This window comes from Rosa rugosa, chromosome 4 (assembly GCF_958449725.1).
Source record: "Rosa rugosa chromosome 4, drRosRugo1.1, whole genome shotgun sequence".
Lineage (NCBI taxonomy): Eukaryota > Viridiplantae > Streptophyta > Magnoliopsida > Rosales > Rosaceae > Rosa > Rosa rugosa.
The window spans coordinates 36,489,044-36,561,132 of record NC_084823.1 but is presented as its reverse complement, the minus strand read 5'-3'; the positions used below and the strand labels follow the sequence as shown (position 1 = coordinate 36,561,132).

Here is a 72,089-nt window from a genome sequence, read left to right as displayed (position 1 = left end):
ATCCTAGCCGTAAGGATACAATTATACACACACACACACATATGAATTACTGGAGTTTTCATGAATTCTTTGGTTTATTCTATTCTCAATTATGAGGTTGAAATGCACTCTTAAATTAATTTATTCTCAATCTTAAGATTTAAATATAAATCATGAATTTCTTGATCACCGTAAAATTCAAAAAACACATATTTAGGTTATTGACTTAATTCTTGATGACAATTTTAGTGTTTTGAGTTTATAAGAGCTGCTGCATCTAATTCCAAGAGGTCGATCATGAGTTCAAAACCATCACTTTTCATTATTCATTTATCATGTTAACTAATATGTAGTGTCTACATCTGTTCAACTATTTATGCTCGATGCAGACTATATGTGTACAATGCTTGCCAAACAAAAATTGTGTGTACAATGAGCTTACATGGGTTTCGTTATGGGTAATGCAAAATATTCCTGTAATATACCCGGCCTAAGCAGAAAACAGAAAGAAAGGAAACTACATTAGATAGATCAATATCTAAAGGATTTCTGTTCCTGCTTCTATATAAGGTATCGATCACAATAAGGTTCATAAACGCCAATTGGGTTTGTTTAATCCATTATGTTATTGTCCTTAATCTTCATAATGCGAGCTTGCAGAGGCAAAGAAATCAACTTCTACTATAATAAAAATTAAAATGTCATATATAGCCAAAAGTATTGTTTATATTTAATTATTTATCTTCATCCCTCTTTCTCTTTCAAAATAAGGCCAGATTCCTAGAGTTCCCAAGCAGTTCAATCAAAGAAATTTCCAACGCACTCCACTCGGATGTGGACTGTCATAAAAATTAATTAAGTGACTGCACTTAATTGTCTCCTTGTTCTTAAATTCTCTTCTTTGTACCTTTCTTAATTGTCGCCTAAGAACACAGATAATAATAATTGACACATCCAATTACATTATTATAATTCACTAGCTAACACAGTTTAATTATCAAATCTCTCTCCAACAAGCTGAAGTTGATCAAGTGTTTGACATAGATTTTTCCACCAACGACTAAACCAATAAACTTAATTATCTCTACTGTTCCATGGCATTGTTTGCATCGTCTTCAATTCATGCCACTAAGTGCTCCGACAGAGGTGCTCTGATTACTTGTAAAACATTCTTGAGCTTCATTTTTAGCTAGTTGCTTATTTTATCTGTTAATTAACTACTATATCTTACTAACCGGATGAAAGCATAAATTTTAAAAGGAAGTAATTTAACTTGGAGTACTTGCCATGTGTGATAGTTCTAAATCATTTATTTTCTTCTATTATATCTAGTGAGTAACTCGAGGTTTGAAAATTAAGCATAGCATCTGTCAGAATCATCACTCAATGAGAATTTGTTGTTATCAATTATCATAACCCTATAGGATATTCTTGATGCATGGTCGATATCACAATTTTATTTCATTGATCATATGTATAGAAGTCAGGTGCTAACATATGCTCAATCAAGAGAAAGATAAGGGAACGTACTGACCAGAAAAAGAAAGACCAAGATAGGAGTCACACCTATTAAGATAAAAGGAAGTTAGACACTAATGATTGGGGACGAGTGCCGTTGGCGGAGACAGGGCCGATTGTGGTTAGTGTTGAGCCCAAAAGTAATTTTGGCAAGATCATTTAGTGGATTTAGCACAGCGGGCCGATACCTGCGGCCCAAAAATAAGCCTACTCGGGTTTGGGTTACAGCTTCACCCCATTCCGTGATCCATGAGGAAAACGAAACCTTATTGGAGTCGGGTAGCGGGGATTGAATAGGAAACTTCAATCAATATCCCTTCTATGACAAGGAACAGTCGAAACCCTAGGTATATATACCAGGTTTCAAGGACGAATAAAGGACCTCTCTCAAATTAATCAATCCCAGCGATTACAAAGCCTCCCCGGAGCAAACCTTCAACCTCGTTGAAACCCGGTGACCGCCCGCCAGTCCTAGTATCTTCAAGAGCCGACTGTCAGCATCACCAGATCAACCCGGCCACCGTACTTCCAGTCCCAGTCTCCCCAGGAGCCGACTGAGAGCGCAACCGCCACCGCCACCGTTACTACCAGCGAAGCAAGGGTAACGCCCTCGCAACCCAGCGAAGCTAAAGTCACGCTTTAGCGCAACCCGTGCTTTCTCCAAACTTCCCAGTGATTGCTCTGCTTAGTCTACAATACTAAGTATCGATTCGGTGACGCGAAGAGATCACACCCAAAGTTCTTATCCGTAAGGCAGAAAGTCCTTTCCCGGAAGGCTAGAGAAGAACCCTGTGGCGAGGTTGGTGCTCTCCTCGTCCACAAACGCTTGAAGAAGAAGTCAGGTCAAGGGACTACCCCGACGACTGCACCCCACGGTGTTGGCACGCCTGCGCACACGCTCAAAAGAGACAGTTTGCAAGCCAACTGGTTTTTGCGCCAAACATTTTGGCACGCCCAGTGGGACCAACTAAGTGTCTCTTCGTGAACGTTAGCCATTGGGAAGTCAAGCGAAAACCCTTACCAAAAGGGCTACGCTAACTGCTCCAAACATAAGACCTCCAGTTACAAACCGCATCCTCGCGTGGATTATCGTGGTCTTTCTGAAGAACAAGTGACTCAAAGATTCTCTCTTCATCCTCAATTCTCCGATATGTCAACTGAACAGGGAGAGATTCACCCGACCGCTACTGAGGGTCAAACGGTCACTACCAATCAGGCCAATGAGCCTGTCACTGCCACTGTCTCCAATACAGTGGAGAGTGAAGAAAGAGAGGCTTTCGTTGAGAAGCCTATTCCAGAGGGAGCGACCACCGAGGTCGCGTGCGCGATCATCCTGGAAAATATTGAAAATCATCGCAAGAAGATGGCTGCTGATCTTGAAAGGGAAAACGCGAAAACAGATAAGATCATACGCGAAATCAACCAGCGTATTTCCCGACAAGCTGAGGAAACTAAGCAACTAATGTCACAAACTGAGAGTGCATTAAGGGCTCATGCTACAAACATCGCAGATGTGCAAAGTCGGCAGCAGAAAGGAATCATGGAAGTCCTAGCGAACCATACCAAGCAGACAGCGTCAGACATGGCAGGTCTTCGCAAAGATGGAGCGACTCTGGCAACCGAGGTGGCCATGCAAAGAGCTGAGTTGAACCAAGCCAGAGAAGTGTTGAATAAGACATTAGGAGATCCTAACGCTATCCTTGGTTCCCTTGGCCAACCATTTGGTTCAGGCAAATATGTGCCGCCAAATCAGTGAGAAAAGGGTAGCAGCAATACTGTTACGCCTTCCACAACCGTTGCTGCCACGCAAGTGAGAGGTAAAGAACAAGCCCTGGTTATTGGAAGCAGTAAAGAAAAGGCCACGCTATCAGGTGGATAGACCGCCGGATAGAAGCAGTAGGCGTCGAAAGGTGTTGAAACTTCGTCCGACTCCGCCGTATTCATTCAATACGACAGCGATGGGGCAGAGAACGTATATCAAGAGCTGCCAGGAAGCTATTACGGGATCGACCAGGCTGGTAACCCGGTCAAGATAACAGCTCTGGCAAAAGAGATGCCTATGCTAGCAGTGACTCTTCAACAACCAGCTACGACTCGCGTTGTACAGATAGGAGAAGGGGCAGCAGCTGTAAACCAAGCAATACCTGTGCCGACTGTTCGCCATACGGTGGCGACACCTCCTCCTCCTCCGGGTCCAGAATATGTGAGACGAGATGAGGTAGAGGAGATGATCAGACTGGCTAACCCTAGGGCCCAGATGGATGGGGTCTATGAGGGACATTTCCCGCCGCATATAATGCTCGCGCCTTTCCCTAGAGGTTATAAAAATATCATATTTTCTACTTTTTCAGGGGAAGACACCGAGAATGCAATAACTCACTTGGCCAGGTTCAAGGTGCAATGCAGCCAGTACCAGAATGATGACATCCTCAAGTGCAGGATCTTTGGCACTTCTCTTTCGGGAGCTGCCTTTAGGTGGTTTTCCAAACTCCGACCAGGAACAGTGGCGGATTGGCCCGCAATGGAAAAGCTCTTTCGAGAAACTTTTGGAGCCATTGAGCCTGAGGTGGATTTGGCTTCTCTCACTCAGATGGCCCAGCAACCTACGGAGTCCGCCGTCGCATACCTTCAACGCTTCCAGATTCAGAAGGCCAAACTGAACGTGATCCTGCCTGAGAAAGAATTGATCAAATTGGCGATTAAGGGCTTAGAGCCTCGCCAGTGAAAGAAGCAACATGGCAGCATGATCCAGTCAATGGGAGAGCTTATCACAGAAGTGGGCAGCTTTGAACGTCTTCTCCGAGAAACTGACGCAAGAAAGAATGCGTCCAAAGGGACATATGTGCCAGGAAAACATCGCACCGTAGCGGCCCTGAGCTACCAGCCGGCTACTTATGACCCTTACTACCCTCATCACAGTGAAGAGGTGGTGCAGGAGGAAGATGAGGAAGAGGATAATGACATCGCTGCTTATGAGCTGACAGGGAGGAAGAATCCAGCTTTGAAACAATTGAAAATCTCCAAGGAACCTGTCAAGCTCAAATCAATGGCCTTCACTAAACCTGAATTCGCGACATATACATACGATGCCAATAAGGCACATGAAATTCTAGATGAGATGATCGCCGCGAAGATGGTGAAGACCGACTTTGGACCTTTTCCGCGACCAGATCAACTGAAAGGGAAGAAATACTGCAAATTTCACAACCTGTGGAATCATAATACAGCTGACTGTGTGAAACTCAAAGACCAGATTCAGGTATGGCTTAATAATGGTAGTTTGCAGGTAGAAGCTCCAGTAACAGCCGCATCGCTCGTTGACCTGAACCCTTTTCCTGACACTGGGATCAACATGGTCAACGTGAACTGGGCCAAGCAGAACCACAGGAAACCAACCCTGGATTTGAATACAAAGGGGAAAAGAGACCAATCTAACAATGATGAGGCCCCTACAAAGAAGAAGGCTGAACCAACAGGCCAAGCTTCATCCGTGGTCTTATGCTCGCGATGCAAAGAAGAATGTCGCATCCAAGTTTCACACGAAGAGGTCGAGCAGACATTTCGTTTTGGCTCTCTCCCGCCCATCAAGTGGGCTTCGCCATCGCGAAACTATCAACCTGCCAGCCCAAGAGGAAAGGAGAAAGTGGAGTCATCGCCATCTCCAAAAGATTCCAATCTGTTCAGGAAGCTGAGAGCGGCCGCGATCGATCGGAAACAAGAGGAGAAGGCTACGATCAAGCACAAAGACATTCTGACTAAGCCTTATATTCCACCTGCTTCAACTGCCACCATCAAGGAAGGTAAGTGGTACACAAGGGAGAAGGGGAAGGCAGTAGAAATAAGTCCTTCCAGGAAGAGGAAACTGCAGCGCAGGTTTGGAGAAGCCAAGCGCGCGCTAGAGGCTCTGGACCAGGGCTTGATCAAACCTTCGCAGTTGGTCAAATCACCTGAGCAGTATCAGAAAGAGATGGAGGCACTAGCTTCTAAACCATTAATGACTCCCCGCAGCTTCCAGAAGCAAGCGAGTTCAGCAACAGGGGCATCTAAGCCCAGTGTTTTTTGCAGGATCACCGACGAAAGGAGACCCCCGCCAGCTCGAAAGGGGAGTTCACCGACTAGGCGACCACATGTCAGACGCAAGTTGTTTCGTGAAGACCCAGAGGCCAAATCCTCAGTTTTTGAGAGACTGTGGGGCAAGGACAGGACTACCGATACTTTACAGTGGAAACCTAAACAGGTTCAGAGTGTAGTAGTCGTCCCTGTTGAGGCGAACGTAGCCAAGGAACCAAAATCAAGCTCTCCTAAGCAGGCTACCGGAATACAGGAACATGAGCAATTTGAGGTAAAAGGTCTCACTGAAGAATCCTTGGTGGACCGGTTGGCTAAGCAATTCAACACTGACACCCCTGTCAACGAACCCAAGTTGAACCTGGATGAGGACATGGATAAGCAATTCAACATTGACACCCCTGTCAACGAACCCAAGTTGAACCTGGACAGATGAGCCTATGGAAGTGGCTATCAGCGCTTACTTAGAGCCTAGAGAAAAGCAGAAGCTTATTGAGCTGTTACTGGAGTTCAAAGACTGCTTTGCAGAGAAATATGAAGATATGCCCGGCCTGTCACCGGACTTGGTTTGCCATTAGCTGCCAACACTCCCTGACAAGAGGCCTGTGAAGCAAGAGCCGCGAAGAATGAATTCAGAAACCCAAGTCCTCGTCAAGGAGGAAGTCAAGAAAATGCAAAAATCAGGCATTATCAGGGTGGCCAAATACAATCAGTGGCTATCCAATATAGTACCTGTTCGCAAGAAAAACGGCAAGATGAGGGTCTGCGTGGATTACAGAGACCTCAATCTCGTGACACCTAAAGATGTTTACCCCATGCCGGTGGCGGATATGTTGGTAGACGCTGTAGCAGGACACGAATTGCTATCCTTTATGGATGGCACCGCAGGGTATCACCAAATTCCAGTCATCGAGGAGGATCGACATAAAACCGCGTTCAGATGCCCTGGGTTCGCGGGCGTTTTCGAGTATGTGGTTATGCCTTTTGGGCTGAAGAATGCTGGGGCCACTTATCAGAGAGCCATGAACCTGATCTTCCACGATATCCTGGGAAAGATTTTAGAGGTTTACATCGATGATGTAGTGGTGAAGTCCAAGAAGAAAGGGGATCACATCACAGATCTCAGGAAAGTCTTCGAGCGCATGCGACAACATAAACTTAAGATGAATCCTGTCAAATGCGTGTTTGGAGTTCAAGCAGGAGATTTCCTGGGGTTCATTGTCCATCAAAGGGGAATTGAGGTCCTTGAAGATAAAGCAAACGCAGTCATCAACGCTTCCCCTCCGCGAACGAAGGAGGAGCTACAACGCTTGCTGGGTAAAATCAACTTCCTGCGACGTTTTATTTCTAACTCTGCAGGTAAGATCCAGCCCTTTTCTCCACTGCTGAAGTTGCAAGGACAGAAAGAGTTTGTCTGGGAATCTCAACATCAAGAGGCTTTCGACAAAATCAAGGCCTATTTAGCGAGTCCACCAGTGCTTGTTCCCCTTCGAGCTGGTTTTCCATTGAAGCTATATATTTCAGCAGCTGAGGCTTCCATTGGTAGCCTACTTGCCCAAGATGATGAAGGAGGTGTCGTGCATGCCATCTTTTACCTCAGTCGAACACTCGCGGATTGCGAGACAAGGTATACTCCTATGGAAAAGCTATGTCTCACGCTGTACTTCTCCGCATGCAAGTTGCGACACTACATGTTATCCTTTACTACATGCATCATCGCTCGAACTAACCTGGTCAAGTACATGTTGTCGCGACCTATTCTGAGAGGACACATTGGCAAGTGGGTACTGGCTCTATCCGAATTCTCGCTACAATACGTTCCACAGAAGGCAGTGAAGGGACAGGCTATTGCAGACTTTCTGGCCCATCACCCTATGTTGGATATTCCCCCAGTGAAAGAATTAGAGATAGCTACCGCTACCGCAATATGACCAGATTTGGCGCGCATTCCAGAGTACGCCATATGGCATCAAGCTACAATCTCCTTGCAACCCTGGGTATTATTTTTTGATGGTTCCAGAACTGAAACATTAGCAGGGGCAGGGATTGTACTGGAAAATCCAGCAGGTGATCGTTTCTCTTATTCTTTCCAATTGGAGTTCAAGTGCACAAATAACCAAGCCGAGTATGAAGCTCTTATCATTGGATTAGAAGTGTTATTGGAATTGGGAGTGAGGGACGTTCAAGTACACGGTGACTCTCTGCTCGTGATAAATCAGCTCCAAGAGAAGTACAGGTGTGCAAGCTGTTTGCTCATTCCATATTTGAATCGCGCCATTGAGCTTCTGGATCAGTTTGATGACGCGGATTTGGAATACATTCCTCGCGAGCGCAATTTTGCGGCCAATGAGCTTGCTCAATTGGCTACAGGCATCACATTGAAATATGGGGTTCGCGAGCGCATTCTGAAGGTCGAATGCCGCACGTTGCCTTCATGGCTTGCGCGGCTTGACCCGCCGGACATTCCGGTCGTCGCAGTCTTGGAGCCTATTGACGTCGATTGGCGAATTCCGTTGATCAATTACCTCAAGCAACCAGACCCTACAACAGACAGGAAGATACGTTTTCTTGCCTTAAACTATTTCCTCAGGGGTGACGAGTTGTGACGACGTGGGGAAGATGGCATAGACTTCCGATGTGTCTATGGCCGCGAAGCAAAGCGATTAATGCGAGAAACACATGCAGGAGTATGTGGCGCCCATCAAGCGGGCCCTAAGATGCGGTGGCTTATCCGCAGACATGGGTATTATTGGCCCAGTATTTTGAAGGACTGTATCACGTTCGCGAAAGGATGTCAAGAGTGCCAGGCACATGGTCCAGTGCAACACGTTCCCAACATTCCCATGCAGCCTATTATCAAGCCTTGGCCTGCACGAGGCTGGGCATTGGACTTGATTGGGATGATTCACCCTCATTCTTCTCTCCAACACAAGTTCATCATTGTGGCCACTGATTTCTTTACCAAATGGGTCGAAGCTGAGCCTTTGAAAGAGGCTTCCGGTGCCACTATTCGCCAATTTATTTTTCAGAACATCATCTGCAGGTTTGGTATCCCTGAAGTGCTTGTCTCAGACAGGGGGGCAGCGTTCATGGGCGGTGAGGTCGAGAAGCTTGTCAACGACTTGGGCATCCAGTTTGTCCACAGTACACCATATTATGCTCAGTCCAACGGTCAAGCAGAGGCCAGTAACAAGATTATTATCACCATTATAAAGAAGATACTTGCTGAAAACCCTCGCCTGTGGCACAATACGTTGTATGAGACTCTTTGGGCTTATCACACCTCCAAGAGGAACCCTACTGCTACAACACCCTACGCACTAATGTTTGGTCATGACTTAGTTTTACCCTTAGAATTCAACGTTCAATCATTGCGCGTCCAGGATCAGCATCACTTGATCGGCGAAGATTATGTTCAAGCGATGTGGCAAGAGCACGAGGACTTGAGCGAGCAGCGCTTAGTAGCTTTGGATAATTTAGTGATGGAAAAACAGCGTATCGCCCGCGCCTATGATAAGAGGACTCGTGGCCGAAGTTACAAGGAAGGTGACCTTGTTTGGAAAGCAGTTCTGCCCTTTGGCGAGAAATTGACCGGTCGCGGTAAATGGACTCCACGATGGGAAGGACCCTTTGTTGTTCACCGCATTCTGGAGCGCGGGGCTTTTCACCTCAAAGATTTGGACGGCGACATCCATCGCAATCCCATCAATGGGCATTTCCTGAAGAAATATTACCCTAGTGTTTGGGAATATGAGGACCCTCCAGATCCTCCTTCTTCCCAGACTGGGGGGCAACCATAGTCTTCCTCGGCTCCCATCATCCCTTCATATTCAGGCCTTTCCTGTGGCCTTTGTGTCATGGATTTGCTTCGCCTACGAATACTAGGGGGGCAATACTCTATACATTTACTATGTAATGGCCTATGCATGAGGCCTTATTTAACAGTTTATTTCGAATTCCTTGACAACATGTGTTGAGAATTATATGTAATGGCCTAAGCATGAGGCCTTATTTTATAACAGTTTTTTGAAATGAAACAATACTCAGAAACTCTTTCTTTCATTCATAAAGTGGCTTTGCGGCCAGAAGCATTACAAATCGAGATAATTACATTTGCGGTTTTCAAGGCCAAAAGTGGCTTAATAATCATAAGAATTGCAGATCTGCTGAAAATTTCTGGATCTTGTGATCTTGTGGTGACAAAGGGGGTGGCTGAGCTTTGGTCATGGATACTCTCCCTCTCTTCACCCACATGCCTCCTCTGATGTGAGTCGCAGCTGCTCTCATTTGTACTGGAGGCAGAAGGAAGGAAATAATCCATCCCAAACCTTCTAGTGGCTTATTGTCCTGGATGGAGGGGGTCTTCCGAGAGAAAGCGACTCACAACAACATCTACCTCCAGGGGAATGACAAAAGTCTGACAGTCTGTTCCCGGAGGTAGGCTGCGGAAGAAGAACAGCCGGCCTCGAGTGACCTTCCGCCCTTCTTCTGCCTGCTCCACGTGAGAAATCTGAGGAGAGGGATCCCTCAGAATCAGGTTCCGCCGCGTTAGGAGCGCCGCGTGTTCTTCAGCCTAATGGAAACCGGGGAATCCCATCCGGATTTCCAGAGACCAAAGACATGCGGATGGACCTGAGATTAGGCCATATGACCTACCCAGGCATTGAGATTAGGCCATAAAACCTAAGGATTTGGGGTTGAGGCTGAGATTGTGAGGAGAGGATTTCAGAAACAAAAGGAAGAGAAGTAGGGTCTGTGAGACTATTACTGGGGAAGCCATATTTGCTTGAGTGTTGATTCTCCAAAGTACAGGTATTTATAGGACCACCTTCAGTAGCCTCAACCACACGTTGGGCAGTTGGAGGATTTTCAACGCCATCAATAAGAGTATCGTTGGAATTGAATGCAAAGATCTCGGAAATGAAGATAATTGAAAACGCGTGGGAAGCGGGGCAATTTTCAAGGAGGTAACCGCTTTGTTTCGAGATTATCTTTTCAAACAGTTTCAAAAGCAATAAAGGCAAGTTAAATGCTAAACTGCCTGAAAATTTGAACATATATTTGGGCCAAGCAACGTGGGCTAAATATTTAAATTATTAATAATTATATTGTTCGTACAAATGTGGGCCTGATACTGGAATACTAGAGGCCCAGGAGTCTTCGACCTGCATGGGTCAAGCGAAGAAAAAGCTCGTCCAGGCGAAAACTAACATCCGCGGCGGCTTGTGCGGCTTGTTGGCAGCTACTCGAGCTTGGGCTAGTTCTTGGGACAACATCTCGAAGGCAGCAAGGGGTTGTTATAATTGAGGCTCCGCATGGGCGAGCCTAGCAGTGACATCAGTCAACCGGGCCTGAAGAGCCTGAATCTGGGACCTCAGATAGTTCCTCTAGAGCGTCAGATCCCTGATAAGGTCAGCTTGGTCCCCCAAGAAATCACGCGCAGTGTCCGTTTGACGAATAAGGGTATGGTAGTGTGTTTCGGTCTGCCTGGCTTGAGCACTCGCGACCGCCCTCTCATTGAGCCCTTGCGGGAGTTGCTGTAGCAGCTGGTCAACCTCTTGAAATTGATCTTCAGAGACAGCGCCCTTGCGGAGAAGCACTCTCAGATACTCCAAAACTCTCGGGGGCGCACCAGGGATTAGAATATCAGGGCCCAAGAGGCGACGAAGACCTTCTCTGGCATCGTCTACGACCCCAGGTGGGGTCATTTCGAGTACGCGAGCTAACCGTTCTAAGGTGGACGGAGTAGGTTGCTCAGCGATAGGGGCCTCAAGAGGCTCCGCGACAGGTATTGCTTCCGGCACTGGTTCAGGAAGTGCTCCGATTTCTTCGACTTCAATGACTTGGGGGGCATGAGGAGCAGGTTCTTCACCAACCACATTGGGAACAAGTTCAGCAGGAACCTCATCCGCTATTCCTCCGACTACCGCTTCTACACTTGGACCCTAGAAAGAAACATCTTCAGAATAACCAAGTCAAGGGTAAAGATAAAACTTTTTGTTAAGAGAAGTACCTCTTCAGCTGGTAGCTCGCGGGAATCTGCTGTTGGTATTGGGGCAGTCTCACCAGAGGTTGGACCCTAGTCGGGCACTGCTGATTCTAGAAGAAGAATTGATGGCTCGCGGGGAGTATGGAGAAGCGGCAGCCTTTCTTCAAACTCAGGCGAGCTGTCATCTATGACTTGCGCCGGAACTACAACCAACTACATGTTGCTTGCAGCATTGATTGCAGAGGAAGAGTCGCCATTGGTTTCTTGGGCTGGCATGCCAGATACACCCTCGCCGGCAGCAGAGGAGCCTTCCCCAACTTGCCTCGAAAACCTACGACGAACCTGAAGCAGAGAAACATTATCATACATAGCAAAACAAAATGTCAATGCTCATTTTAAAAGAGGAATATTACCAGTTGATCAGCGACTGGTTCATCTGTTGCCCAAAGATCGGTCCGGAGTTCAGCGCGACTACGTTTGCGTGCTAAAGCAGCAGCAATCTATCAAACAAAGTCAAATTAGAATTCGAGAAGGCTGCCAAATTATACGTGCTAAGAAGGGAATCCTTACAGTTTGAGGATCATCATCATCAGAGGAAGAGTCCTCTACTTCAGGCTCGCTCAGCTTTGCTTTCTGTTTAACGGCCGAGCCAGTGACTGGAGGAACACCCGCGGCGCGATTGCTTGAAGGCGGTGCGCGCCCCTGCTATGAACTTTGAGTTAAGAGTTTAAAGGTAAAAATGATCAAGGAAACAACGAATATGCTAAGGCAATTACCTCTGGAGGATGCTCGTGAATTACAATTCCAGCCTGAACCAAGCGTGGGGCTCGCGTGGGTCGCGGAGCCGGTTCAGGTGGTGGAGGTCTTTCTTCATTTTCATGGAAGCAAGCAAGTTCTTCAGTATCAGCATCGTAAGGATATCTCAGCTCTTCGAAAATGGCCGCGAAGAGTTCGTCATCTCTTCAGCAGTTAACAGAGACTTCCTTCCACCATTAATCATAATCTTCAGCGGTCCCATCCACGGGGACGATATTATTCGCCCAATCAGGGAGATCGACCAGTGCAAGCATGCTTTGTGCTGGCGGAGGTCCAGTTAAGGGGCCAATTCGGCGCCAAGAAGTGTTGTAATTCCAGGCATCATAGAGGGGAAATGGCACCAATTGGATAAGACCAAACTGGCGAGCAAAATGGTTGGGAGCATAAAGCTCATAGGTGAGTTCGTCAACAGCGAGCCTAATGTCTGAACAAGAGATCGCGCGGCGAAAGGCCAAGCGCGCGCGATCGCTATAATCAGGTGCCCCAGGAAGGAACCCATTTTCAAGAGGAGCGGGAAATCTCCTATTAAGTACTAGATCGCAGTAGGGCATTTCGTGCAAGAGGTACAAGTATGAGAAACACTCAGAATATGGTGGAGATATGTACCTCGCCTCGCGACAAAACCATTGACCAAGAAGGGCATCAGTTGGTGGTAGCAGAGGAATGTCGTCGCGGCGGAAGAATGGAAAGTAGGTTTGAATCCAGAAGTCAAGAATCCAAAAGGGGCCAGAAATGCTAGTCTCAAAAGGATGCATTGTGGCCTGGTATAAAGTGCGGTAGAGGGCACCCAACACTGGTTGTCCTAACCCCACGCGGCGACCGTTGTAGAGGGCTGTTGCTAGAAGAGTCCAAGCTCCAGTGGGCTTACAGGCAGAAGTACAAAAAATGAACTTGCAGAGCCAATACTCCAGAAAAGCAATACCACCAGTCGCATTGCGCTCTTTGCGGTAGTAGGCCAGCCACCGCGGATAGGAGCCGCTGTGAGTACTGTGACCAGTTTGGACCATGGTTGATGTAAAGGTATCAGAATCGAATTGGCCATGCAGGTAGGGCTCGCCATCAATGGGCAATCCGGTAATGGTGAGGATATCCAACAATGTTATACCCATTTGGCCAAATCGAAAATCAAAGGTATTGGTAGCAGTATGCCAAAAACAAAGGAAGGCAGCGAGTGGTGAGCGATTCCCCCCGCGAGGAAGGCGAAAGCATAAATCGATAGTGTGGGTTATACCTGCCATGTCCCAGTGAGCCAAATCTCGTGCTCTTACTTCACGATACCAGGAAAGCGCATCTGGGCTAATTTTGGACGGCCAATGCCTTATTTTTGCCTGATGATTCTGCGCACCCCAACTGTTGAAATCTGCAGGGGTCCTCCGGAGGACTTGCATGGGTCGACGAATGGGCAGGCTATAGAGGACGATGGCATCATCGGGAATGGAATCTCGCGGTGTCGGACCCAGTCCGGCGTGATGATTTGAAAGCCTCAGAAGCAGAGGTCTCTGGACGGAGGTGTGGGCGAGACAGCGGGCACCGATGTTGACTCCCCAGGTATGAGCGATGTTATCAGTGAGTTGTTCTTCCTGATCGATGATCACCTTCTTTGGGGGAGCCATTTCTGGGTTTCTGCAAAGTGGGTATGGAGCAAGAGTTTTTTCTGTGTTTAAGAGACTGGAAGGGTTTCTGATGTGACAGGCCTAGAGTGGCTGCGGTATTTAAATAAAAGATTTTGTGAGGGAAACGATGCGACGAAAAGACATTTTGCCAAGCGAATGGACGCAACCTTCATTAATTACATCGTTTCGATCATCAGACGTGTCGTTTTAGTCCCCTTCAATCAGTTACATTTTCTTGGGCCTGATATCGGGGCCTGGGGGGCAATGTTTGAGCCCAAAAGTAATTTTGGCAAGATCCTTTAGTGGATTTAGCACAGCGGGCCGATACCTGCGGCCCAAAAATAAGCCTACTCGGGTTTGGGTTACAGCTTCACCCATTCCGTGATCCATGAGGAAAACGAAACCTTATTGGAGTCGGGTAGCGGGGATTGAATAGGAAACTTCAATCAATATCCCTTCTATGACAAGGAACAGTCGAAACCCTAGGTATATATACCAGGTTTCAAGGACGAATAAAGGACCTCTCTCAAATTAATCAATCCCAGCGATTACAAAGCCTCCCCGGAGCAAACCTTCAACCTCGTTGAAACCCGGTGACCGCCCGCCAGTCCTAGTATCTTCAAGAGCCGACTGTCAGCATCACCAGATCAACCCGGCCACCGTACTTCCAGTCCCAGTCTCCCCAGGAGCCGACTGCGAGCGCAACCGCCACCGCCACCGTTACTACCAGCGAAGCAATGGTAACGCCCTCGCAACCCAGCGAAGCTAAAGTCACGCTTTAGCGCAACCCGTGCTTTCTCCAAACTTCCCAATGATTGCTCTGCTTAGTCTACAATACTAAGTATCGATTCGGTGACGCGAAGAGATCACACCCAAAGTCCTTATCCGTAAGGCAGAAAGTCCTTTCCCGGAAGGCTAGAAAAGAACCTTGTGGCGAGGTTGGTGCTCTCCTCGTCCACAAACGCTTGAAGAAGAAGTCAGGTCAAGGGACTACCCCGACGACTGCACCCCACGATGCTGGCACGCCTGCGCACACGCTCAAAAGAGACAGTTTGCAAGCCAACGTACTGGTTTTTGCGCCAAACAGTTAGTACGGTCGTGGATCTGGTTGCCTTGGAGTTTGGGATCACCAGCCGGTGTATATTTTGGTGGTAGCTCTCGAGAGTAGGGTTCTAGCTAGGCTTTGGAGAAGTTTGACGGTTATCTTATTTCAAGACACTAATTAAGAAGCTTTCATTTTATTATACAGAGGACTCGATCTTCACATATACGGATATAACTACGACATTTTCATATTTGCTTAATAATTTGCTACCTTAAGTTTCATCTTAGTGTCAATTTGCTATTCTAGGTTTTATTTCAGCCAATTTGCTACCTTATGTTTTTCACAATTAGCCAATTTGCTACTCTAAGTATTATTTATGCCAATTTGCTACCTTATGTTTTCAAAATTCGCCAATTTGCTACCTTTCTGTCATATTAATTTGTCCATTTTTTTCCTTCCAAACATGGATTAATTTTGAAAATATAAGGTAGCAAATTGCTAATTTTAAAAATTTAGGGAAATAAATTGGTTAATTTTGAAAGCGTAGAGTAGAAAATTAATGGAAAGGTAGCAAATTGGCTAAAATAAAACCTAAGATAGCAAATTGGCTTATTTTTATTCAAAAAAAAAAAATTGGCTTATTTTGAAAATCTAGGGTAGCAAATTGGCTGAAATAAAACCTAGGGTAGCAAGTTGACGCTAAGGTGAAACCTAAGGTAGCAATTTGGCAATTATACCTTTCAGATTATATATAGTGTTACTACCGAATACCACATGGTTTGATATCCATTGTTTATCTTGGGTTGCACGTTCTCGATCCCATCATTGAATTGATTTTCTAATTAAAACACACCCCATATGCTTCTCACAGGACAAACATATTTGATCCTTCATACCAATTAACCTGACTCATCAGGATACAGATAAAACTCAGAGACACTGATACAAACAACCTATATACAGATCAATTTACTAATGCTTTGAAATACTTATCAATACCTACGAAACTAACCATATCCCCCCAGCCTGTTAGCAATAGACTGTCAAGAATATTCCCCCAGGATTATGCGAGGGACAACCATCATTTCTACCATTCACATAAGATTCCACAACAGTATTTTTACTTGTCCTATTCATAGAACTTTTCCATTTGAGAATAAATTTGACACTATCACTTCACACTATAAATAGGGGAGGCAACCTTTCACTTAAGCGCTGGAAGGTTTGGGGCCGGACCTTCACTTGAGCATTGGAGGGTTTTGTGCATCATCTTCATCTCGATGAGGGGGCGACTTTTGCGGGTTGTTTACTAAGGTTATAATCCTTAGCCAGGTTTATTCTTTAGATAGATCTTGATAACCTAATATTTTTAAAATAACTTGATAATAGGATGAGCGATGCTTGTTATAAAGGTGCGGTTTGGCCTCAAACTTTTAATGCTTTATTTTTTAGTAGAGTGTCATAGGATATATAGGTTTCTGAGTTTATTATAATAGGTCTAATGATGTATATCATAATGATCATATAAAATTGCTTAAGTACTGACTTCTTTTTAATGTGTTCTTCAGGTGATATTATTATGTGATATTTGATTTTTATTCATGAAAAGTGGATTAGTGGATATCCTCGATTAAAAAAGAAATTCCATCCATTTTTAATTTTTTTTTTATCTTGAGGACTATGACTTCAAACATGGAAAATCTCTCTCTCTCCAAGCTCCGCACCTCTAGATGCTTGTCCGATGGCGAGCATGTGCTAGCCCGAGCCATTGGTATATTAGCAAGGCGGGTTGGTTTCCCAAACGGGTGCGTGGTGATTTCCAGCGAGCTTCGATGGTTGTAGGTGAAGTGATCTCGATCAATTTTCTTTCTTCTTAGATGGACAACAACAATGAACGTGATTGGTATTTTTAGGCGCGACAATGGTAGCGATCTATAAATCATGTTGCACTAGTGCTTCATCAGGGTTAGCGTTGTTTGAGGTAGTTGGGATGCTGGCTAGGGTTTTCTCCATGGTGATCATAGCTAGTCGTGGGTTTATGGTGGCAGACTTATGAGAGCACAGATGGGTGGCAGCAATGCTTTAGGGTCGATATGAGTTTTTTGTTGAGGCCTCAAGGCTGGTAGTGGTGACTTTTGGGTGGTTAGTAGGCTTAGGGGTGGAGGATGTGTGGTGGATTAGTGGTGCCTTGCTGAACAAGCGGAGGGTATATGAACAACCCTTTGAGGTATCACCTAGAAACTATGTTACCACATAATGTAGTGGCAACATTGGTTAATACATAAAGTGGTAACATTGTGGCAACCAATAGGTGGTTTCTAGGTGGAACCTTAAAATATAGTTCACTTAGCATTATTCTAACTTACCATTAGAAGTTCCAATATCTCAGAAATACCCTAAAGTGAAGTTTAGTGCAACAACATAGACTTTGGTGTGAACAATTTTGTTATTTAAGGAAAACTAAAAACATCACTTTGGAGGTAATACATGCAAAAGATGAGATTTTCTATTGTGACCTCCAAATTTGTTCATTTGACCTCCACCTCTTTTGAATTATTAAATTACATATATATTTTCTTGTAAAATGACAATTATAGACAATGAATTTTAATAAATTAGTATTTTCTTTACAAACCTCTCAACCTAGTTTCCACAATACAGTGGTTTAAACCCTAGACCTGTGATCTTACGCTCATCCATGATAAAGTTCCCGTTCTGATTAGAATGTCAAAGGCAGCGATGCGCATTAGAGCTATTGCACCTATTTGAAATAACGTTATTAATGGAGACACAATTTATTGTTTCAGAGCCTCCAAAAAAATGCAAGGTATAATTTGAATACCAGTATGAAGTTTGCTGTTGATTAAAAGGCTAAGAAATCGTTTCAGAACTCTTATTAAGTTCGTAATCTAAACTTCATTTAAGGTTTGGTTGGAGGAAGAGAGTTTTTGGATGGGAGACAATGGCTTTTAGTTTTTTTTTTTTTTCTCTTATGCGTTTGTGTTATTGCTGGTGTTTCTTTCTTTGTTTTTTCTTCTTCTGTGTTTGTGTTTGACTCTAACATCATCAATCTTCTTAATGGCCTTCAGTGTGTTTAATCACCACATAGGAGCATATGAGTTCGTTTCGATTAATAGGAGCATAGGTGTTAATGGGTTCACTTATATATATTTTAGTTAAATATTGTAGTCAAACTATGTGTGTGTGCTACAAGTATGGTTCTAGCTAGGATCATGATATATTTTTTCTTTAGTAATAAAATGAGGTCCAAGTTTTGAAAATGATGCTGATGCATGCCTAAATTAAGTTTTCATCAGCTTTAACTATATTTCTATATATGTTTCTTATAAGCTTGAAAGACAAATATATGTGCTTGATTGACATATTACATTTAATCAACACTTACTTGTGTTTATGTTCTTGTTTTTCAATTACAACATACAGGATCAACAACATGGTGATACTAGGGCTGGGCACGGTCCCAGACCGGCACTGGTTTTAAAGGGACCGGGACCGGGACCGACAGTCTCACTTCGGGCCGGTCTTGCAGTTGCACAAAACAGGGACCGGTCTAAACCCGGACTGGTAATTGTTTTACAGGGACCGAGACCGGAACCGAGACCGGCAATCTTACTTTGGGCCGGGACCGTAGTTGCAGATAACAGGGACCGGGATAAACCCGGACCGGGACAAAACCGGTGCGTTTTTCGGGTTTCCGGTTCTAGTCAATCTTTGCAGCACTGCTGCTTGACCTGCTTATGTTTAGAGAGTATAAAAAGTAATGCAATATGATTCTATGAACTAGCAACAAGGCTGCAATGCTGAAAATAAAACCAATAAACCATTCTGCAAAGTGCAATCTGCACTAGCAGCAAGGCTGCAAATAACCATTCAATGATTTCAATCAACACAGTTACACAACAAGTGCACCAACACATATTGTCTTAACAACATAACAAATTAAAAACCAAAACAATGTTCAACAAGACAACAAGTGAACAACCAAACTTCCATCAATTCCATGCTGCCATGCTCAATGCCATGCAGCTGCTCCTCCAGTCCTCCGTCTTCAAATTTTTTTCCCTACACATTTCAGTTTAAAAAGACATTGTATTACACATTTATACATTATATAGTTATACATTTATACTTTGCAACAATGCAACATCATAGAAACAAAAACCAAAAAAAGGCAGCAAGGCAATAAATTGATATACCTTTAGCTTTTCTTGGTGGCAGCAGCCCTTGTTTTGGTGGTTTTGCAGATTTTGAGGTCCCAGTAGCGGCACTTGTTGAAGGAGTTGCAGCTGCAGCTATTTTGGAGACTTTTGCAGACTTTGAGCTTGAGGTTCCAGCTTTGGCAGTTGGTTCTTCTTCATCACTTTCAGCAGCTACTGCTTTTCCCTTTGCTACATCTGCAACAACTCAAGAAGTAATGACTGAGACATGTAAAAATTAAAATTGTAAACTGCAAACACCTCACCTAAAGCAAGAAACTACAACAAATCTGCAAATGCAAACATTAACATATGTACCTCTCTCCATTTTTTTCATAAAACTCAAGCTCTTCTAGGCTTGGATAATACTCGATGTCAGATTGATCTCGTTTTTTGATCCAGTTTTGCAAGCAAATCAATGCTTCCACACTTTTAGGAGTTAATGAACTCCTAAAAGGGTCAATGACTCTACCACCTGTGCTGAATGAGGACTCGGATGCAACTATACTAACTTGGATTGCAAGTACATCCCTTGCAACAAGAGCAAGGTTTGGATATTTGCAGCCGTTTATCTTCCACCATTCAAGCAACTGCCAATCTTCATCTTTGGGATTCTCCATTGGATCTAATAGATACCTATCAACTTCACTCTCAACAACCACTTCGTCTGATTCAGCTAGGGCTCTTTGCCAACCTTCTAACATCTCTGCCATTTTTCTGGACATTTTCTTGCTCTTCTCCTTGGCCTTGGACTTAGACTTGGAAGATGTGGCTGTTGCTTTTGTGCTGCTAGAAACGACGCAACTTGTTCCAGTGCTGCTCCTAGAACTTTTACTCTTTGAAGAGGCATTGGTTGATGATCTATAGAGATCAGTTATGCATACTAACAGCTCCTTCACATCATTGGTGTAACGTCCCGAACCTGAATTCACCGGTTTACTAGTCATTTGGATGGTAAACGACCTTTATTTTCACTTTTACTGTCGTTTTGGTACTTTTAGGGGGCCTTAAAAGATGACTTTTTGTTTGGGTCAAAATTTGAGAAAGCTTCCTTCATGGAAGTCGTAGAGGACGTTAAACCGAGCCCGTGCATATGTGGTTCGTAAAAATCGGAGTTCGTATGCGTAAGTTATAGCCTAAATACTAAAGTTACTTTTCACGGTAACTTTCTATATATATAGAAAGTTACCAGGGTAAGTTTCCATTTTGGGAAACCTACCCCTACCCCGACTTTCTCTCTCTTCCTCTCCCTCTTTCCCCGCGTCGGCCTCTCTCCTTCTCCCCTTCGTTTTGCCGCCGTCCGGCCACCAATCGGTGAGCCCAGGGTGACGGTCGACTCCTCTCTTCCTCTCCTATACGCTTGTGGTCGTGGGTCGTCGTGATTTGGCCGGAGAAGCTCGAGTTCAAGCCAAGAAGATTACTGTAGCAGTTTGTTATTTCACGCGATATCTTCCTATTCCGGCCGTCTCCGGCCACCAAACTGGCGTCGAAGGTGCGGTTTTCTCCAAGGATCATTTTCCCCCTAGCCTTGAGCCACGATTTGCAGTGTAGAGGGAGAATCAAGGAGAAACCCAATTCTAGGGTTTTGAATTTTCTGGAAATTTTTTCACCGGCCGAATTGGAGCTCTTTAAGGTAGAATTGGAACTTGTTGTAGTTGAGAAAAGTGTTAGGCTTGATGAGTAGGTGTTGCTGCCAAAATTTGGTGGCCATCCGTGGTGGTGGCCGGTGGCGCGTGGGCCCCACGTGCCGCCACTGTGGGTGGCACGTGGAGGTGCGTAAGGTAGGTTTTTGGCTTCGGTTTTTAGCCTATTAAATTCTATAATTGCTGTAGAGCTTGAATATGTGATGTTGGTGAAGATTGGAGAAGTTTTGAATCGATTCCAAATTTTTCAAAATTTAGGATTTCGATTATCGAATTACGAGAATCCGACCGTCAGATATCTCTCGGTTCTGCCTTGGAACCTTTAAATTAACGAATTGGTATTAGTGGTATAATTTGGGTTGAATCCGAGAAGAATTAGAGAGATGTTATATGAGGATTCGATTTTGAGAATCGTATTTAATTAGAATAGTTATTCACAGAATATAATTGTGTACAGGGCGACGTACCGAGCTATTGCTCGATGAAGGAACTCGTATGCGTGATCGTCGGAATAGTACTGTGAGTGGACTTTTGTTTTAAATAATGATGCATGCATTTATTTTCTTGAATTAATGCTTTATTTAATTAACATATTACTTTTCGAGCATATGAATTGATTTCGGAATTTGATTTCGGTTTATCTCGTGGATTTGCTTTCAATAATGATTTTCATGAAGTGATTATGATTTATTCCGGTTGTGAATTTCGGATATTAATTTTGTTATGCTCGGATTCGAAACTTTGATTTATGTTGTTTTTCAACAAAGTATTTTCCACGGTATTTATTTTAAGGGAAAATTTCGCAAACAGTACACCAAGTAAAGCCCACTAATAATTCTTATACATAAAGTTTCAAACCAAACATTTCGGTACACGAAATCTGAAACTCGACCCACTATCAGTACACGACGTCAATTTTTGACACCAAAATGTCCATTATGCCCTTAGTTCTTTTTTTTTTTAATAAATTTTTTTTTCTGTTATTTTTTTTTTCCTTCGTTTTTTTTTCTGTTATTTTTTTTTCCTTCGTTTTTATCTCTTTCTTCTTCCTTCTTCCGGGCTCACTCCCTCGCTTCCAACGCCGCCCTTGCCCTCCCATTGGTGAGATTTATGGTCATACAGCTTATATTTGTAACTCAACCAATATTTAGTCATGTGAAAAGAAAGAAAGAGATAAAAATGAAGGAAAAAAAAAACGAAGGAAGAAAAAAAAAAACAGAAAAAACGAAGGAAAAAAAATAACAGAAAAAACGAAGGAAAAAAAAATTTATTAAAAAAAAAAAGAACTGAGGGCATAATGGACATTTTGGTGTCAAAAATTGACGTCGTGTACTGATAGTGGGTCGAGTTTCAGATTTCGTGTACCGAAATGTTTGGTTTGGAACTTTATGTATAAGAATTATTAGTGGTCTTTATTTGGTGTACTGTTTGCGAAATTTTCCCTTATTTTAAAGTGGAATTATTCAAGAATATTTTTGGCGTGTGGGACACGCCGTTGATTTATTGATATTTCTTATTTATTTATTGACTTTCGGATTCGGCATTGGGAATGCCTTGATGATGATTTTTGGAATTGGTTTTGTTTCGAATTATGGTGATACTCTTGGCGTGTGGGACACGTCGTTGGAAATTCATTTGCGAGAGTTGGGGAAGCCTTATGTATTTATGGATTTTTGGTTATCGGATTTCCCTTTTGCCGTACTGTGGGTGACTATTATCATTGCTAGCATTGATCTTCCGCCTTTGTGGCGAGGTGATGGGATCACCGAAGCCCGTCCGCCTTTGTGGCGCTGGTTACTGTCTTTGTGACAGTAATGCTGAAGCCCAGTATCCTAATCGCTACACATAGTGGCGTGTGGGTATATAACGGGAGTATATGGGAGTACTTTAGCCTGGGAGGCTATCACCCGAGCCTGAGTGGCTTATTCGTATGACTATCATCTTCCCCTACTCATTATATTATTGCTGGGCTAGCGGGGTCTAGTCCGATTCCCTTAACCAGCGGGGCTGGTCTTATTTTCATGAGTATCAGAGTTCTTTCCTCTTTGCTTGGTTGTGGCTAGCGGGGCTAGTCGGTTTTCTTGAGCTGAACTAAAATTGTTGTGTTTCTTTAAATTGTTGCATGCATCAGGTTTTTAAAGAGATAAATGTGGGAAAGTATGAAATCTGTTTCTTTTTAAATTGTTTATTTTTGTCCACTCACGTGAACGTTTTCATATACTTTTCCCCTGGGCCCTTCGGTTTCAAATGCCCAGTTTGCAGGCGAAATTAGTTGAGGTCGGGCGTACATGGAGTCGAGGCATAGCCAACAGCATTGCTTCCGCGTACTCATTCTATTTCTGTTTTCTTTGTTACCTAGTGGATTAGTATTGCTCTGATAACCTATGAGATTAATATTGTTTTTGGGTTGAGACTGATATTTGTGAAATTGGAGTTGTGATTTGGGGAGCAGATGGCTCCAGGAGCTTAAGGATGGATGATTTAGAAGTGTAAATGTTTTCCTACAGGTTTTGGGTAGCCTACTTTTAGGGGAAGTTCCGCCAAATTTTTGGTAGAATTTCTTCTAAAGTGGGCCCCGCAGGGCCACTTCGGATTTCGGGGTGAAATCCGGGGGCGGGTCCTGTCAATTGGCCTTGGCCTTTGCTTTGGTAGCCTCAAACTGGAGGTGAGTTTGAGTTAGACATATGTGACTAATGTTTTTCAACTTGAACCTAGGATCGAAGACAAGGGCTACTAACAGCAGTTGGTTCATATCATCAACCGTTCCAAAATACTTCCTAAACTTTGCTCTCATCTTCACTGCCATCTCCATCATTAGCTATTCAGTTTCACTTCCAAAACTCTCATCCGGAGGCACAAAGAGTGCATCAATCTCAGCCTCGATTGCTACAATGTCGTGAAAAACTTTATGAGCAGTGGGGTGTTTGGTTGCACTAATTCTCATTGTCACATCGTAGAAAACCCTCAAGAACTTCACAAACAGTTAAGCTTTATCCCAATCTGCAGCAACTGGTGGCCCGATTCTTTTTCTTGGTTGAACTGATTTTTTTTTTGAACTTGTATTTCACCCTCATGTTCCTCTTCAACCTCTTCATCTTCATCAAAATAGTCTTTGTACTTATTGTCTTCCTCATCAGCCATCCGAGCAAAAGCTGGCTTCACCTCCAAAGCTATGTCAAGCATCAAAAATGTGGAATTTCATCGCGATGGAACATCCAAAGCTGGAATTCTTTGAGAATCTATATGGCCTTTGTCACGCCCCCAATTTTGAATAACCAATTCAAATCCGAAACATGAATAAACAATTAATACAAATAACGTTCTGAATTTTTTTCTCAGAAACAAACACACCACTCGCCACTCAACACAAAAACTCGAAAACCTCGAGTTAATTATTACAATTCACTCTTACAAAGTAAAATTGTAAAGCTCTAAATGAGCATAACAAACCTCACAATATAATGTTGTAATTCACATAACACTACTCTAAGCAGCCCGATCACCGTCCTGGTTCTCCTGACCTGCAGGGTTATCCGCTACACCGTTTGAATAGTGTACCGGGATTGCAACAACACAAAACCCGGTAAGCTTTTGACAGCCCGTATGAGTAAAAAGAAAGAACTGTTGATTTATTAAATTACAGTTCAAGTAAAATTCAACAGTATTACGTCTGCAAAGAGACATCAAACCACTCATGTAAAACCACAAGGAATACATTTTCACAATCCTCAAATCACAATACAACACACTGGTCCTGCAAAAACCCAACCCACATAACACCACTTTGGTCCATCCCAACAGCACGTTAGAGCTCTAACCACATCGCTACCAGTCACCTTGGCCTAGGTGCAAGTAATGCGACATACTTCGGTTAATAATAAACCGTCGCGCTTTGGACATCCCCGTCCTCAGCACCATATACTTCGGTTAATAATAAACCGTCGCGCTTTGGACATCCCCGTCCTCAGCACACAACTTCGGTTAATAATAAACCGTCGCACCTTGGACATCCCCGTCCTCAGCACACAAACACTCCGGTTATCCTTAACCGTCGAACTTCGGACACCTCATCCTCAGAACCCTACATTCTCTAACTCTATACATCCTCCAATGTAAATCATGAATATTAACAAGAACTCATCAATCATGTTCATCACATATAAATATGGTAAGTCACATGTCAATTCATAATAATTTAATCATCCCAATTCCACACTCTTCAATGTCACACCATTCACATATAATCACGTAAATATATATATACGTAATTATCAGCTCAGGGATAATCACTATTACCAACTATAGTTCACATGCAATAAAACCGAGAAATTCATTTGTATAGTAAAAATCATTTTACTTACCCATGGACCGTAGTTGATCAAGTCCATATGATTTTAAAACAAATATTTATTCCATAAATATTTTCACGCAATTACGACAAGATAAGGTAATTAAATTTATTCGGTTCGTAATATGAACCACGTGAGGTTTACTCACCTCTAAATTCCCGCTGCGTCTTCTTAACAGCTCAAAATACAATTTCACGAATCGTCCGCCAAATCAAACCGTCGATCACCTAATCAAACATGACCTTAACTTAGCCAATAACTCAAAAACATAATCAAACGACAATCCAATGGTCGGATTGAAATTAAATGATGATCCAACGGTCGGATCCTCACGGATCGCCTTCCTAATCACTGTTTTGCATTTATACGAAGATCCAACGGTCGGATCTTCGCCCATGACCACACAAAGCCACTGGGACAGTCATAAGATCATCATATCAAAACTACAAGTCCATCTGACGGTCCTAACTTCACAGATCACAAATCTAACGATCGAAATCGATCTAAACTTAAAAATTCATAACTTAATCATACGATATCCAAAAATTGCGTATAATATATCGAAATGATCGTATTGAAATATAGAATCTGAAAATGTACAGAAACCATATTTTTGATCCCCGGAGGTGGCCGGAAAGGGCCGCCGGAGTTAGTGGCAGAGCCGCCGCCGACCACCACCAATGGTGTCGGGGCCGGGCTGCTCTTCTTCCTCTCATCATGCTTAACAACTTTCATAACTAGCACGAAGTCTGAAAATGACCGGAAGGGGTCGAAAATTACCTTGAACAGTATGAAGGTGGTCGAAATTTTCCAGAAACCGGCGAGAAACTGCAGAAAACGGCGAGCTCCAATTCGACGTAAAAACGTCAATTTAAGGCTTCGATTCCTTCTGAAGAGTTGTTAAGAAACTCAAGAAGAACTCACTGGTTCAAGAATCACAGAAAAATATGGTCTGTAGCTCGAGATATACCGATCGAAAGATTTTCGTTTCGGATTGAAAACTTACCGAGCTCCGACGAACGTGAAACCGGTCACTCTAGGTACAATCCTCCTAGTATGATGATCAGCAGGTTGAGGGGAGTTCATGGAGCCAAGGATCAGAAGTTTTGGTGGCCGGAGCTAGGAGAAAACCGGCGTTGACCAAAATCGAGCTTAAATCGGACCGGGCTTGCCGCCGCCGCTACAGGCCGCGCCGCCGTGCAAGGCTGCCACAGACAGGTGCGCAAGGACCATACGAAGCCAATGGAAGAAGTTTGGTGAGGATCGGTGGCCGGAGGAGGAAGAAATCGTCGATCGAAGTTTTGGAGGCGATTTCCGGCGGGGAACTAAAATCGCAGCAGATTTTCCAATTTTGGAAAAATTTGTTTTTATTTTTGGAAATTTCCAAAAATGGAAGCTTTATACTAAATTGGAAGCTTTTTCAAAAAATCATAACTAATTCATACAAACTCCGATTTTTGCGTTCCGCATATGCACGCGATCGTATCGACGAGCTCTACAACTTTCATGAAGAAAGTTTTCCCAAATTCTGTACGTATAAGAAGTCACTTTTTAAGACCCCCTAAATAACGTTCGTTTTCGAAATAAAATCGTTCGAACTAATTCCACAACTCCTTCAAGCTTCGTATTCGTGCCCACGCCTACGAAATCATTTCCAAAATGACATCGGACGTTAATTTGAATTTTTCGGGTATTACAGCCTTCCTGCGTCTCCTTTTGAACACACTCTTTGAAGCAGTCCAATCTATTAGAACTACTTCTAATATATTTCACGGCATTTCGGATTGCAGCACAGCTTCTATCCATAATTGTCAAACCAGCCCTAACTATAATGTTCAAGATGTGAGCCAAACATCTCACATGCATGAACTTGCCACCAAGCACTGGGGGGTTCTTCCATCTAGCCATTTTCCTTTGTAGATACTCGATTGCCACCTTATTTGCACTAGCATTATCAACAGACACTGTCAACACCTTGTCTATCCTCCGCTGGAGCAAAAATGTTTCTAATAGCTTCCCAATTGTGTTGCCTTTGTAATTGGGAATTACACAAAAGTTCAAGATTCTCTTGTGCAAATTCCAACCACAATCTATGAAGTGCGCTGTTAACACCATATAATTGATGTTCTGTATAGATGTCCAAGTATCTGTTGTTAAGCACACTCTATGGTCCCTTAAAACCATCCGAAGTTCCTCTTTCTTCTCCTCATACATCTCCAAGAAACACTTCACTATTTTTTCTCCTAGAAGGCACCTCAAATCGAGGAATTGCTACTTTGCAAAACCACCTAAACCCTTCATTCTCAATGTGGCTAAATGGCATTTCATCAATAACTATCATTTCAATCGCAGCTTTGACACAAGCTTCCTGTGACCACCCTTTATTCACCTTCAAGCTAGCTTTAACTCCACCACCACTAATCAATACTTGTTGTGTGTCTTCTAAATTCTCCCTCCAGGATACTTTTTGCACACCTTCTCGACATGTCTACGCAAAGTACTTGTACCATTAAATGAAGAATCAGCTGCGAGATCAGCGGAGCAATACTTGCATCTGGCCCTTTTCTCAAATCCACATTCTTCTTTCTTCCCATGTTTTTCAATGTAGAGTGTTCTCTCATACTTCTCGTAATGATTCCACACATTTGACCTCGGGGCAGCCCTCTTTGTTTTACTTTCTCTTCTTCTCTTTTTCAAGTTTTCTGCGAACCTCGAGATGCCTGAGTTGGTGCTTCATTTTCTGTTTGTAATGCAGCTTCTATTTCCCTGGCTGGTTCCTTGTCCTCACCTTGCTGAGACATATCATTTGCATCATTCCCAACAACAACAATTTCATCATTATCACCATCATAATGAGAACTGACTGTATGACTTGAATCCGATGAGGTTGCCATCAAGTATTCAAGTCTGTACAATGTCCGGGAAAATACAAGCTGCATGATTAAATAATGGTTATGAGATTATTGCAGAAGAAGAAATTATTGCAGAAGAAGAAATTAAGAATAAGATACTCTCTACTGAGTGTTCATGGTTTTTGTTTTCTTGGTCCAAGAGTGGCCATGGTTTGCGCCAATAAAGTGGCTATTGATATTAAGAATAAGATACTCTCTATTGATGCAATTTGTCACTGATGTCACCCAGAGTCATGGGAAAGATATAACACTGATAATTGAAACAGTGCCACCCTAAATTATAAAAGAACCTGGGGGCTATCAATGGCTACCTACCAGTGGCCTTTGGCCCTTTTCCTAGTAGTGCATGCACTGTCTCTGCCTCTCTGTCAAATCAAGTCTGATTAAGCTTTGTTCTCTGTCCTCTGTATCATCTCTGACTCTGTCTGGGAGCCACCTGAGAAAAGAAATATCAAGCTAATCAGCATCTTTTAACAATATCAGTAAATGAATAATTCTCTTAAGAAACTAGAGAAAAGCTCTCCGTCGTGAAAAGATAGCAAAAAAAACAAAAAAAAACAAAATTCTGAACAAACTGAATAATCTATTTGACTTGCACTCCTGCAATAACTTTCATACATAAAAATTCTATTCATAATACTTTCTTCTACATTATACTCCAATCTATAACAAGTGTTACAGCCATTACTTGCCACTTTCTCACAAGCGCTAACACCTCACTGGCACTCACTCTGATGAAAGAAAAGACAAGATGATACCACAAATTATTGCAGAAGAAGAAATTATAACATAACTATAAAGTTCATATAAGTATATAACTAGGCTCAGACCTGTGACATTGCCTCTTGCTCTGTTGTGTGTATGTTTTGCAGACCTGTAGCTTTGGGAAGGCACCCAAAGGGGAGTCCCAGAAATCGTTAATATTCAGAAAGCTGACCTGCAATTCAACACCAAGACTTCAAACACAGTACACAGTACAAAGCTGACCTGCAATTCAACACCAACACCAAAGACTGCAATAGACAACAAATCAACATCTATACATAGATATCGAGATTTCAACCACAGAGAGCCATCCAAGATCTAAAAGCCACCTACTATTCGTCTATTCTTCTTTCAAGAGATAACCCCAAGTCTTCCTAATCACACCAATTTCAAAGATAACAAGCAAATAGAAACCATAATTAGCCAAATCTGAGCTCAACAAACCCACATGTAACCACAAACCACCAAATCTACCCCTGAAACTCACCAAATCAAACTCATTTCTACACCAAAATCCACTCCAAAACCAGAAATGCACCAAAACATAAAAGAATCGAAGATAAGAGAAGAAGAAGCAGTAGTACCTTTCTTGGCCAGTAGTGTCCAAAATCTGGGCCTTGATGACAGATTTGGCCAGCGAACTCGACAGCAATGGTGGACTTGGACTCGCGGTTGAACTCGTTCTTGGTGAACCTGGAGAGGAGATTGGACTTGCCGACGTCGGAGTCGCCAATCAAGACCACCTTGGTGTACCTAGGAGGCAGAGACGCAGACCGATTGTGAGAGCTGAGAGGTAGAGCCACAAAGGTGAGGAAGAGTGGAAGACCGAAGACCCAGAGAGCTGAGTCACAGTCGCAGAGAGCCAGAGAGTAGCCGAGTAGGAACTGAGGAAAAACGATTTGGGAATTGGGATTTTAGAAATTTAGGTTTACTTACTAATCACATGCGGTCATGTCCATACTAACACAATGGACTTCGAAACTAACCAATAATTGAAAGACATGTATACAAGCTCGGTTTTTTCGGTCCACGCAGTCACCGCAAGTCATGAACCGGGACCGGACCGGCACATTGAGTACAGGGACCGAACCGGCCAAGCAGTCACACAAGTTAAGAATCGGGACCGAACCGGCACACTGAGTATAGGGACCGAACCGGCCCGAAATCACTTATTTTCCCTCTAAAACCAGACCTGAACCGGCCGGTCCTGATCGGTTCCTTCCGGTCTTTCGGTCATTTATGCCCACCCCTAGGTGATACCTTTATTCCAAATAGCAGGGTCGAAGTAGATGATGTATTAGATCATACTAATCAATTTACAACTGACAAGGTAAACTATTTTCTAAATTTCTTTAAATATCATGAAGACACTACTATTTTGAATCTGATTAGATTTTTTGTTGGTAGATATTCAAAGGACAAAATATTGTTTACTCCCTATACTTATATAGAGTCGACGTTTCAGTCCCTGACATTTCAATTTCACCTAAAAACTCCCTAAACTCTCCAATTTCACCCAATTGGTCCTTGCCGTTAATTTTCCGTCAAAAGCTCCGTTATCTTGCTGATGTGGCATTCCGTACATGACCAAAATGTCTATTTTACCCTTACAGACTTTTTTGTTTCCTTCTCTCTGTTTTTTTTTTCCTTCTCTTTTTGCCTCTTCTTCTTCCAGCTCTCTCTCCTCCTCTATTTATTTATTTTTAATTTTGCAGGGAGCTTTAACTCTTCCCATTCTTCATCGTCCAACTTAGAAAAGTACTGCTCAACCATATGATCATTGATGAGCTCCAATTGAGAAGTGTCAGTATGAAGTAGCCAAAAAATAAAATAAAAAGTAAATGAAGAAAATTTGTCACCTAATCTGGAGCATTGATATTGGATCGTACGATGGAGAGAATGCCACCAAGTTATACACGTGTCTTCAACTAATCTGTGTCGACAAAATATCTTCTGCTTCTAAGCAAATTTTTCCTCCTTTCTCTCGAATCATGCACTATCATCTGATCTTCAAGCTCTTGAGAAACTTTAAAATGAGTGGGCTGAGTCAGCTGTATTTTCTAGTCCATTGAACTTGAATTAAGAGAGTTACAATGTGAAAACCTCTGCTGGAAATCATTTCCCTCAACCAACTTCAACAGCTCGAAAGTGCCACTTCTAATATTAATACCAACACAACTTCACAAAAGTTTTCCAAAATCATGTCTTCTATGCTTTGTTCGAAAATCATAACAATCCAACAGCTGGATTGTTCTCTATCAAGGTAAAACCGCGCATTGTTCAGGAAAATCCTGTTTTGGTACATAGTTGCCATTCTGATTCTAATTTGTGTTTGCATGTCCTATTTTCTTCCAAATTCAGCTTATCCTCGCAATGGGCCATGTTCATACAGTGATGCTTAGTTCAACCCATGAGATCTTCACCTTCATCTTGCTCTGAAACTTACAAGAGTGATAATTGGTAAGTTTCATGACTTACATCGAATATCTTCCTTCTTGTTCAAGCTCTATCTATTGTTTCAAGTTCAATAACATATTGATCTTGAGATATCATGTGCTTCTAAGCTCACTCAGAATCTTATCTCATGTCTCATGTGCAACATTCAGCTTACTCTGTTTCAAGATCTTGCCAAGATCATCTTTTACAATCTGCCTTGTAGACCATTTGATAAATTGTCTTTGTTATCAAGAGCAAGGTATTATTCAAACCAAGAGCAAGGCAACAACTTACTTACCAAGCTTGAAGATTTCTGAATCGAACCAAGAGCAAGATCAATTGACCACGATCACGAGACTTCAATTGAAACCCAGAAATTCTTGACAGAGTGAGAGACAGATCGATCTTGGAGTCAACTGAAAACCCAGACATTAAGAGAAAGTCATTTTCCAAAATCGTTAGACTTACTGAAGAGATTTCTTTAGAGCGGGAAGAACCAAATCACGGTAAGCATTGATCATTAGACCAAAGCTTAGAAGTGATGAAGAGGTCGTCCCGATAAGCCACAAGGCCGAGTTTGAGTGTTTGGGTTATGGCTACTTCCAGACTTTGCCTAATACCCTACCTCGCCGTGCTGCCGCATGGCATCATACATGTGTCCCTTCACCGTCAGATCACGGATCAGCACCAACACATCGAAAGCCCTAGCCTCCTTGTTGCCCTTTGAATCAATTGGCCAACACTTGCTGCCCCATTAGCTCCACACCACTGCATCCGAAACAACCTCCCATACCAGATCAGATCAGAACGATATGATTGATGAAAAGAGAAGATTACGAGCAAGGCCGCAATCGGAACCACCAAGCGCAATCGCCAGAACCCAGTGCCTCGCTTATAAGTCTCCATTCTATGACAGTGATCTCTACCCTAGTCGAGAGAGGAATAAGAAGAAATGCTAAGGAAGATGTGAAGGTCTGGAGACAGAGAAAGAGCAATAAGCAGATTGTTTGTCTATAATCTTTGACATTCATGAACATGCAAGATTCTCAAATGGTGTTGCAAGTATTGGGTACTTGAGGTCCTGAAGACATGAAGAAGTGATGAACTCCAACTTCAATTGGACTTGGAACCTCCAATTAAATCATGAAACAGGAGCTACTCACACCAAGTGATAGTTTTCAATTGGGGAGCATAATTGCTAGAGTTCTACATAATTGAAACCTCTAAACTAGTCGTAGTGTTCAATTACAACTATATAACATTCACGAATTTGGGTAGTTAAAGTCTAAAGAAATCTATGAGCGGTACCAAGTGAAACTGTTAGCATAGAGTTATGCAAAAGAGAAATAAATTCTTTTTTATTTATTTATTTTTTATCAAAAAGAAATAATTTCATTGATGAATATGTGAACATACAAAACATCCAAAGGGCATTTAGGAGATAGCAGACCACCCCTACTCCCCTAGCATCAACTAGACAAATCAGCAATTACATATTCATGGAACCAAGGAGGTCCTATTTCTTTCCATAACTTTATACTATCTACTTTCACAGCTTCTTTGGCTAGCATATCAGCAGCACGATTGCTATTCGATCCTTGATATTTTCTTGCAACTGATCACTTCAAAAGCTGGTTTCAATCTTCTTATTGCATCAAAAATAGGTGATTCCATGCTCAGATCAAAATGGGTGGAATTAATAGCTTCAACCACATTCACTGCATCACATTCAACTTCTAAGTTCTAACCTTACAAATCCATTCATTAGACAGAATCTCAAGCCATAAAGCATAGCCGAAGCTTCTGCCGCATGAACCGAGATTTGTCCCATAATTGGGTGCATTAGAGCACCTCGCGAATTCCCATCACTGTCCCTCACAACTACACCTAACCGTGCCTTCCCATCTTTGAAGTTGCACGAAGCATCAGTGTTAAGCTTCAAACAAGATGAGGCAGGTGGAGACCAAGCAGAAGGCTGACTAACTTGAGGAGAGGATTTCTGAACACCATGACCTTTTCTCAATTGCGCTACATCATAACTACTTAGCTAATTTATTACCTGAATGATGACCTGCTCTCCTTCTGTTACATTGTTCCCAAACTTGCAAGCATTACAGTTCTTCCAGATTAGCCAACTAATCACCCCAAATAGAGCTAGCAGAAGTAAATTCCTTTTGAAAATTTTTAATGATCGTAAATAAAAAATAATCTGGGGAATTTAAATACATGTAGGAAATGATGTGGCAGTGCCACATCATTTGGGATATAGTTTTGGTAAAAAATGTTGGGCTTTCAAGCATTTTCCTTTAGGTATTTTGCTAACAAAGTGAGTTCTCTTAAATATAGTAGAGATTAAATCTCGGCATGGGCTGGGCCCAAATCATGTTATTCAATTGTAGAGACATGAGAGAACCGGAACTGAAATTTTTTTATTCGGTTTTCTTAGTTTTCGGTCCTGAAAAGTGTAGGCGAAGAATCCATTATCGATCCAGCCAGAAACCATCTATTTTCATAAATCTCCCATAATCTTTGAATATTTTCATCAATCTAGTGCTAGATCGATCTTTTTGGTCTAGAAGAAGAAAAGGAAGAAGATCGATTTGCGTTAGTTAAGAAGAAGAAGAAGCAAATCGATCTGTGTTAGGTAAGAAGAAGAAGAAGAAAAAGAAGCTCTTGTGGTCTGAGTTCTTCTATTCGATCCAATTCATGGTCTCCATGTTCTATAACACAAACCAAACCAATTCCCATATCAATCTCAATTTAGGGTTTACAAAATTTGTATAGACTCCCCAAAGTACCTTCTACGTACATCAACTACGATGGTGGTTACCGGCGGCTCGAGTAGATCTTGGACTTCATCGGTTTCAGAGGATGAAGAGCTGGATAATCCCCTTCCCATTTCCATCAGTAGTCATTAGCCATAGTTGTTTTTAATTTCTGATTTCTGAGAGTTTCAGATGATGAGAGACAAAGATGGATGATGAGAATGTGAGAGATTGAAACTATTTGACTCGATTGACTGGGAATGAAGCCATGTACTTAGGATTTGAATAGAAGAACTAAAGAAGAGTACTTTTAGTGATTTTTGAGCTGTGGACGAAGTCTTCGAAGACGGATAAGGGAATGAAGAAAGAGAATGTGTGCTCAAGCCTACAGATTTTGTATAAACTTGGTTATATAGCTCTAGTAAGAGGACACGTGTCATCTTGGGTCCAAACATGTTTGGATTGTTCTTCAAATGGAATTCAAGGCCCGAACCGATACAAATTTTATACATAATGGGCAGGGCCCAAATTTTTTTAAAAATCTTTTTATCGAGACCGGACTGAACAGTCCGATTTTGAAACGGACCGGTTCGCTTTTCCGGACTTTCGGGTTACAATGCCCGTCACTACTAGTGAGTGTAGATTACAACTTGCAAAGCATGACATGACTTGCGACATCTGGGCTCTCATGCTCCAAGAGCCCAATCCATTGATGTGGGCCGGCCTCTCCTCCCCACACTATAATTTTACCAGCTTACCCCAGAAACGACTACATTATATCCTGTTTTGAAGTCGGCATCAGTAGACGGTTTAGAATAGTGAGTGAGTAGTATTTAGGGTTTAGCTCGTACTGCGATTTCATACCAGAAAACTAAAACCCTCGCTCTTGCAAAGCTGGAATCGAAGAACTACGTCACAACCAACCGTGAGTGCTTTCTCTTTTGTCTTTTCAATTTCATCAATTTTTCTCAGCTAGGGTTTCAATTACTCTATTTCCATCTCGCAATTTCAACTATATACTTTGCGATCAGAATTTACCTATTGATTTTGACATCAGAAGTTTGCTAAAACCCTAGGCTCATTGTAGTTTTGTTGCTGTTTTGATTTTGTTAGGGTTTTTTGAGATCTCAAAATGTCGCAGCAGAACTTGGGCGGTGGTGCGGAGGCGCACGCCCGGTTCAAGCAGTACGAGTATAGGGCCAACTCGAGTCTGGTCCTGACCACAGACTCTCGGCCACGTGACACGCACGAGCCAACCGGCGAGCCGGAATCGCTCTGGGGAAAGATTGACCCCAAAGGCTTTGGTGACAGGGCGTACAGGGGAAGGCCGCCGGAGTTGGATGATAAGCTTAAGAAGTCGAAGAAGAAGAAGGAACGTGATCCCAATGCCGAGCCTGCCCCTGTTCGGCAGAGCAAAAGGCGCCGGCTGCATGAGGAGAGTGTGCTCACGGCCACGGAGGAAGGGGTTTACCAGCCTAAGACGAAAGAGACCCGGGCGGCGTATGAGGCTATGCTTAGTGTGATTCAGCAGCAGTTGGGTGGGCAGCCCTTGAATATAGTGAGTGGTGCGGCGGATGAGATTTTGGCTGTGCTTAAGAATGAGACATTTAAGAATCCTGAAAAGAAAAAAGAGATTGAGAAGTTGTTGAACCCTATACCTACAACGGTGTTTGATACTTTGGTTCAGATTGGGAGGTTGATCACTGACTACCAAGACGGGAGTGACGCTGGTGGGTCTGCAGTGGCTAATGGTGACGAAGCTCTGGATGATGATGTTGGTGTTGCGGTTGAGTTTGAAGAGAATGAGGAGGATGAGGAGGAGAGCGATCTTGACATGGTCCAGGAGGACGAGGAAGAGGATGATGATGATGATGATGTGGCTGAACGACATGAGTCTGGGGCTATGCAAATGGGAGGTGGCATTGATGATGATGAAATGCAGGAAGCCAATGAGGGTCTGAGTCTCAATGTTCAGGATATTGATGCTTACTGGCTTCAGAGAAAGATATCTGAAGCTTATGAGAAACAGATTGATCCACAACAATGCCAGAAGCTTGCTGAAGAGGTGCTAAAGATCCTTCCTGAAGGTGATGACAGGGATGTTGAATCAAAGCTACTGTTGCACCTTCAGTTTGACAAGTTCAGTCTTATCAAGTTTCTGTTGCGAAACCGGCTGAAGATTTTCTGGTGCACCCGTTTGGCGAGAGCTGAAGACCAAGATGAGAGGAAGAACATTGAGGAGGAAATGTTGCGTCTGGGTCGTAAAGATTTGGATTCAATTGTGGACCAGTTACATGCCACAAGGGCTAGTGCAAAGGAGAGGCAAAAGAACTTGGAGAAGAGTATTAGAGAGGAGGCTCGCAGGTTGAAGGATGAAAGTGGTGGAGACGGGGACAGGGCTAGGAGGGGGCTTGTGGATAGAGATGCTGATAGTGGTTGGTTGAAGAGCCAGGCTCAGCTGCTTGATCTTGACAGCCTCGCACAAGAGCAAAGTAGACTATTGGTGTCAAAGAAGTGTGTTCTTCCAGATGGGTCTTATAGACATCCCAGCAAGGGTTATGAAGAAATCCATGTGCCAGCATTGAAGCCTAAACCATTTGATGCTGATGAGAAACTTGTAAAAATATCTGCTATGCCAGAGTGGGCTCGACCAGCTTTCAAAGGAATGACTCAGTTGAACAGGGTACAAAGTAAAGTCTACAATACTGCTCTTTTTGAAGCGGAAAATATCCTCCTATGCGCTCCTACTGGGGCAGGGAAAACTAATGTTGCAGTGCTAACTATCCTTCAGCAGTTTGCACTGCACATGAATCCGGAGGATGGTTCGATAAACCACAATGCTTATAAGATTGTGTACGTCGCCCCTATGAAAGCTCTTGTTGCTGAAGTGGTTGGCAATTTGTCTAATCGTTTGCAGGATTATGGTGTTACAGTGAGGGAACTAAGTGGTGACCAGTCAATGACTCGCCAACAAATTGAAGAGACTCAGATTATTGTCACAACTCCTGAGAAGTGGGATATCATCACCAGAAAGTCAGGAGATCGTACTTATACCCAACTTGTCACACTTCTCATAATTGATGAGATTCATCTTCTTCATGATAATAGAGGCCCTGTTCTTGAAAGCATTGTTGCTAGAACTGTTAGGCAGATAGAGACCACGAAACAACACATTCGGTTGGTGGGTTTATCTGCTACACTACCTAACTATCAAGATGTGGCACTCTTCTTGCGTGTTGATAAGGGTCTGTTTCATTTTGACAATAGTTACAGACCTGTCCCTCTTTCTCAACAGTATATTGGAATCATGGTAAGGAAGCCATTGCAGAGGTTCCAATTGATGAATGATATCTGCTACGAAAAGGTGATGGCTGGGGCTGGAAAACATCAAGTTCTGATTTTTGTTCACTCAAGGAAGGAAACAGCCAAAACAGCTCGTGCTATACGAGATACAGCTCTTGCTAATGATACCCTTGGTAGATTTCTGAAAGAAGACAGTGCAAGCAGGGAAATTCTTCATACTCATACTGAATTGGTCAAGAGCAATGATCTTAAAGACCTACTACCATATGGTTTTGCTATTCATCATGCTGGGTTGAACAGGGCTGATCGCCAATTGGTTGAGGATCTCTTTAGTGATGGGCATGTACAGGTTTTGGTTTCCACTGCAACACTGGCTTGGGGTGTGAATCTTCCAGCTCACACTGTGATAATCAAAGGAACTCAGGTTTATGATCCAGAAAAGGGTGCATGGACTGAACTAAGTCCACTTGATGTTATGCAGATGTTGGGTCGTGCAGGAAGACCTCAGTTTGATTCATATGGAGAAGGGATAATCATTACTGGACACAATGAACTACAATACTACCTTTCCTTGATGAACCAACAACTTCCTATTGAAAGTCAGTTTGTGTCCAAATTGGCAGATCAATTGAATGCTGAAATTGTTCTTGGTACGGTCCAAAATGCCAGAGAAGCTTGTACTTGGTTGGGATATACTTATTTGTTTGTTCGCATGTTACGTAATCCAACGCTGTATCGTTTGGAAGCTGATGTTCTCTCAAGAGATATTACATTGGAGGAGAGGCGAGCTGATCTGGTAATCATAACTTCACTTTAATATTTTATTTTCTGATTTTGTTTACACCGTCTATGTCATTTTCTTGTTTATCATGTTTGTCTTTTTACTTTCCTTGCAATTTGTTGTTAGTAGAATGCAGCTGTTGTCTAATCTTAGAGTTAAGGATATTTGTTTGATGTTTTTGCTGGTGTCTTTAGTTGTAGCTCTTTGGTCTTAGTGCATATTCTGTCTACTGTTCTCTAACTTCTCCTTTGTGATTAATAGCTGTTTCCCACAAATAATTGTCTTGGACATATTACTTATAATAGCATATTAATAACATGGGACAATTAAATTAGAAAAGCTAAAAGGTTTGACCTCGTTTATGGTAAATGTAGTAGCCATAGAAGTTTTTCTGTTTCAGTCTATATGATGATATTTGAGTCTCTGGGATGACCACTGGGACAGTTTTTGGTACTTGAAAGTTTTTCCTTAATGTTTGTGCCTTGTTATATCTTTAATTCAATCTTGGCAGAAGTTAATTTATTTCTGTTCTTGCTGGGTTACAATCTGATTTCGCTTTTTGCTGACTTATTCTTATTTTGTTCATGCTGTTATCCATGATATCATACTTTTGCAGTGTCGTTCCCTCAAACTGTATCTCTTATGGAATCTCATGTTGTCTTAAAACTTTGTTGTTTACAGATCCATTCTGCTGCAACCATCTTGGACAAGAACAATTTGATTAAGTATGACAGGAAAAGCGGATATTTCCAAGTAACGGACTTGGGTCGAATTGCTAGCTATTACTACATAAGTCATGGAACAATATCTACATATAATGAGCATTTGAAGCCAACAATGGGGGACATTGAGCTTTGTAGATTGTTCTCGCTCAGTGAAGAATTTAAGTATGTCACTGTTCGGCAGGATGAAAAGATGGAACTGGCAAAGTTATTAGACCGTGTTCCGATTCCAGTGAAGGAAAGCCTTGAAGAGCCCAGTGCAAAGATTAATGTGCTGTTGCAAGCATATATTTCACAGCTGAAGCTTGAAGGGCTCTCATTGACATCTGACATGGTTTACATTACTCAGGTTTGTATGGTTAATTCTTATTTTTGCTACTGTTGGGAAATACTGCAGCTTGCTTTAGTATTTATTTTGGTTTTGTTTCTCTGTCTATAGTCTGCATAAATTTTCACTTCAACTAGGTTTTTTTTTTTTTGCCTTTGTTTATTTCTCAGATATTGACTTATCAATTTGTTTTCCCTTGGTCAGAGTGCTGGGCGTCTTCTAAGAGCTCTTTTCGAGATTGTCTTGAAACGGGGATGGGCTCTACTCGCAGAAAAGGCTTTGAACTTGTGTAAAATGGTTAACAAGAGGATGTGGAGTGTCCAGACGCCACTTCGCCAATTCCATGGAATAACAAATGATATTTTAATCAAGTTGGAGAAGAAGGATTTGGCCTGGGATAGATATTATGACCTCTCCTCACAGGAACTTGGGGAGCTTATACGAATGCCAAAGATGGGAAGAACACTCCACAAGTTCATCCACCAGTTCCCCAAATTAAACCTTGCAGCACATGTGCAGCCAATCACTCGCACTGTATTAAGGGTTGAACTTACTATAACACCAGACTTCCAATGGGAGGACAAAGTTCATGGATATGTGGAGCCATTTTGGGTAATAGTGGAGGATAATGATGGAGAGTATATTCTTCATCATGAGTATTTTCTGCTGAAGAAGCAGTATATTGATGAGGATCATACTTTGAACTTTACAGTGCAAATTTATGAACCTCTTCCACCTCAATACTTCATTCGTGTTGTGTCTGATAGGTGGCTTGGGTCGCAAACTGTTTTACCTGTTTCATTCAGACACCTTATCTTACCTGAAAAGTATCCTCCTCCGACTGAGTTGTTGGACTTGCAACCACTTCCTGTAACAGCATTGAGAAATTCGTCGTATGAAGCTCTCTATGATTTTAAGCATTTTAACCCCATCCAGACGCAGGTCTTCACTGTTCTGTATAATTCCGATGACAACGTCTTAGTTGCTGCACCAACAGGGAGTGGCAAGACCATATGTGCAGAGTTTGCTGTATTGAGGAATCATCAAAAGGCCTCTGAGACTGGCATGCGTGTTGTGTATATTGCACCTATTGAAGGTCTTGCCAAGGAACGGTACACTGACTGGCAGAAGAAGTTTGGGACTGGTCCAAAGGGTCTAAATCTACGTGTTGTTGAATTAACAGGGGAAACAGCCACAGACTTAAAACTGCTTGAGAAAGGTCAGATTATCATCAGCACTCCAGACAAGTGGGATGCTTTATCTCGGCGGTGGAAACAGAGGAAACATGTTCAGCAGGTTAGCCTTTTTATTATAGATGAAGTCCACTTGATTGGTGGTCAGGGTGGTCCCATTTTGGAGGTGATAGTCTCTAGGATGAGACACATAGCAAGTCAAGGTGAGAACAGAATTCGTATTGTGGCTCTGTCCACTTCTCTTGCAAATGCCAAGGATCTTGGAGAATGGATAGGTGCTACCTCTCATGGCCTTTTCAATTTTCCACCTGGTGTGCGCCCAGTGCCACTTGAAATACACATTCAGGGGGTGGATTTAGCAAATTTTGAAGCAAGGATGCAAGCGATGGCAAAACCAACATACACTGCAATTGTTCAACATGCCAAGAATGGGAAGCCAGCTCTTGTGTACGTTCCTACAAGGAAACATGCCCGCCTGACAGCTTTGGATCTGATGACTTACTCAGATGCAGATGGTGCTGAGAGTCCGCCATTTTTATTGCGGTCTGCAGAAGAGATAGAGCCTTTCGTTGAGAAAATTAGTGATGAGATCTTGGCACGCACACTGCGCCATGGAGTGGGCTACTTGCATGAGGGCTTAACGAGCGATGATCAAGACATTGTGTCAACTCTTTTTGAAGCTGAGTACATTCAAGTGTGTGTCATGAGTGGTTCAATGTGTTGGGGAGTGCCATTGTCTGCCCATTTAGTGGTTGTGATGGGAACTCAATATTATGATGGCCGGGAAAACATCCATTCTGATTACCCTGTTACTGATCTATTGCAGATGATGGGGCATGCCAGTCGCCCTAAGCTTGATAATTCTGGGAAATGTGTCATCTTCTGCCATGCTCCTCGTAAAGAATACTACATGAAGTTCTTATACGAAGCGTTCCCTGTTGAAAGCCATTTGCACCATTACCTACATGATAATCTAAATGCAGAAGTTGTTGCTCGAATTATTGAGAACAAGCAAGATGCTGTTGATTACCTTACCTGGACCTTCTTGTACAGGAGGCTCACACAGAATCCCAATTATTATAATCTTCAGGGAGTTACTCAGAGGCATCTTTCTGATTACCTCTCAGAGCTTGTAGAAAATACACTGAGCGACTTGGAGGCAAGCAAGTGTGTTTCTATAGAGGATGACATTGATCTTTCGCCTTTGAATCTTGGCATGATAGCTTCATATTATTACATCAGTTATACTACCATCGAGCGTTTCAGTTCTTCCTTAACTTCCAAAACAAAGATGAAGGGTCTTCTTGAGATTCTAACTCATGCTTCTGAGTATTCGCAACTTCCTATACGACCCGGGGAGGAAGAGGTTATTCGAAGGTTGATCAACCACCAGAGATTTTCTTTTGAGAATCCGAAATGCACAGATCCTCACATCAAAGCAAATGCTCTGCTTCAGGCCCATTTTGCGAGGCATCATGTGGCTGGTAACCTAGCATTGGACCAGCGGGAGGTCCTCCTTTCTGCAAGTAGGTTGCTTCAGGCAATGGTTGATGTCATTTCCAGCAATGGCTGGCTAAACCTTGCTCTCCTAGCAATGGAAGTCAGCCAAATGGTTACTCAGGGAATGTGGGATCGTGACTCGATGCTTTTACAGCTTCCTCACTTCACAAAGGAGCTGGCAAAGAGATGCCAAGATGAAAAGAGTATAGAGAGGGTATCTGATTTGGTGGACATGGAGAGTGATGAGAGGCGCGAACTACTTCAGGAGCTACTTCAGATGTCAGAGACAGAGATTGAAGATATTGAACAATACTGCAAAAGGTTTCCCAACATTGAAATGACATTTAAGGTGCTGGATAGTGAGAATGTGATGGCCGGGGAAGAAATCACTTTGCAAGTTGATATGGAGCGTGAACGGGTTGGCCCTGTTGATGCTCCAAGGTATCCCAAGACCAAGGAAGAGGGATGGTGGCTGGTAGTTGGGGATACCAAGACTAACTCACTGCTTGCCATCAAGAGAGTTCCTCCGCAAAAGAAGGCCAAGGTCAAGCTTGGATTTGCGGCTCCTGCAGAAGCTGGAAAGAAGACGTATACTCTCTATTTCATGTGTGATTCTTACTTGGGATGTGATGAGGAACATAGCTTCACTGTAGATGTACAAGAAGCAGAGTAGAGCCTCTGTGGAAGATGATGGGAGAGAATGAAAAGTTTTTACTCTTCTGAATTCTTTCCTTCTGATCTTTTGATTTCCAAACTGTTCTACAGTTATGATGTTCCCTATGTTATCGTACTCGCTGATGTTGAATTGCTTGTTTCAAAGCAGTTGTAGTTCCTTGTTAATCTTTGTTTTTTCGGATACCTGCTTATCTATGTCTTATCGACTTTTGTTGTCTCTCAGAAACTCCACTCTGGGGTGACTTCTGAGGTTGATTTGGCTTTGAATTTAGGTTGAATTTAGTTATGTTGATTGTGTTGTTTACTTATATTTTGAGGAGCATTGTTATTCTGGGGAAGCAGGATACTTTTTTACCATCTATTTGCGACTTACGTGCCTTTTGTCTGCTCTTTTCATTACTTCCATACACTTGAAATCTCCACCCCTACGAGTAAAGCCAAACTTGATTATGGAAGCAGCATGTCCAAGGTTTCCTTCATGTATGTATGCAATGGCTATGAATGCAGAATTTCCGTTGTTGCAGTTCATTCACATAGCTAAAAAGAAGCACGCCTCGATTTCAAGTAAGGTAGCACCATGGCTTTCAGCTTTCTTCATTCACATTCTTCAGCACGATGCTGTTGTTAATTGAGCTTTACCATCCTTACAGGTGTACAGAGGCTCCAGCCATCCTTCAAAACCCCATTTTTGACCGTCGCAAGCATTCTGGGTAATGCCTGGAACTTCGATTCTGGACACTCTGCACTTCATCTGTATTCGCTCGAGTGCTTTCTCAATAACAATGTATACAACTTGGTGAATCTTTCTGCCTGTTTGGTGTTTTTTAATAGACTTGCGGTCTCCATGACTCCATCTTTGTGTAAGTGAGCGTGTGACCGCACGTCATTGTTTATATGTATCAGTGACTACAAGTTGTAGCTGTTATCAACTATCAGCTACAATGGCCCATTCTGTTCACGTCATCACGTGGAAGTATTGCTAAGCCAGAATCAAACATTGTGGAATGTTTCTATTCCATGAGCTCTCGGTTGTCTGTTGACTGGAATGAGCAGCATAATGAACCGGTTAAGCATTTTCAAGCTGGGGGTGAGAGAATAAGATTCCTTCAATGACATTGCAGTAATCCATTCTGTTGAAACTGAAGCCTTAAGTCACTGTGAAGCTTAATATATTAGACATTTAGTATGACACATGCATATCCTTAATTACATATATCGTATAGACATACACCAATCCGGACTTCGTTTCTGTGGGTTGATGAGGAACAACAACTTTTTTGTTGCTGCATGATACTGGGGTTAATGTTCACCTGTTTGAGTCCGTTTAATTTGTTAATTTTCTGCTGACCTTCTTGTATTGTATATCAAGTTAGTTTTGATATTCAAAAGATGATGAAGATTGCGAGGTGCAAGACTGAAAGGTGACTGATGTCTTTTTGGATATAAATATAAATTACAGTATGATACACTCCGTGGGTGGTTGTTGATACTTTAGCCTATGTTGGCAGGCATGAGTCAACTGCGTTGCTGATGCTGCAGCTGGTGCCATAGACACTGCTGTAGGTCTTGGTGATGGTAATGAAGATGAATATGAGGTTTGACATCGAGTCTCTGTGTTTCACACTGCCTTCTGGAGGATTTTAATATACTCCAGCTTTACGTTTCACAAAAGCCAACCTCATTAGTTGGGATTCTGAGAGTTCTCATAAATTTTTTTTTTTTTTTTTAAAAAAAGGGCCAAAAGAAGGAAAGCTACTGGCAGTAGAGCAGTGGAGTGATTGAAATATAGGAAATTTAATATTAGATGACTTGGCTTAATTGCTTGTAGATTTTGTCAGACATCTTGTTTTTATTAGCTTCTGTGAAGCTTCTCTGTAGATGTTTAGACTCGTTGTATCTTCAAATTCTCCCAATTTCTCAACCGAGTCCAGACCCAGATGCCAAATGCTTTTGTTGCGATATATTGTTCTGGGCTCTCCAAGTAATCAACTATGATTTACAGCTTCTCTTTGTTAGAATTCCCAAGAGCTGTTACCTTGCACTCTGATATCTCATGAAAATGGCCTATAACTGCTGTTATACTGCTTTCAGTATATATAGCTTTTACTAAAGAACTTGAATACATGATCCTATAATGTCAGTAGCATCATTATAAATTTATAATTTTCTCAATGTTTCATGAAAATGGCCTGTAGCTGCTATTATATATCCTGCTTTCAGTATATATAGCTTTTACTAAAGAACTCAAACACATGAACCTATAATATCATTAGCATCATTATAATTGTTTTAGCTAATAGATCGAGTTTAATCTTTGCTGAAAATGTTATGCATTTATGCTCATAGGTTATGGAATCTTTGTCAATTTAACACATTCTCAAACAGGTGATAGTTTTTGGCTGGATCAATAATGGTGCAGAATGCTGAAAGCGTTGGGTCCTAAGCTCAGAAGGAATCAGTTTGGTTTGCCACAGAAATTTTACATTGAGATACCATGAGAATATAAAAGAAAGACGTGTGTTATATTCTTGAAGTACTGAATTTCTACAAGCTATTGCATGAAGTAGCTACGAAGAAAGTTAACAATTAGCACACTGATATAACAAATCAGACTTCTTTAATGGGATTGAGGACATGCCCAACAAACAGCACTGTTCCAGTCACTTCTTCTCTGATCAGAAAAAGGAACGGGTGATCTGCTTCAAAATCTATCCGAGGAGGAGGTTTCCTAGATCCCCCACATTTAACAATAGCTGCAGCAGCTTCTGTGCCTTCTTCAATAACTTCAATGAAAGATTTGTGGTGTATATTTTTAACAAATAGGGCCTTGCCTTCCACCATTTCTGTCAAACAAGGCAACTTGAAAGTCTTCAATCCCAACTTTTCCAGAACCTTGATGTAGTCAAAGTAAGAACAGATCTTAAACTTTGGGATTAAAAATCTACGAACTGGAACACATTTATTGGGAATATGCCGATCTAGAAACCCAGACTCAGAAGAAACTCTCTCAACCAAAGCTGGCAGTCCATCTCTTGCATTTGGAAGAAACACATACATTGAGAACCGCCTCTCGTAGTCTAGGCCTTGTTCATAAGGAAGCCTTAACACTTTGAAGCCGTCAAAGGCACGTACATACTGCTCCTTCCAACTGGTCATGAAGGGTGCCTTAATCGAGCTCCCATTGAGAAGATGAAAATCCAACTTTCTTGTTCGTGATGCATCAAATTTCTTGTCCAAGCTCCTTTGAAGTATAAGGCATTCGCAAGGATGAGCCTTGTTGCACTATTTACTGACCATTTAGGAATAATGTCTTTGATAAGGCCATTGGTCTCCTTCTCCACCCATGAATTCACTTCACATCGCACTTTTTCATATTTGGCCTTAAAATCTACTTGTTTCAAGGCTGCCTTGTAAGAAAAGTCCACCACTTCTTTGAAAGAAGTCTTGATAGAGACAGATTCCTCTAACCAAATGCTATTGGCGAATGACAAGCGAGGCCCGCCACTTGGCGATCCGTCCTCAAAGACCAGAGGGACCAAATTGGAGGCGAGGTCATTAAGCTCGCTGATGAACTTGGACTTGAGGAAAGAGAGCAACTGGTCCATGGCTGGACCCTTTGTCCCAGCAGCTATCATGCACAAAACCACGTGAATAGACAGTGGTGAGTAGACCATGTTCTTCTCCTTACCTTCGATCAGAAGCAATTGCTTTGTGATCTCCATTGCGACCTTGGTTTGGTTGTTAATGGAATTTCTGAGTTTCTTAGTTCTGGGGATCGTGCACGTTTCAACAATTTGCGAGAAGCCATTCATTCTATGGGAGATTAGCCCAAACATTGTTAGCGTATTAGAAAAAAGTCAAAAACAATGTAGATGACGATTGAATTTGGATGACAATAATACAGATAATGCGGCCTACAATCTGTCTTGTGAAGAACAGTGCAAAACTATATAGATAACGATGGACTAAATGATAAACACCAGCACACGATAGAGTAAATGATAAACACCACCACAAATAACAAGCTCGCGCATAGTCCACAAACCCAGAAGATCATAATTCTTAAGAGTTAGAAAATTTAAAAATTAGCTGGTATGAAATCAAACTACAGAACCTCAATTCAGGAATAAGTAAATAACTCCAAGCAGTGTGTAAACTACACCACATCTTAGTTATTACTAAATCCAAGCCATTGATTTTGAAGAAATGGGGTCTAGAGAGAGTTCTCTCTACTCTTCCCTCGGCCCATCTGTAACCCCTTCCAAACCAAAATCTGTACTCCTTAGCACCACAACCTCCTTTCCCCCCATCTTCTGTACCATCATCCCTGCAACCTGTGTCCTTAAACCCATCTTCTCTCTACCCAGGGTCTTTCTGTGGTAGTTTTTGTCTCTCCGATTCTTTGGAGTTTGTCTCGGATTCCTCACGTGGGCTTCCTCTTGACCCTCTTTCTAAGGAAACATTATGGTCCCCTTCCCTGTCCTTGCTTCCCATCATGTCGTCCCACGACCATCTGGCCACTCGTCTGGAAAATACCTGTTGCCTGGATGAGGTAGAAAATGAAGTGTCTCTGCTGGGTGCTATCATTGCTGATACGGTGCCGAACATTGGTGGAATAAAGGGTGCTCTCCGCTCTGCATGGAGGAACCTGGGCAACATCCGAATCCACCACATACACCACAACATCTTTTCTATAAAGACTACCCGGGAAGGAGCAACTGTTCTTTTGGATGGTGGTCCCTGGCATGTCGACAATCTGAGGTTTAATGTGGTTCGTTGGCTTCCAAACCTCACCATCAGCGATGTTCATTTTCATATGGTTTGGTACTGGGTCCAGATTTCGGGCCTTACGAAAGAAAAGTTCAACTCCAAGAATGCCGAGTTGATTGGTGCTGAGATTGGAACAGTCCTAGAACTTGAGGAGATGGATAATGTCGATGCTACTAGGGCTGGGATTTTAGCCCGAAAACCCGAAAACCGGCCCGAACGGTCCGGGCCCTTTAAAAAAATTTGCCAGTTTTATAAAACCCGGCCCGAAATCATTTTATAACGGGCCGGGCTCGGGCCTTAAAATTAGAAGAAAAAAAAGCCCGAAGGCCTGAATCATTTATAATTGCTTTGACTATTTTATTCTTTTTGTTTTTTCTGTTACAACTATTTTATTGTTTTCTCTCTTCTTTATTCTCCATTCACACGTTCTCCACTTCTTTCTCTTCTTTCAAGATTTCCTGTCTCTTCTTGTCCCTTTTCTCCCCTTAATTAATTTTTTCCTTCTCTCTTCTATGCCTCCTTTCTCTTTCTTCTTATCTTCTTCGTCTTCTTCCCAGTTCCCAACTTCCCATACGCCTCCTTTCTCTTTTTTCTTATCTTCTTCGTCTTCTTCCCAGTTCCCATACGCCTCCTTTCTCTTTTCTTTTTCTTTTTCCTCTCTTCCTTGTCCTCCTTCCCATCAGATCAATTGTAGATTTTTAGAGAGATTCCTAGCCCCCCAATACCTCTCTCGCGCTCTACCTCCCTGCTTAATTGAATGGTTCTTAGCTGGTATTCTCACTTGGTCTGCTCAATTTTTAACGACTTTGGATGGTGGTTGTTAGGCGGCTTTGGGGGGCTGACGAATTTGGGTTTGGAGCAGATCTGCTGTTGTTTTTTTTTTTTTTTTCAAAACCTTTTGGGCCCGAAAAGCCGGCCCCAAAAAAACGGTTCGGGCCCAACTCGGTCCCAAAACTGAAAAAAAATGTTATTTAGGCCCGGCCCGAAAATTCCGGTCCGGGTCCGGGCCCTATAAATTTTACACGGGCCGGGCCCAATCCCAGCCCTAGATGCTACCCTCCGAGGCTTTCTCAGGGTGAAGGTGCTCTTTTTGTTTTTTCTGTTACAACTATTTTATTGTTTTCTCTCTTCTTTATTCTCCATTCACACGTTCTCCACTTCTTTCTCTTCTTTCAAGATTTCCTGTCTCTTCTTGTCCCTTTTCTCCCCTTAATTAATTTTTTCCTTCTCTCTTCTATGCCTCCTTTCTCTTTCTTCTTATCTTCTTCGTCTTCTTCCCAGTTCCCAACTTCCCATACGCCTCCTTTCTCTTTTTTCTTATCTTCTTCGTCTTCTTCCCAGTTCCCATACGCCTCCTTTCTCTTTTCTTTTTCTTTTTCCTCTCTTCCTTGTCCTCCTTCCCATCAGATCAATTGTAGATTTTTAGAGAGATTCCTAGCCCCCCAATACCTCTCTCGCGCTCTACCTCCCTGCTTAATTGAATGGTTCTTAGCTGGTATTCTCACTTGGTCTGCTCAATTTTTAACGACTTTGGATGGTGGTTGTTAGGCGGCTTTGGGGGGCTGACGAATTTGGGTTTGGAGCAGATCTGCTGTTGTTTTTTTTTTTTTTTTCAAAACCTTTTGGGCCCGAAAAGCCGGCCCCAAAAAAACGGTTCGGGCCCAACTCGGTCCCAAAACTGAAAAAAAATGTTATTTAGGCCCGGCCCGAAAATTCCGGTCCGGGTCCGGGCCCTATAAATTTTACACGGGCCGGGCCCAATCCCAGCCCTAGATGCTACCCTCCGAGGCTTTCTCAGGGTGAAGGTGCTCCTTGATTCCAGAAACCCATTACCAACTGGCTTCTGGATTCCCTTGAATGAGTTTACGACCACAAGGGTGGACTATGCATATGAAGGGCTCTGTGACTTTTGCTACAAATGTGGTCGATTAGGGCATCATATGGACACCTGCAGAAACTTCAGAATCATTAACCCAGATGATGGGGAGCCGGAGAATATATGGTATGGGCCGTGGACGAAAAGAAGGTCCCTGGCAGTCAAGCGCCAATCCTGGCTGGATCGTCCGGCGAGGGTTAGCCGGAGAAAACCCCAGACCAGAAGACACATGTATCAAGACGTCATCTCACCGTATGGTACTATGGTGTACAGGCTGGCCCTAGTTGCAGACCCCAAGGCCACTCCTATGAGTCATCGTTGAATAATAGTGACAGGTCCTTGGGCCTGACCTCCCTGTCAGCTGAGGCAGAAAGGTTTGACCAATTTTCAAAATTCGAATGCCTCCCCGTGACGGAGCACTTCTCAGCCAACCCTTTGCTCCCTGACACAGAAAGATTCCCATTTCGAAAACCAACCCCTTTTCCCAGCCCTCATTGGTTGAAAGTGGCGGTCACCACTACGAAGACACATGTCGAATGGTCCAAGAAAGTCAGTCAGTCAGGTGAGATGGCGCACCCCTCCCTATCTATTGCTCCACCGAATAACCAAATTCAGCGGACCCTCCCCCCCCAAGACCATTCTACCCCCCTCCGTCTCTCAGGAGGCAGTTTCTGCCAGTTTGGATGTTTCTTTGGGCCAGCCCATCACCCCTTTTGGTGCGATGGTTAAAGAACAAGCCCAATACTTAAGTGCAAGTAGGCCAAACCCAAACTCAGATGACAACAGGTGTTCCCCCATTACCTTTACTCCTCCAGCTCATACTTCTCGATTCCCTCACCCACCCCCAGCGAAAAAACCCAATCATCTGGTTAACCCCTGTACCTCTTTCAAGCAGTCTAAAACAAAGCTCCTATCCTCTCTCGGTATTCCTCAAGTGGAGCCAGACTCTTCTATCCTTGTGGATCCAATAGGAAAAGGTAGATCTAGGGGCAAGGGAAGGCTTGGCAGGGGCGGTAGAGTGGGAGGTAAACAACTAGAGAGGGAGGATCGCACTGGTGGTAAGACAACAACAGGAGGTTGTAGAAGATCGGAGAGGAGGAATTATGGTTGTTCCCCAAGCCCAGACTTCAAGTTAGGGGAGTTTCAGGAGATACGTGTGGAGATTTTGGAGGATTCGGGGGAGCTCGGAAGGGATACCTCAAACTTTGTTACTGAATCGGAAGTTTCATCTTCAAAGCATGGCGGTGGTGGCTGGCCAACAGCCACACGAGATCAATGAGTCAACTATTGACCTGGAACTGTCGAGGTTTGGGACGAGCCTTGACAGTTCAGACCCTTGGGGAGCTGGTAAGCTCCCATTCTCCGTCCATGGTGTTTTTGTGTGAAACGAAGCAATCTAGCTACAGAATCAATAATCTGAGGCGTCGTATGAAGTATTACAAGGGTATCACTGTGGATCCCTTACAAACTTCTGCTGGCGGCTTGGCTCTGTGGTGGCGTCCAGATGTCACTGTTGAGGTAATTTCCAAAAGCAGAAATCTAATTGATACTTTGATCCATTTCTCAAAATTAGGAACTTCCGTACGAGTTACATGCTTTTACGGGCCTCCCTACCATGGGGACAAAGAACAGTTTTGGTCCTCCCTTTCTTGTCTCAGAGTGCCTGCTGATACCTCGTGGATTTGTATGGGTGACTTTAATGAGCTCGTTTCTAACGATGAGAAAGAGGGAGGAATTCCCTGGCATTGGAATAGGACCGTTACTTGAAGGATTTTCTAGACCACAATGCTCTCATGGAGTTGAATTTCATTGGTCCCAGATTCACTTGGGAAAACAGAAGAGAATAGGCCTCTGAGGTCATTCGTGAGAGATTGGATAGGGTGGTGGGGAATGCAAAGTGGCTGTGCTCTTGGCCTAACTCTCTAGTTTACCATGAACCAAGAATCGGCTCGGACCACTGCCCATTGGTCGTTTACACTCAGCCTCGTATTTCGAAGGCCCCGAAGCAATTTCGGTTTGAAGCGTCTTGGAGCAATGACCCTGAGTGCGAGGAGGTGGTTAAGGCAAGTTGGAACTCAGAGATATGGGGAGATCCAGCCAGGAGTTGGATTAACAATTTGAATGCGTGCAGAAGAAATCTGGTTAAATGGAGCAAAGTGAAGTTTCCTAACAACAAAGCCACTATTGAAAGACTCACTGTGGAGCTCAAAAATCTCCAAGAGGGCTCAATTTCGGTTGAGTCAAGGATCAAGGAAAACGAGTTGATCTCAAAGTTGCATGATACTTGGAGCCTGGAAGAGAGCTACTGGAAGCAAAGAGCAAGAATCAACTGGCTTCTAAATGGTGATAGAAACACTAAGTTTTTTTCACCTTTCCACCCTCTTTCGAAGACAGAAGAATCACATCAACAACATTTGTGTAGATTCGGATGTATGGATTAGCGGGGAGCACCAGATCAAGGAGCTTTCACTAACTTCTTTGGCAAGCTCTACTCTTCCTCGGGTCCCAGGAATTGGGGAAACATCTTGGAGGTGGTGGAGAGTCAGATTACTGCAGATCAAAACTCCAGTCTCACAAGGCCTTTTTCTCCAGATGAAGTTGTGAAGGCAGTGAAGCAACTGGGCTCTTTCAAGGCCCCAGGCCTGGACGGGTTTCCTGGCCACTTCTATAGCAAGTATTGGTCCACTGTGGGTGACAATATTAATCGGGCTGTCTCTTGCTTTCAGAATGGAGACTTGGAGGTGGCTTCCCTAAACCGTACCAATATTGTTCTTATCCCCAAAGTTCCTCATCCGGAGAAAATGAATCAGTACCGTCCCATTAGCCTGTGTAACAACTCGGTTAAGATAATCTCAAAGCTTCTTGCAAATAGACTTAAGGCCCTTCTTCCTCAACTGATTTCGGAGACTCAAAATGCCTTTGTTCCTGGAAGGCAGATTCAGGACAATCTGATCATTGCTCATGAGGCCTACCACTATCTAAAACTGAAGAAGTCGAAGTCAGACCATGAGTTAGCCTTAAAGCTTGACATGAATAAAGCGTATGACCGAGTTGAATGGGATTTTTTGGAAGCTTCCCTTCTCCGTTTTGGCTTCGATGTGGGATGGGTCAAGCTGATCATGAGTGTGGTTTCCTCGGTCTCGTTTTCTCTACTAATCAATGGAAAACAAGGGATGCATTTCCAACCTTCAAGAGGGCTGAGGCAGGGGGATCCTCTCTCCCCTTATCTATTTCTTATCATAAGTGAAGTTCTTTCTAAGAATGTAGCTGCTGCCATTTCTAGAAATCAATTACATGGGGTGAAATTGAGTAGAAATTGTCCGGGCCTGTCACACCTCCTGTTTGCAGATGATGCTTTATTTTTTCTGAAATTGTCCTAGTAATTGCTTGCAGCTGAGTTATATTCTGGATGCCTACTGCTTGGCCTCGGGCCAATCCATAAATTTTGACAAATCTTCCATCTTCTTCTCTGCCAACACTCCCTTGGAGTATAAATCTGAGATAGCTAACACGCTAAAGATCCCCTTCTCTGATGACCCTGGAATCTACTTGGGCCTCCCAACCCTCTGGGGTAACTCCAAACGAAAAGCGCTGGCCTATATCAGAGAAAGAATCCGACAAAAGCTTGATGGTTGGAAAGCCAATGTCCTCTCACAGGCCGGAAGAGAAGTTCTTATCAAAGCTGTTGCAATAGCTGTCCCGGCCTACCCAATGGCCATCTTTCTCATGCCTGCCACCCTCTGTCGAGCAATTAATTCGGATATTTCAAACTTTTGGTGGGGCTTCTCTGATTCGCACTCAAAGAGCCACTAGAAGGCTTGGGATTCCTTGTGTATGAGAAAGGCTGATGGAGGTATTGGCTTTAAGGATCTTCAAACCTACAATAAGACACTTCTCGCCAAACAGTGCTGGCGTCTGATTAGAAATCTCAACTCCCTTTGGAGCAGAATTGTGAAAGCACGGTATTTTGATCAGTCCAATCTCTTAAAGGCTAGGAAGGGCTCCCGTCCATCTTGGGTATGGAATAGCCTGCTGGCAGGTCGGGACACCATCACTGACAATGCATTTTGGCAGATTAACAATGGGAAAACAGTGGATGTGTGGAAAGATAGGTGGGTTCCGAATCAAAATGGGGGCCTGATTAAGCCTATCGACACCTCGAATCAGTTCACTCCTCTCTTGGTTGCTGACCTGGTCGATGAGAATAGGAGTTGGAAGATTGAGCATCTTGAGCCGTTTCTGGAACCAAATGATATAAGAGCTATCAAAGCAATCCCTATTGGCAGACCCACTGATGAAGATACTCTGGTGGCCTCATACAAAGAATGGGACTTATTCCGTTAAAAGTGGTTATCACAGGTTAATGGACTCTTCCAAACCTAGGAAGGCCAGTATGCCCTCCTCATCTCACCGGGTCAATCGAAGAATCTGGAACCCCCGAATCATTCCGAAGGTCTCTAATTTTCTTTGGAAAGCTGTCTCTAATGCGCTCCCCACTTGCCAGAATGCCTGCAAACGCAGGATAGTCAACTCTCCACTCTGTACTATCTGTGGCGAATTCCCTGAAACTCCCGAACATTGTCTGCTGCTTTGCCCATGGACAGCCAATGTTTGGTTTGGAAGTCCCCTAGGATACATCCCGGAGAAACAGAGCATTTCCTCTTTGGAGGTTTGGCTTCTTGGGGTCCAAAAGAAGGGACTCTCTCTGAATGATGGTTCTGATGAGTTTATCCAGTTTGTTTGCTTCCATTTGTGGGAGATTTGGAAGCACAGATGCGAGATAGTAATGAGACAGGTAACTCCCAATCCCTCGAGTGTCATTGAGAATATCAGACGTAGCTTCTCGGAATGGGGTGAGGCTGTAGAGTCGGCGGAAAGTGCACCCATTGGTGTTTTTCTCCTCCGGCTCGAAGTCTGGAATGGCATCCCCCTATACACCCCTTTGTGAAGGTGAATGTAGATGGAGCTTGGGACAGCGAATCTCTTAACAGTGGAATAGGGATCATTATAAGGAACCATAGGGGATTCTCGCTAGCAGGGGCAAGCATCCATGAAAAGTTCAACTCTGCAATCGAAGCGGAAGCAGCCGCTGTTGTAAAAGGTTTACAACTTGCAGCTCACCTGAAATTGCAACAAATCATTTTGGAAGGTGATTGTCAGGAGGTGATTTCGGCCCTGGAGGACCCCACTGTGTCTCCAAACTGGAGGATCTCCCCGATGATTACTATGGTGGCACATCTTCAACCTTTCTTCAGAGGTATTAGGTGGAATTGGATCCCATGACAAGCGAACCGTGTTGCAGACGTAACGGCTAAGCTAGCAAAACTGAGGTTGAGCTCCCAGGAATGGGCCAACAGGCCCCCAACCTTTCTCCTCTCTATCTTGAGGAATGATGGTCTGCCTGGTCCTCCTCCTTCGCTTGATCGTTAAGTTGGGCTTCTCTTATTTTGTCAGAACTCTATTTCTGTGTTGTTCTCTCTTGGTTCCGTTGTTTCCTTGTTGTATTCTTCTTCTTGTATTTCCCTTTTTTGCCCAGGTGGCTTAATCTAGTTGTTCTTCAGACCAAAAAAAAAAAAAAAAAAAAATCTTAGTTATTACTGTTATCACATGACCAACCAAGAAACTCATCTTCATACAAGATAAAAAGAGGGTTAAGTCCATGTCCATCGACTTCACTAACCAAGAACAAAAAAACGTCCCATGGACTCCCAAACGGCCAAACCCAGAAGAAAATTATGAAAAAAAAAAAACAAAGAATTATGGATAAAGAAAATCTATAAAGATAGAGATTGCGCACCAAATCGATGGTTTTTTCCTCGAGTGCTTTGCAGAGCTTGTGTTCCTCAGTGTGTACTGTGTCTTGTTCGGTCATGCCCTTTTATATATATTACCTAGCTAACACCTGTATTAATTTTAGGAAAAATTTCAGTTTATTACCCTGTGGTTTGCACTAAACTACATCATGTTAGTCCATGCTCTTTCAATTTGATCAGCAACACCCCCATGCTTTCAATTTCAATCAGCCGTGCCCGAATTTTTCCAAGACATCCAAATCGGACGTTAAGTGGTGAGCTGGCAGTGACAAAGTCAGCGAGTGGGCCTACAGAAAGGGGTAAACTCGACATTCCACTTAATTTCCACCCAAACTCAAAAAAAAAAAAAAAAAACCCAAATTTTCGTACCACCTCGCTGGCTAATGGGTTTTCTCCAAAACTAATTATAGGTTTATGATTCATTTACATCTTTTAGTGTTTTTATAGGTTTGTTTCGTAGAAAAAAGAAAATAAGCAGCCAAATGAGCTAACTAGGATTGAAGGCAATGTGCAATCCCAAGTCCTAGAATCTCCCAGTGCAGAACATCCAACTTCTCCGAATTACTGGAAAAGTACCAGATCGAATCAGACAATGAGCCTTATATGCATGGAAAGCTACAGATGTCTACTTACGGATCTCAATTTCGATACTTTTAGAGAAAGTTATGATTGTTTGAGTGAAGATAGGTCGGACCGGAAACTTGCTCGGGATTTTACAAACGTTTGTGGAGAATTCAAGTTCTGTGGCATAAGATCATCAATCCTAATATTTCAAGGAAGTTAATTCAGATGAGGATTCAATGATAAACTTATTCCTATTTTACTAGAGATATTTCAAGCTTTTCCCATTTCAAATCAAGAAAGGAATTTGAATCCAAGCCTTACAAGGAAACTTGAACCCAGAGATGAGCAGAAATCTTCCCTATATAAGGGAGCATGAATTTCACATAAGAGTACGTCTCGGGAGCACAGTGTAGATGCCTAAGGAGCAGAGACGACTCATCTATCTTCCCCTTCTTTTCCCTTCCATTATTTTTAATGTTTTTGCTATGTTTTATTTAGATATATTTTGCTAAACCTTTTTCTAGGGTTAGGATGATGCCCTAGCATGATTGTTTATGTACTTCGATGTTATATTGATGGATTTATAGTTTCTTTATGATGAATGCTTAATCACTATTTGAATTGATGCTTTATGTTTAAGTTCTTTGATTGATCACCTTAGGGCTTTGCATTTAGTAATTGGAAGACAAATTTGAAGCAGAGATGCAATATAATTTGATTAGCTTGTTGTGATTAAGTGTGGTAAATTACACTATTACTTGAGAAAGACTAATGGTTTGCTTGATTATCTTGTTTTCTAGAACGTAATGAATCCTTGCATGTTAAATTTATACCTGAGAAGGATAGACTGCATAGCTAGAGTATAAGATCTTTACTCGAGAGGGAGAGAATCATACACTTAAGGAAAACTATGGTCTAGAGTACCTGAGAAGGACTTAGATACGGGAATTTTCATGTAGAAAAATAAAAGAATATGTTAATTGCATCGAAACATAAATAGGATTGTTAGTGGGTGATTCTCAAACCCTAGGTTCCATCATCTTTTGCTTTGCAACTTATAAATTTTATTTGTTTCTTTCTTTTCTTTAATTTTCACATTATTTGTTTATTCAAAAATCCAAAAACCATACATATCTTGATTAATTGTTTATATAAGTTTGTGTTCTTAGTTTGGATTAATTGAGTTAGGATTTAAATTGATTATCAATCATCCGTTGGAACGACCTCGTACTTGCACATTATATTAACGACGATTCGTGCGCTTGCGAGTTTTAATTAAAATTTCACAACACTAATGCGTGAAAGAGATGGAGACTAGGCTTAGGTTAGGCCAATTGTTGGGCTTACTTCTATTTAGTTAGTTGTTTTCTTTCTAATAATTCCCTAATTTTTTTGGGAGTTAATGAGCTATGCACTTTTTTGTGTTTCTAGCAAATCTTCTTGATTAGTACCAAAGGAGGATTCAAGTTATAATCTATGCATTTGATGTCTAATGAGTAGACTTATATCTATGTATCACCGTGGGTACTACCACAACTTCTTGATCTGTTTATAGATGACAGCGGAATTGCATGTAATGGTCATTCTGACTTGTAAATAAAATTGCAACCCAATTTGAGATTGATTCAAAAAGGTTTAATACGGATGCGTCTTTTTATTTAGATTACGTTTTCAGGCTTTTTTTTTTTTGGGGGCCGCACATCCTTTTATTTTCTCTTACACTGTCGTATTTTTAATGTTTTTTTTTTACTGGGCATGTGTGCTTCGAGCTTGCGCAAGTCGCAACGCGTCATTGCATCTTTCTATTTTTAATGGCGCCTCAATGTCCTTTTCTTTGGGCTGGGCAACATAGTTTTTTCTTTTGAGGCCCATGAAAGTGCCCAATCAATGTATGCTGCATCATATCATTCATATGCATATGTTTGAAATTGAAACTCCCCTTGTCATGCACCACAATATTTCTATCATGCCAGATTCTCCATGCAATGAATCCCAACAAATCCATCTCCTCATATGTTGACATCCAGCTACAATGCTCCATACATTCCAAAAAATTATTTTCCTTCCAATTTTGAGAAAGAAGATTATTCCCACACTAGTCTAGCAAACACATTATACTATATATATAAAAGATGAGTTCACTGTTCATTCGTCGTTACTGTTCATTCGTAGGGGAAAAGACTATTATGCCCTCATTTGGATTTTTTTTACGCCTCTGCCACTGACCTTTTTTTTTATTCTCTCTTCCTCGGTTCCTCCAGAAGCCTCCCAGACCGACTTTTTTGTTCTCTCTTTTCTTCCTCCTGCTTCCTAAACCGCCTCCTTCACTCTCTCAGACGACTGGCTCCTCAACTGCGGCTCTTCCTCCAACGCCACCTTCTTCAGCCGTTTCTTCATCGGAGATTTCAATTTCAGGTCTGGTGTTGTCTCCACAGGCCGGCCTATTTCAGTCACGCACAACAAAATCCCACCTTCAAACTCACTCTTCTTACCACACAGCAAGAGTGTTCACAACTGCTGCAACCCTTCAAGCTATAGTTTAAGCATCAAGAAAATCGGAACTCACTTGGTAAGTTTTCATTCGTCACCGTTTTCGGTTGAGGGTTTTGATTCGGTTGAAAACCCTTTGTTTTCTTTGCTGAAAAGCGTTGTGGGTTTTAGTTTTCTTGGCTATTGCTTACGTATGTGTGTGAAAGTTTGAATCTTTGGGGTCTTTGATTGAGATGAGCTCGAATTTTGATTGAGATTGGAGATGGATGGGGGTTTTAGTTGGTAAATCTGAAATTTTTCTTTCAAGTAGGTGTTCTATTTGATTTACATATATGTGATTTTGTATGATTACATGCTTGACTTTGCGATTGATTTCAGAATTTCATTGTTGTTCTGTTTGCTTTTTGGAGGTTTGATGCGAAAAAGTGTGCAGCTGATTGTTTTAACGTTTCTACTGTTGAAGGTGGGTATTTTAATTAGCGGTTTCTGTTGTGGTTAGGTTTTAAGTTATTTAAGTTTCTATGTTTTAGAGGTGTTTGTGCTTAAAAGAAAGATCAAAGTAAGTAAATCTTGCGTTTTGATTCTGCCCTCATTTGAAATTTTTTTTAAATTTCATTGCAAACCCTTCTTTAAGTAAATCTTGCGCTGTTCCTTATATGTTAGTAGTACTGCTATAACTATTGATGATTATTATTACTTTGAGTTTCTCATTGCAAACCCTTCTTTTTATATTAAATACCAGTTTATCACTATTTCCTCAAATATTTGGTAGACTCTATATCCCAAATAGACCAGTGCAAAAAAGTAATGTTGTTTCTCATTCCTTTTCAATTATGTGTTGATGGTTAACAGCTTACACCCTAAATTAGAAGTTGTTAGCTATTTTGTACTCAGTAAGTGAATAACCTAAATTAACCATCATATCTTGCTTATTTTGAAACTTACTCAAACTTTCAATGACACTATTTTTAAAAGTTTTAATCTCAGCTTTCCAGGTCAATATATTTCTGACATTTGTTGTTTGCTTTTGTACAGTACGCTGAAGGTCGAGCTCAGGCGTTTGACGACCATACCTCCAATACTAAGGTACACTAAGTTCATTCCTTGGTAAGTAATTCTGCGGTTCTTCAAAATTGAAACCCGAATTTCCCAACTGATTGAATTTTGATTTTTTTGTTAATTTCTGATGATTGATCAAGTAGTTTGATTGTGGTGGTTCTTCTTCTTCCAAGGCTTTTCCGAACCCAAAGCATTCTTGATTATGATTTGTATACTTACAAATTCAGAACAATATTGGGCTGCGATCCAAGACCCAGAGGGATGACATTAAAGGTATACACTCTCAATTTGATTATATGTTGTGAATTGAAGTACTCTCAGTATAAACATATTGTTCTGTTTGATCTGTTTCAATGTGAATATCAATGTTTCCATAGAAAGATCAGTTCTCGATGATCAGAGCGCATGCGGATAGAGGTAGTAAAGGCAAGAGTCTGGGCAACAAGGTTGCTGTCATCAAGAGGTGCTCCAGCTGCGGCAAGAGCATCAGCAACTGTCTTGATTGGCTACAGATAGTCGGTGATGGAGAGGCTACCCTTTTGAATGGTCTGAATCCGTCGGTTCATAGGATCTGGTCAAGGCAGCAAATTGGCTCCGGTCCTTCAGTGATATCCATCGTGTCTGCACATCCAGTATGTCTTTTTAAATCTTTTGTTGAAGTAGATTAAGATTTTTCGTGTTGATGTTTGTGGAATAGGTGTAAAGGTTTCATCTTTGGAGCCCTTGGAGTTTTTCTGTGTGGTTTTGGAACATTGGGTGGTTCGTTCTTGGAAAATAAATTGAAGAATGCGAAAGGAAATCTTGGTTTTGTGGGGAAGTTGAGAACTATGAATTGGTTTTGAATTGATTTGTTTATGAAGTGAAAATGACGGGTTTGTTGTTGAAAGTTCTGTTTTGTATTCACATGCAGTAGTTCATACTTCATGTTAATGAATAGTTGTAAAGGTTTGGTTTTTGGTGGTAACAGAGTGAAACCGAGACTTCTATTTAGAATGAAATCAAAACACAAAAGAAGATCAGAACATTAACGAAAAAAAATTGGTAAAAGAGAAAAAGGGAGAAAACGTTTCTACTGATGTTGAAAGGCTTGAAGAGAATTAAAGAAGTTACCGGCTATTTGTGGTGATGAACTTTTTTTGCCTTAGAAATGGGGATAGTAAGACTATTACATATTCCATTTTGTTGTTTCTCTGCTACGTAGGGATAAATAATAAGGGGGCATAGGAAATTGAAAATTATGGTCTAGGCTATTACATATTCCATTTTGTTGTTTCTCTCTTACGTAGGGATAAATAATAATTAGTCAGGGAGACTAGCTCTTTTTATCGAGGAGGTATTGTTTTGAAGACATTTAGGGGATTTTTGAAGTCCTGTCATTAAATAATTAGTTGTATTGAGGTGTGGATACACTGGTTTCTTGATGGGATCAATAGTTCTCTTCCATTAGAGCTAATAAAACTTTTTTTCTTTCCAGATTTAGATGTTTGCATATGTTTTATATTTGATATGTTAACTGCCGAAGACAATACATGGAAAGAGAGTTGAAGGTAATTGTCTAATTATTATTTAATTGTTGATTAGTTTATTGAAACTCTTTTTTTTCCTAATTAAAGAGAGAGGAGAGGGGGGAGGGAGACAACAGAGTTAAGCAGAAGGGACGCAGTCTAGATAATAAAGTTTTCAAATGATACTTAAAACAATCTTAGATAGTTTTTAGCTTTTGCTCAACACTCCAAACTGTCTTATTTATATCATTTCCCTCGCTGGCTTTTTCAGAGAATTGCAATTGTATTTTCTTCTCAAGTACATGAGCAATGTTTAAGAACCTCTCTTGACGGATATGTTCTCCTTTACTAAGGATCTTGCCGTGGTATGCTAGAAGAGGCTTTCCATCTAGGGAGAAAAGGGTGTTTATCTAACTTCTATCATTCATTTCTTGCCCCAGTTAAAAAAAGTACGGTAGAATTTGGAGAGAGGTGTGTATGGAGTTTTCCTTTATCAGTAAGATAAGTCACGGTACTTTTGGGTTCATTTGCTGATGCTTAAGTTTATTGTTAAATATTAACTAGCAGAAACTAAGAAAGGTGTAGTTCTGATTTCAAATATGGGAACCTCATCTTGGTTATTTAGCAAAAGAGACGGCTGATCCAACCTTTAAGAGTGCTGAGCTTCCATGCAATATGCAAGAGCTTTCAATGTTGTTTCTGCTTTTGATATTGGACAAGTGAAGGCTACCTTTCTTTTTATCGTAGTCATGTGGATATCTTTAATAGTTTTCTTTGTACCTCTGTGTTAGAGTTCTACCATTTATTTGTTCAATACATAAGTTTTCTACAGAAGAAAAAAATATAGGAAAGGTAAAATGTTTAGGAACAAAAGATTGTGAGAATGATTTTTAATTGGAAGAGTTCTCACCACTGCTTCAAGCTATAACTTAAGCATCAGGAAAATTGGAAGGTCTTGGAATTAGCAGTAGTCAGCCTTTTCTTATTAGTTCCTTATACTGTTGATTTTTAATTGTGAGAATGATTTAACAAAAGATTTGGTAATTTTGTTAACTGAAAAAGACTTTACATATGTTTTATATTTGATTCACAGATGACAAACTGATAAATGTACTACACTGAATCAGTTTTTGTCATCAGAAAACTTGGTAATTTTCTCACTTTTTTCATACGTATACAAACTAACCATCATATGTTGCTTACTTTGAAACTTACTCAAACTTTCAATCACACTATTTCAGGGAGTTTTTGGCTTAGCTTTCCAGGTTGGTGTATCAACATGGTGTCTATGCTCAACCTTTGGGGATTATATTACAATTATCACCAGTTTTATCCAGCAGTCAAGTTTAGTTGAATTTTCTACTGTATCCATGTTCAAGCCTTTGGGGATTGTAGTTACAGTTGCCAATAGTTTTGCATTGAAACCTACTATTGCTCTTTTGACTCAGAAAATCCAGAAATAAAGCACGGGCTATCTAGCTTCATTTAGGGTTTAACTACCAAAAGATAATTGTTGTTTTATACTCTACTAAACTGAAAACACATATTGATAATAAAAAATAAAAATACCCGCAGCAAAGCGCGGGCTATCTATCTAGTTCAAATAAAGCATGCATGAGTACCTGTTTCATCTCTTTTCCCACATCGAGGACATCTTGCTGACATAGGTAGCTTCCTCTTAACAAGATCAACAGTACAAAGCAGAATATTGTGAGCTGCTCTCCATAAAAATAACTTGATTTTCTCAGGAACTCTCATATGCCAAAGTTGCTTCCAAAACTTCCTCATCCTACCATCATCAGCCCCTTCACCTTGATCGATCTCGCTTTGCGCTAACTCAGTAGCCAAATGCTAATTACCACCGACCTTTAGCTGTATAGCGCCATATCCACCTATCTTGATGATTCCTTCCAACTAATGGAGTTGATAAAATAGCTTCAGCATACCTGACAAAATATGTGTAATGTGTTCAGATAAAATCTTCATTCCACGTTCTTGAAGCATTCATTAATAAACATACCGGATTGTCAAGTGCCATATATACATGGTGGGGAGTATGGAGTATTGTCTGAAACTATGTGGCCTTGGTAACAAAGGACGGCATAGATCCCCATATCTTCTTGTTAAACCTTGTAACAGTAGTTTTCGACCCCAAATTGAAGAGCGCCAAGTATAAGACGTATCAGGTCTCTTATTAGCACGCAAAAAATCAGTAGTGGGGAAGTATTTAGCCTAGAGAATCCCGTAAACCAATGAGTTCACATTTTGTGATAGCCTCCAGGCTTTCTTAGCAAGCTTAGCTTAATTGAATAAATGGATATTCCGAAATCCCAATCCGCCTTGATGTTTAGCCTAGACCATTTCAAACAAAGAATTCTACGACATGCTTTCGAACCACTCCACCAATATTTTCTAGTCAAAGAGTTCATCTCACTATAAAGAGAAACAGGAAGCTTAAAAATCCCCATTGTATAAGTTGGAATTGCTTGCGCCACTGATTTGATGAGTACCATCGATCTTTCCATCCTTTTAGAGCAAATTTTGCTCTCATCCAAGTATCCAACCGCTTTCTGAATCTGCATCTTTTTATTTAGAGTACTTTTTCACTCAACCCCACTGAATCACTGATAAGATAAAGAGTTACTTTTTCTTCTTCTTTTTTAATTTTTCTTTTGACGAGAGATAAAGAGTTGCTTTAATCAGCTCTTTAGTAGCTACATTTTGCTAGCTGATTCAAACGTTGATGGAATTTTTCCTAGGTTAAATGAATGGGTGGGTGAATATCAGCACCCAAAGAAGAAGCCAGTTAACCTACCCGTTTACCCGTTTCTAGTAGTCTAAACCCTAACTCCTACACCACCTCATTACTTTCTCTTATCGTGAACATGGATGGTTTTTCCAATGAAACGGTTATTGTCCTCATGCAAGGAGTGAAAATCAATCAAATTTTTTTACCCTAAAACCCTAATTTTACGTACAAATCGATAATAACATCTACGACTTGATGTTGGTATAAATCCCGGCCCAAAGCATATGATAATAAAACGACAATGTCGTCACATGCAATCAACCCACATGGGCTCATGATCGATCCTTGGCCTTACAAAATCAGTGCCCGTAGTTTTCTTCTTTAACTTTTTCTTTCTGAGTAAATTAACAATAACTTGTACAACTGCAGGGAATCGATTCAGCAATGGTTGTGTTTAGAGCGTTTGAGAAGGGACACTTTGAAAGGAACAAGGAGCAAAATAGTATGGTGTACTTGGCAAATTGCAAGATATATAGTTGGGCGGTTCCAATATGTAATTACATAAACTCTAATTATGAAAAGTAAGATTTTTTTTTTAAACCTCACGGAATTTAGCAAGTTGTATATTGATACAAGTGATACAACGAGCTATGGAATTGTTGAGAATGTGAAGTATGTCGCGCACAGAAAAATTTGAGACGTTGCTTATGAGTTTAGAAAGAATTGGGTCTCTTTAATCATTGACAATTGATTTTGTTTGTGAAGTCTTGTGCTTCATTAGGAATATAGCTAGAGATGAGAAGGAAAGTAATCTGATATAATTGTACCTTAAACTTGTAGATTCTCTCTCACAGCAATAGTTGAGGATATATGGACAGGCATTCTAGGCCTTCTTGATTCTTTCTAGAATGTTGAATACCTTGGTCACCAATTCGATCTGTTATGTGAGGCCCTTTCTAGTATTGGAAGCTTTTTTTTTTTTTTTTTTTCACGCTGGATTGGCATGGTGTATCTCCCCTGTTAGTGCAAAATATTGTAGGTTTGGCATTTCCTAGCTCAACATCCAAGAGTCTTTATAATTTCGGCTACTATACATCTCTTGGAACTTCATAAGTATGGACTGGTTAAAGGCTTCTTGCGCGTCTCATCTCAACACTCTGCAATAAGGTAATTCTTGCATTCATATGCTCGCTCATACTTGTGTATAGGAGTGATCTTGTTGTTCTCTCCTAAGTCAGGATTGAACCTGCCTTTCAATCCTAATGTTCTGACCTGGAATTGTGCTAATATATATTACTCCAACGACTTGACTTCTATAGGCTTTTGGAGTGTCGTTTTTTGCTGGTCCATTCCTATCTGAAACCCGACAGAAATCTTATCACTTTGTTGTTCAATATATATGTGGTGTTTTGGGGCTTTTAGGGTTAGCGAGCGAATCAATCATAACATCTTCGCTGCCTCTTCTTAGACAGTCTTCTGCCCCTAAGATTTGCATAATCATGAGCCTTTATTTCATTTGAGAACCTTTCATGAGTTGTTCCTTGCTTAGCTCGTGAATGATTGTCAAAGTCTCAATCCCTTACTGTTAGAGTTAATTGGTGAGTCCATGCATTCATGTGTGTTGCATACATGCCTTTGTGCCTTGAGATGATTGACGACTATGTGGAGAGTTGTGCCATCTGAAGATTGACGAAGGAGGTTCATATCCATCATTCAGAATCAGTAGCAAAGCAGAGACAGAGCTGCTTTCTAGATTGGGTCTAGAAAGATTGAGTGTCTGTAAGTTCTTTATGTACTGATTCTTTAGTGGATTTGTTACCGGCATAGTGCCCGCAGTTGTTTCCCTTTTCTAAGGGTTTTACTGCGTCAACAAATTTGGTGTTTGTGTGTGATGTTTTAGTTTATGTTGATGGTTTGGTAATTCAAGAAAGTCATAGCATCATTAGAGATAGTGAGATCGATCTGCAGTTTCAATTAGGATTCAAGTTATACTGCAATCCTATTTTAGGATGCGAACCAGCCTGCACTCCTAAGACTGATTTCTAAAATTGTTGACATATTGACTCATTTCCATTAGTTGGGAAATATATACCCATTCTGTACTTACATCCCCAATTACGGTTACGATTAGAGTTACATCCCCACTGCTCAAATAATTTACGCACTGCATTGTTCGACGTCTTTAGACATATTGTCATTTTCTTGTTATATTTAAATTTAGATGCGTTAATGCATCTTTGCCCGGCTTGCTCATTGTTTTTGTTGCGATGCTTTTTTGCATCCACTCACTGTATACTTCAGTATCATTTATAATGCCAATTGTTGTCCTTCTCTTTTTTTTTTGAAAAGATTGTTGTCCTTCTCTTAAAAGTAAAAAAAAAAGTCAGTTATTAAAACATAAATATGCTTGTGAAATAAAGTGTAGTACTCTTCCCAACCATTTGTGGTGGGTTTAATGAGGTCACTATCATATACTCCTTAATATAGTTTTTTGATTATAAATGAACCTTTCTTTCTATTAAAAAGTAGTTAACAAACAATAATTTCCTAAATTGGTCAAATAAGAAAATAAAATAACTGAAGTTAAAGAGAAAAAAGATTTAGCCCTTGGCGACTGGCTGTGAGAAATTTGATGACATGCAAGTTGATGCTGGAAGAATGTTGCGAATGATGAGATTTATTGCATTTCTTCTAGTAGATATAATTATTTGCTTATGCATCTTATTACTTTGATGGATCCTTAATTCTTTTTTATTTTTTTGAAACGGTGGATCCCTTCATAAAATATTGATCCATGATACGATAACTAATATATAGTGAACCAAGATTACCAACCGTGCATGCCAGTATTTTACAATATCCAGTGAAAAAATGTTAAAAAAAAACATATTTGGTGAAAATATTATTAATTTACTGAGATTGGATTCTATTCGTTCAATTGTTCATTAGTTAGACTTAAGCATCACCATCCCCATTTGGAGTTCAAATTCATAATACCACTTTTTGCACTTCCTGCTATGATATTATAAATCTATAGTTTACCAGTTTGGCATTTCACCAATAATATTTTAACTAAAAATCGATTTGATATGATTGTTTTATATGAGTGCCTTCTTGTCTCAGAGTCATCGAACTCATCATATTCTTTTCTAATGAACAATCGACCGAAGTGGTTACAAACATATATTAGTGAAACGAAATATCTAATCGATTAGCTTAAGTAAGAAAAAGACCTACTAGTACTTTGTAGTAGAAAGATCCAAGAGTACTAGTGTCTGCATGCAGTTTTTTCTTGTTGAATATTAAAGATGATATTGATATCAATCAAGTCTAGGACACAAGCACTAATCATATAATGATTGGTTCATAAGAAATATCCTAGGTTTAGAGGCAAATCCAATAGAATATCCCAATCATCAGTAAACAAATAGAAAAACCAACATATGCATGTATCAGGAACTAATGGAAAGCTTCGAGTTTAAAAGAAATATATTCATTGTTGTTTACAAGATGTTAATTAAGCTAATGTTTAAGAATATGAGTATTGAGAGAGATGGATGAGAGAATTGTATCTCATTATTGAGAATAGGCCCTATATATATGGATTACAAAGTACATGTTCTAATGATACAAGGAATACTATTCCGAATAGGACTAGGAATTCTAAAACATTCTCTCCTATTAATACTCCTAGTTTGATTAGGCACACAAAACCGATTTTCCTTCAACACTCCCCCTTGTGCCGCTCAAACTTGTTGGTGACGCTTCATCCGTTGCCTCGTTAAAAACCTTGCTCGAGTGAAAAACCCTGTGGGACAAAAACACGCTCGAGGAGGAGAAAAAGAGTACAACACGTCCTTTACTCTTCGAAATCGAACCTGTAGATATCATAACTCCCCCTGATGTCGATATCTCCCCCTGATTGCTACAATCATGGGAGTTCGGATAACTTTCTCAATCCGATGCTCTTCACATGTTTCTCGAAGGTGGATTTAGGTAACGACTTAGTGAATAAGTCCGCTACATTATCCTCTGATCGGATTTGATTCACTTCAATCTTTAGAAGTGATTGTTGTTGCTGATTATAAAAGAACTTAGGCGATATATGCTTGGTGTTGTCGCCCTTGATGAAACCTAACTTCATTTGCTCAATACAAGCTGCATTATCTTCATAAATGCATGTAGGTTCATCCGTGGTAGACTTTAAACCACAACTTCCTTGAATATGTCTAATTACAGACCTTAGCCATATGCACTCACGTACAGCTTCATGTAGAGCAATAATCTCTGCATGATTTGAGGAAGTAGCAACAAGGGTCTGTTTTGTAGACCTCCAAGATATCGCAGTGCTTCCCATGGTAAAGACATAACCTGTTTGGGAGCGACCTTTGTGAGGGTCAAAGAGGTACCCTGCATCAGCAAAACCCATCAAAATATCATTGTCATTTTGATGGAGGGAAGTGGGGGGACGCCGGCCACCATGGGCGGTGGCGGCGTCGGCGGCGGCAGCATGACCAGCTGCAAAGTCATGGACGGCGGCGTTTTGCCTCTTGGGGTCCGATCCCAAACTTCCGTCATTCCTTTTTTCTCTGTAGGGATAGAATAGGCCAATATCAATCGTACCTCTTAGGTATCGAAAGATTGTCTTTACACCATTCCAATGGCGGCGTGTTGGCACAGAGCTATGTCGAGCTAACAAGTTCACTGCGAATGAGATGTCCGGTCTTGTGCATTGAGCTAAGTACAATAATGCACCAATTGCACTTAAATAGGGCACTTCGGCCTCTAATGATTCTTTGTCCTCATCCTTTGGACGAAACGGATCGTTTCCGGGCTCAAGACTACGGCCAATCATGGGAGTACTCACAGGCTTTGCTGTATCTTCATTAAAGCGCCTTAGTATTTTCTGAGTATATGCAGATTGATGGATCAAAATCCCATCACTACGGTGCTCGAGTTCTAAACCGAGACAAAACTGTGTTTTCCCAAGATCTTTCATCTCAAATTCGGATTTCAAGTATTTAGCAGTTTCCTTCAACTCATCTAGAGTTCCAATTAGGTTCATGTCATCGACATAAACTGTTACGATTGCAAATCCGGAACTTGTTCTTTTAATGAACACGCATGGGCATATTTCATTATTAATATATCCCTTCCCAATCAAGTAGTCACTTTGACGGTTATACCACATCCGTCCGGATTGTTTTAATCCATATAGTGAGCGTTTTAACCTTATTGAAAACGCGCTCCGTGGTTTAGAGCCACTTGACTTGGGTAATTGAAGTCCATCTGGGACTTTCATATATATCTCTGAATCTAGATCCCCATAGAGATATGTTGTAACCACATCCATAAGCTGCATGTCAAGTTTTTCAGAAACTACCAAACTGACAAGGTAGCGGAATGTTATAACGTCCATTACGGGAGAATATGTCTCCTCGTAGTCGATTCCAGGGCGTTGTGAGAAACTTTGCGCCACGAGGCGGGCTTTATATCTAACCACCTCATTTTTTTCATTACGCTTTCTAACAAATACCCATTTATGGCCAATAGGTTTTACATCTGGGGGTGTCTGCGTTATGGGCCCAAACACCTGTCTCTTTGTTAGTGAATCCAATTCAGCCTGGATCACATCTTTCCATTTAGGCCAATCCGCTCTTCGTTGACATTCTTCGACAGAGCGAGGTTCGACATCATCATATTCTATAATTCCTTTTGCAATATGATATGCAAATGCATCATCAATAGCCATATAATTTCTATCCATCATCTCATGTACACTAGTGTAATTCATGGAGATCTCTCTATTATCTGGAATTGGTTCTGACATTGGAGTTTCCCCCAATGATGTCTCTTGGACATAACCATAATCCGGAATATTCTCATGAGATGGATTATTCACATCGATGATTAATGGATTATTTTGTGCCAAACTCGCTTTTTTTCTTGGGCGAGAATCCATCGAACCTATGGGCCTCCCGCGCTTCCTAGCAGGAGCCATGGGCCTAGCCACAACGTCACCATCACTATGAGAGGGGACGTTGGCGCCATGCTCAGGTACTCTTGAGGTGGCGTCATGTCCTCTAATTTTAGGGACATCAATCCTTGCAGGCACGTTTGCAGCAGGTATGTGTGATCTCGTCACTTTAGAGATATTAGAAAACGCATCACACATCGATTCTGCTACGTTCTGAAGATCGAGAATTCTTCGCACTTCAATTTCGGATTGTGCAGTTCGGGGATCAAGATGAGACAGAGTGGGGACAGACCACGACAATTCCTGTCGTTCATGTTGAACATTTATGTTCTTATCTCCCCCTAACGACAGGAAGACTGTCTCATTGAAGTGACAATCCACAAATCTAGCGGTAAAGAGATCGCCTGTCAAGGGTTCTATGTAACGGACAATTGTTGGAGAATCATATCCAACATAAATGCCTAATCGTCGTTGAGGACCCATTTTGGTGCGCTGTGGAGGCGCAATAGGCACATAAACTGCACACCCAAATATGCGTAGGTGTGAGACATCAGGCTCATACCCAGTCACCATCTGGGACGCAGAAAAGGGTTTATTGGCAGTGGGTCTCAGACGAATAAGCACAGCTGCATGCAATATTGCATAGCCCCGAGCAGAAATAGGGAGATTGGTGCGCATGACCAATGCCCTAGCGACCATTTGTAGTCGTTTAATGGCGGCTTCTGCGAGACCATTTTGGGTGTGAACATGAGGAACCGGATGTTCAACTTCAATCCCAATGGACATGCAAAAATCATCAAAAGTCTTTGACGTAAACTCCCCAGCATTGTCTAATCTGATAGACTTAATAGGATGAGCGGGGTGGTGAGCCCGTAATTTAATAATTTGTGCTAGGAGTTTAGCAAATGCAGCGTTCCTTGTGGACAATAGCATGACATGTGACCAGCGTGTCGATGTATCAACCAACACCATAAAATATCGAAATGGTCCGCAAGGTGGTTGAATAGGTCCACAAATATCACATTGGATTCTTTGCAAGAATGGTATATTTTCTTTAGTGTCCTTTGCATAGGATGGTCTCGATCCTAATTTTGCTAAAGAGCAGGCTTTGCAGAATGAATGATGGGCTTTAGAAACAACCAATGAGGATTTTGGTTGAGCCACGAAGTCACAATTGACTTTAGAAGTAAAATTAGGAGTCATGGGAGCATAGGTGGCATCAAAGCCACTCTTGGGCCGCAAGGGGATGGCGGCGCCGGCCGGTGAAGGCCTGTTTTGGGGGTGAACAGCACCATGAGGCACAGGCCTTCCTTCGGGGTCCAAAATCCGATTTTTACTTCTTTTCGTTCTGAAAAATGGATGTGCATGTGAAGTCTTTAGTATACGGATCATCATATCACGACCTGGATGTCCCAAACGGTCATGCCAAAGCCTATATGTGTCAGAATCCCATAAATCATCTCTCATAACATGATTGGATTCAATTATTCGAATAGTGGTTGCATATAACCCACTAGATCGACACATAAGTTTCTCTAAGACTCTTTTATGTCCGTAGTCATTAGAGGTGATGCATAGGAACTCTTGTCCATTCTCACAATATGTTTCCACATGAAAACCATTGGCTCTTATATCTTTAAAGTAATAAAGTTTGAAAAATATGTCCAAGACATGAGATAAAATAAATCGACACTTTATTAGTAAAATAGCCAATGATTACATCAAAGTTTCGTGACTAAAATCTAATCCAAAATAAAAATCAAACTTTAGACAAATTGTAGTCACTCAATCCGTTGGGTAACTCCAATTAAATATGACCAGTTAAGTAGAGAGAGATGTCGGTGGAGCAAGGCTCACTTAAGTACCACTAATCTCAAGCTACTTTCCTAGACATCATACTTAATTAGATGAGCCTGGTGAGAAAGAGTTAATCCAATAAGTCATTTTATTGATTAAGGCACAATTGCCATTACATCATTCTTGAAAAAATAAAGGACTATACTAATAAAAATCTGCAGCATCCTCGTGCAATTCTTTGTCAGATTTGAAGTCTGCTATGGTGAGATTAACATTGGCATCATCACCATCATCTTCTTCTTCATCGGCAAAATGTGCCTCTTGATCTCTTACTTCTCTATATGCTTTATAATGTGCAGCCAATTTGTTGCTTGCATTGCATTGTTTGAACCAATGTTCAATAGATCCACATCTATGGCATGCATCATTGCGATTTCCTCCCTTGAATTGAGATGCATCTTGTGCATGAGGACGAGATTGACGTCCTTGTTGGACAATGGCGCCACCCCTATGGCCGGCGGCCTTGTGTCCTCCTCTCCCACGTTGGCCACTGTTGCCACGTGTTCCCGCTCCATTTTGGCGGTTTCCTTCCTTTTTAGGGCGGTTATATGGATCAAAACGTCCGTTTTGTCCCTTAATTTTAGGGTTCCGCTCCTTGCGCCCTCCTTTGGGTGCATTATTATAATTCGCCTCTTGAACGCTCTTAGTTCCGATAGGCCTTGAATTATAATTCTTCACGAGGATATTATCATGTTTTTCAGCTACAGACATAACATTGATTAGCTGATGAAACCTTGTGATCCGTCCAGCATTGTATTCTCCTCTATATTGCTTTGATACCAAAATTGCTGAGACTGGGAAGGTGGAGAGAG

General features: G+C 41.8%; 2 protein-coding genes and 1 pseudogene across 21 annotated transcripts; 2 read left to right on the top strand and 1 right to left on the bottom strand.

Annotated features, from left to right (window-relative positions):
* Window positions 1-34,901: 34,901 nt before the first annotated feature.
* LOC133743113 (DExH-box ATP-dependent RNA helicase DExH12-like) lies at window positions 34,902-42,978 on the top strand. The gene is made up of 4 exons (XM_062170900.1): window positions 34,902-35,040; window positions 35,229-38,214; window positions 38,881-39,270; window positions 39,454-42,978. The coding sequence occupies exons 2-4, from the start codon at window positions 35,248-35,250 to the stop codon at window positions 42,613-42,615; spliced, it is 6,519 nt and encodes a 2,172-aa protein (XP_062026884.1). The 5' UTR covers window positions 34,902-35,040; window positions 35,229-35,247; the 3' UTR covers window positions 42,616-42,978.
* Window positions 42,979-45,005: 2,027 nt separating this feature from the next.
* Window positions 45,006-47,498, bottom strand: LOC133743114 (serpin-ZX-like; annotated as a pseudogene).
* Window positions 47,499-57,832: 10,334 nt separating this feature from the next.
* LOC133743360 (uncharacterized) lies at window positions 57,833-62,291 on the top strand. 20 transcript variants are annotated; one of them, XR_009863081.1, is made up of 8 exons: window positions 57,835-58,209; window positions 58,541-58,593; window positions 59,166-59,216; window positions 59,333-59,462; window positions 59,567-59,821; window positions 60,664-60,736; window positions 60,966-61,842; window positions 61,936-62,182. XR_009863081.1 is itself a non-coding variant. In XM_062171262.1 (6 exons), the coding sequence occupies exons 4-6, from the start codon at window positions 59,451-59,453 to the stop codon at window positions 62,155-62,157; spliced, it is 489 nt and encodes a 162-aa protein (XP_062027246.1). In that variant the 5' UTR covers window positions 57,839-58,209; window positions 58,509-58,593; window positions 59,166-59,216; window positions 59,333-59,450; the 3' UTR covers window positions 62,158-62,291. The 20 variants fall into 20 exon arrangements, 11 of the variants coding, with proteins under 11 accessions (XP_062027246.1, XP_062027251.1, XP_062027250.1 ...); XR_009863082.1 differs by having other exon boundaries at window positions 57,839-58,209; window positions 59,567-60,736; window positions 60,966-61,165; window positions 61,788-61,842; XR_009863087.1 differs by having other exon boundaries at window positions 57,848-58,209; window positions 61,788-61,842.
* Window positions 62,292-72,089: the final 9,798 nt, after the last annotated feature.

What these genes read in the sequence shown, in the direction of transcription:
- LOC133743113 (XM_062170900.1), top strand. Translation starts at nt 35,248, where the DNA reads ATGTCGCAGCAGAACTTGGGCGGTGGTGCGGAGGCGCACGCCCGGTTC. An exon ending in AGGAGAGGCGAGCTGATCTG is followed by an intron (nt 38,215 to 38,880) that starts GTAATCATAACT and finishes TGTTGTTTACAG; the next exon opens with ATCCATTCTGCTGCAACCAT. An exon ending in ACATGGTTTACATTACTCAG is followed by an intron (nt 39,271 to 39,453) that starts GTTTGTATGGTT and finishes TCCCTTGGTCAG; the next exon opens with AGTGCTGGGCGTCTTCTAAG.
- LOC133743360 (XM_062171262.1), top strand. An exon ending in CCATCGTGTCTGCACATCCA is followed by an intron (nt 59,822 to 61,935) that starts GTATGTCTTTTT and finishes ACACTATTTCAG; the next exon opens with GGAGTTTTTGGCTTAGCTTT.